General features: G+C 27.2%; 3 protein-coding genes across 3 annotated transcripts in view; all 3 read right to left on the bottom strand.

The window, feature by feature from the left end:
* Positions 1–21,424: 21,424 nt before the first annotated feature.
* On the bottom strand, positions 21,425–21,964 carry LOC114175506. The gene is made up of 2 exons (XM_028060263.1): positions 21,764–21,964; positions 21,425–21,688 (listed from the first exon to the last, which is right to left on the bottom strand). The coding sequence occupies exons 1-2, from the start codon at positions 21,962–21,964 to the stop codon at positions 21,425–21,427; spliced, it is 465 nt and encodes a 154-aa protein (XP_027916064.1).
* An 11,465-nt stretch (positions 21,965–33,429) lies between these two features.
* On the bottom strand, positions 33,430–34,735 carry LOC114177017 (ethylene-responsive transcription factor ERF039-like). The gene has a single exon (XM_028062238.1). The coding sequence runs from the start codon at positions 34,531–34,533 to the stop codon at positions 33,883–33,885; it is 651 nt and encodes a 216-aa protein (XP_027918039.1). The 5' UTR covers positions 34,534–34,735; the 3' UTR covers positions 33,430–33,882.
* Positions 34,736–65,439: 30,704 nt separating this feature from the next.
* The window catches only part of LOC114177891 (peroxisomal acyl-coenzyme A oxidase 1-like), a 10,056-nt gene continuing 3,406 nt past the window's right edge, over positions 65,440–72,089 (bottom strand). Inside the window, exons 7-14 of the mRNA XM_028063480.1 lie at positions 70,938–71,136; positions 69,903–70,100; positions 69,106–69,237; positions 68,504–68,624; positions 66,482–66,592; positions 66,200–66,269; positions 65,837–66,020; positions 65,440–65,760 (exon numbers count right to left, since the gene is read on the bottom strand). Coding sequence (XP_027919281.1) covers positions 65,551–65,760; positions 65,837–66,020; positions 66,200–66,269; positions 66,482–66,592; positions 68,504–68,624; positions 69,106–69,237; positions 69,903–70,100; positions 70,938–71,136 — 1,225 coding nt within the window. The 3' untranslated portion in view covers positions 65,440–65,550. The remainder of the gene's footprint in view (positions 65,761–65,836; positions 66,021–66,199; positions 66,270–66,481; positions 66,593–68,503; positions 68,625–69,105; positions 69,238–69,902; positions 70,101–70,937; positions 71,137–72,089) is intronic.

Below are 72,089 nucleotides of genomic sequence, written 5' to 3'. Positions count from 1 at the left end.
AAAAACAATTAAAACTTGAAATCTACTAAAGTTTCTCGTCCTTCAAAACATTCAAATAAGTGCATTGCAAGTCTTGAAAAAGTCCCTTCAACCATTTCGACAAGTACATAACAATAAAATGGTCAAAAAACAAATAAGATAACGATTCGACATTCACAAATAACCCATAAAACATAAAATAACATTCTTTTTTAAAACATTAAAGTCAATACACAAAAGAACATACAACGACTTTTGAAAAATCAAAATTTAAACTTAAAGTACAACATCTAATCAAACTAAATTCTCACAATCCACACATTCAAAATTAGAAAAGTAAATAAAACAATTAATACTTCACATAATTGTTGACTTTCTTGCCATGAACGTATCCAACTTTATTTTTCAATATATCATACATTGAATAAACAAAAAAGACAAATTAAAATATATTTAAAAATTATTTTTTATAACATTGTATTTAATAATAATTTGGAATGATTTTAAAGTTTAAAAATTGTCAACACTCGAACGCCACACCGCCCATTGTTTTCGTTAGTAGTAAGTGAAAGTTGTTGACCATAAAAGAAATGCATAACATAGTTACCCTAATAAACCAAACCAAACCAATTAGATTTGAATATTTGCAGCTAGAAAATATGTACGATTCAATATATGTATATTTATGACAACGAAGTGCTACGTGATACTTTAATACGATAGTTTTGTATTAATAATCACCTATTAAATTTCTACTAAAATTTGCTCGCTTTTTTCTTTTATTGATGACAGCATCTAGAGTTTAAAATACAACTATACTCCTTAATAAATATTGATGATACACTTCTAAGAAAACACTCATGCATGGAACGGATCCAGATCTATAATTAGGACTAGGAACACATCCATTATTAATGTTTTTTCCTCTATACATCCTAGAAAAAATAATAAAGGTATAATTACCGATTTAATTTCTTAATATTTTTGTTTGACTTAATTTAGTCCCCTTATTATTTGTTTGTTCAATTTAGTCTTTCAATTATTTTAAAAGATTTAATCTGATCTTTTTCGTCAGGTTGAAGTTAATACAATGTTCATACATGACACGTGTTAATCTGTGAATTTTTTTATTTTTTTTTAATTTTTTTCTCTAAAAATATATAAATTACCACATGTCAAGATACATTTATGCCACGTGGCAGTTTTCCGTTGTGACACATGACAGTGGTAAAGTTGTTTTCAATTTAGTTTTTTGTTTAAATTTTTTGTTCAATTTAGTCCATATATTTGTTAAAATGATCTAATTTTGTCCTTTCCAATATGAGACAAAATTAATAAATAAGCTTAATTATAACTTATATGTATATGATAAAATAAATTTTTTGAATTTATACATAAAATCACTTCACCTAAATACTCAAATTATTTTATTTTTTAGATTTTTATCCTTGTAATTTTACACTTGAAAGTTTTTACATTTGTAAAAAATAAAATAATTTGAATATTTAGGTGTAGTGATTTGATATATAAATTTAAAAAAAATGTTTTAACATGTATATATAAGTTATAATTAAGTTTATTTACTAGTTTGGTCTCAAATTGGAGATGACAAAATTAAATCATTTTAAAAATAGAGTACTAAATTGAACAAAAAATTTAAATAGGGGACTAAATTAAAAACAACTACCACCATTGTCACGTGTCACGACTGTAAATTGTCACGTGTCACAACTGTAAATTGTCACGTGACACGACAGTAACACGTGACCCTTTATATATTTTTAGAAAAAATAAATAAATAATTAAAAAAGAATTAAAAATTGCCTAGCTTGACACATGTACGAATACTATGTTAACTCCAACTTCATCAAGATGATCAAATTAAATATGTTTAGATAATTGGAGGATTAAATAGAACCATAATAAAGAAGAATAAAATCAAAATTAGGAAACATTATACCAATAATAAATAACTTTGGGCTATGAAAGGCCATCCTAAAACATTATATTGCCATTTTTTCTGTACCTATATGTTTTTTTTTTCACCCTCGTACAAAAAAATCTTTCCTTCATTTTTTTTTGAATTGCTGAAAATAAAAATTGACTTTTAAATTATACAATTAATAAGTTTTTCAGATTGCACAATCTAAATTTTACTTTTGACATATAAATTATACAGTCTAGAAATATGTTTTCTAAAAAATAAATAACTTATGAATTATGCAATTCAAAAACCGAAAGTCACTTTAAGAAGTCGGAGAGGGTAAAAAAAATATAACTTCCGGATTCGAAATTATTTGGCTTCCAAATTGTATTAGATTGTGCAATCATTTTTTTTAACAAAAAAGGTCTTCCATATTACGTAATTTGAAGTATTTTTAACTTTCATAATGGACAATTGAAAATTATTAAATGAGATTTTTCTTTACATAAAGGTGCAAGAAGAAATATATGGAGGTTGCATGATTTTATGAATATGGTAGACCGCACTTCCATGACGGCCCATTACATATTCTATATTTTACTAAGAATATTTCAACAAACTTTTGATAAAGACTTTTGAAAAAAATTCTATAAGTTAAAATTAACTTATTCTCAAGTAAAAAAATAAACTAGAATAATTATATAAAAGAGTTCATATAAAGCACACTATTTATAAATTAATTTTAATTTTTCTTATTTTCAATACATAATTAAAGAAAAGTTGTTCTTACATATTTTAAAGTTATGTTTATGGATAGAAATAACAAATAAATTCATACTCACAACCATTGTCAAAAAATAAAAATGTTCCGGAGACTACCTAGCTTATATAAAAAACAAATAAAATTTATGATCAAGAACATAAGAGCAAGAAGAGAGAAATTCATCACTACATGAGTAAAAGGAGAAATATTTTATGCACACATTTATCAGTATTTTTTACTTTTTTTTTTCAATTTCCGGAAAAAAAGAGAGATGAGGAATTAAAAGGGTTTACTTCTCTTCTTGAGAAAGATTATGAAGCGTCCATGGTTGCCAATGAGGTGTAAAAACCTGAGCTAATAAATAGGAAAAAAAGTATTGGACACACACAAAAAAAAAAAAAAGCAATTTGACAAAAAAGTAAAAAATAAAGGGCAAAAAAGTAAAAAAAAGAAGAAGAAGTAATATCAAATAAGTGTAAAAATTTGTTAGATGTCAAAATATCATTTTAAATAAAATAATCTCAACGTAAAACTTTCACGTGTATACAGCAAATTTGGAAAAGAAAATTCTTCTCTTTGTTTACTTTTTCTTACAATAATTTTTCCCACAATTATTTGTTCCCACAGACAAATAGATAAAACGAGCACACACTGAACAAGCAGAAAGATGAGCGTAAGATGAAAAATGTTTTTATCTACGTATAAGTTTTTTCTTTTTTAGATTTTACATACATTAAATGAGTTGTAGCTGTAAGTTTTTTTAGGCTTACCAACATTAAATTATGCATGCATATAAAAGTATATGTACATATATGTTTTTTTTTTTATTTAGATAAAACTATATATACGAGGTCAGTATAATGTTATGATAACATTAATCACGAGATGGAGTAGAATTTGTTTTTAAAATATAAAAGAGTAGTAAATTATTGGTCATATAATTGTTGAAAATTACAACCAATAATGCACAAATTAATAGTTGTACTAGATGTAATTAATATATCTTTAGTGTCCAGGGTCTACCATCAGACTTTTAGTGTCATAAGCAGACTTATTAAACCACGGTATTATAACAATTTAAATATTATTCTTTTAGTACTTTGTCTTCAAAATCATCGATACTTCTTTCAATATTGAGATTTCAACAAAAATAAGAGAAGTCACAAATTTAAATAATGGTTGGCAAGAAAAAAGGTTACATATAATATAAAGGAAAAAAAATTAAAAGAAAAGAGATAAAGATAAATTAAAGGTTTGTTTCTGTTCACAATAAAACAGATTTAGAAATTTATATTATATCTATAATTTAAAGTTGACTAGATTTTTAGAAAAATAATGAATATAATAGTGGAAACACACTTATAACAAATTACTATTTTGTTGCTCAATTATTGGCTTATTATAATTTTTCTAATAAGAATATATAATATAATAATTATGCAACTTTTAGTTTTCGCATGTGTACATTCTAACCTTTTTTTCCCTAAAAGAATGGGCCTCAGAATTGTCGTTTATCTCAAAGTCAGTTATTATCTTTAGTGATTTCATAATAGATACAGGAATTTGGTTTTATATTTAGTCAATGATTTTCAACACATTCTTCTTATGTCGAAATATATGCTATTGAACGTGGGACTAGACATTAATTGTTGGGTCTATTTAGAGAGAATTATTGAGGAGACATTTCAATAAGATATGAATCCAACCCACACATAAGAATTAACACCACTCTTAATCCAAAATCTTAAGAAATGTGTTTATAGGTTTTCATTTTTGTATGATGCTTAACTTTTTCATTTTTATTCAATGTAAGACTTAGACTCATACTTGAATTCTCAAGAATCTTCCTCTCAAGTATGAGCAAGCCACGGGTGTGGGCCACTTTCGATATAAGAACTTGTTTAAACATGTCACCAAGACGCCTTTGGCCTTGATATCAATTGTTAGGAAGATAATAAAAATATTAAATAACAAGTGAAAGCAAAATCCATATAAAATCTTTCCTAAACAAATAATATGCAAAATAATAAGATGCATATAACAAAGCAAACACCAAAACTTTTTAATGTGGAAAAACCTCAATATGAAGGAAAAACATAAGTTCTCTTTTAGCTCCCATGGATCAATAGAGCATTATTCTCTTCACCAATAAGCACTGACAGAACTTTGACACAAATTTCAAGGGTGCCAAATTAGATTTTGTACATATAAATTATTATTTTTAATTAAAAATAAAACACTCCATTTTTTCTATACTCAGACATGATAGTAAAATAATAAAAATATGACTATCATTCACTATCATATCATAAAATAACCATAAAATAAATACAAAATTCCTAAATTTAAAAAATTAGGATTATACTAATTTGAGAAAAACAATATATAATTAAGATTTATGTCGATTTCATAAAAAAACTCCTAAAATCATAATTATGATTGATTTTACTCTGAGCAAAAACTTAATTTAAGAGAGATAACGTATTCAATCCCTATATGAGAGATCATGTAAGAATATGTTATTCAATCTCTATGTGAGAATACATTTTTCAGTATTTTTGTTTTTCAATATTTGTTCCTCAATCTATTTTTATCTTTTTTTCTCTTCTCACACTTTCTTGATGGTTTACCTTATAACTAGAGACAAAACTCTAATTTCTCTTATTGAACAAGGTATTTATCACGTTAGTTTTTATTGTATCTTTATTTAATTATTTCTTATAATTTTTCATAATATAAAATAATAAAAATAATATGTAAATATATAAATATAATTTTAAAAATATATAAATATATGTAAAAATTAAAACAAAAATTTTGGGGGAGCTGTGGCTCCCCTATCATTACCAAGCTCTGCTAGTGCCAACAAGGTGGATACCAAACCCCAATGGGTACTTTAAATAAACAAAGGAAACCCCAATAAATCAGATGAGGAATAAAACATTTTCACGAAGGTAGCTTCTCCATACAGACTTGCATGGGATAAATTGTTTGCTATTTCCTTCATTCTTCATTCTCTCTAATGTTCTTTTTTTCTTTTCTCACCCGAGGCACTCACAAATTTTGTCTCCTTGTCTCCCCCACCCTATTTTCCCTCTTTTCTCTCTTCTCAAATCTAATGCAAGGGTTGCATATTTTAAATTGCATAATAGGCCTGAAACACATTAAAAAAAATACAAATTTTTTATTTTTCTTAATTAAATCAGTGTGGGCCCAATAAGTTGGTGACCTACCTAACAAATCACCCACTTAAGTGTGAGCCCCTTTACATTGCTACTTACCCCACGAGGAGAAGCATTTTAAACCACGAGTGTGGGCCACTTTCGATATAGGAACTTGTTTGTTCTTGCACCAATATGCCTTTGGCTTTGACACCGGTTGTTGGAAAGATAATAAAAATATTAAATAACGCGAAAGCAAAACCCATATAAAATCTTCCCGAAACAAATAATATGCAAAATAATAAGATGCATAGAACACAGCAAACACCAAGTTCTCTTGGAGCTCCCACGAATCAACAGAGTATTATTCTCCTTGTCAACAAGCAGTGGCGAAACTTCGACAAAAATGCCAAGGGTGCCAAATTAGATTTTTTATATATAAATTATTATTTTTAATTAAAAAAAGACACTCCATTTTTTCTCTACTCAAAGAAATCATACACATGATAGTAAAATAAGAAAAATATGACTATCATTCACTATTATATCATAAAATAACCATAAAATAAACACAAAATCCCTAAATTTCAAAATTTAGGATTATACTAATTTGGAAAAACAATATATAATTAAGGTTTATGTCGATTTCATAAAAAATTCCTAAAATCATAATTATGATTGATACTACTATGGAAAAAAACTTAATTTAAGAAAGATCATGTGAATGTGTTATTCAATCTCTATGTGAGAGATCGTGTGAGAAAGTATTATTCAATCTCTATGTGAGATCATGTGAGAATACATTTTTCAGTATCTTTATTTTTCAATATCCGTTCCTCAATCTATTTTCTTGTCTTTTTTTTTTCTCTTCTCATACTTTCTTGATGATTTACCTTATAACTAGAGACAAAACTCTAATTTCTCTTATTGAACAAGGTATTTATCCCGTTAGTTTTAATTTTATCTTTATTTAATTTTTTCTTATAATTTTCCATAATATAAACTTAATATCAATAATATGTAAATATATAAATATAATTTTAAAACATATATAAATATATGTAAAAATTAAAACAAAAAAAATTTAGAGGAACCGTGGCTCTCCTATCAACACCAAGGTTGGTCGGTGCCAACAAAGTGGATAACAAACCCTAATGGGTACTTTAAATAAACAACAAAGGAAACCCCAATAAATGAGATGAAGAATGAAACATTTTCTCGAAGGTAGCTTCTCTGTCCAGATTTGCATGAGATAAAATGGTTGTTATTTCCTTCATTTTCATTCTCTCTGATGTTTTTTTTTTTCTTTTCTTACCAGAGGCACTCACAACTTCTGTCTCATTGTCTCCCCACACTATTTTCTATCTTCTCAAATCTCAAATTTGTGGAGGGTTGCATATTTAAATTGCATAATAGGCCGAAAGCCCATAAAGAAAATACCTCTTTTACATTTTTCTTAATTAAATCAGTGTGGGCCCAATAAATTGGTGACCCACCTGACAAATATCCCCCTCAAATGTGAGTCACTTCACAATATTACTTCCTCTCAAAGGAGAAGCTTTTTAAGCCACGAGTGTGGGCCACTTTCAATATAGGAACTTGTTTGAGCCTCTCACTAAGATGCCTTTGGATCTGATACCAGTTGTTGGGAAGATAATAAAAATATTAAATAACAAGCGGAAGCACAACAACTCATATATCAAATCTTCCCTAAACAAATAACATGCAATAAATTTAAGATGCATATAATAGAGAAGGGAAGAACCAGCAAACACCAAAACATTTTAATGTGGGAAAACCTCAATATGAAGAAAAAATTCACGGTACCTAGTCAACCTGGCTTTCTACTTGCAGATAACATATTTTCCTATAAGTAAGATCCTTGTCATTATATCTGACCAATTCTTATTTGTATGGATTTTTTCTAATGATAATTGTTTCATCTCTAATGCATTCCGTATCCAATGATATTGGACTTCAATATGCTTTGACCTTGAATGGAAATTTGAGTTCTTGCTGAGATGAATTGCACTTTGACTACCATAATACAAACCATATTTTTATTGTGATAATCCCAACTCTTGTAAGAATTTCTGCGTACACAATATCTCCTTAGCAGCTTTTGTAGCAACAATATATTATGCCTTTGTAGAAGATAAAGCAACATATTTTTGTAATCTGGATTGTCATGACACTACTCCCCCTACAAAAGTCATCATATAACCAGAAATAGATTTTCTATAATCCACATCATTATCCATGTCTGCATATGTGTAATCATTCAACACACACTTACCACTTCCAAAGCATAAACAAACTATAGAATACCTTTGAGATACCTAAGTATCCACTTCACAACTTATCAATGCTCTTTTATTAGATTAGCAAGGAAACAACTTACAATACTAACAACATGAGTATGAAATCTTTTGCATTTCTTCTTTGTCATTCTCACTTGTATGACACTCCTTTGAGTTCAACTTGAAGTGACCTGCAAATGGAGTATTTCAATGCCCGTTCATAAATGGATCGGATGCGGTATCAAGTATCATACTATTTGTACTCACGGTTATCCGTTACCTGCAAAAAAAATAAAATTTAATTTATTTTTTATTAAATTTAATTTAATTAAAAATAAAATTTTATTTATATTTTAATTTTTGTATTTAATTTAATTTATATATTTTTAATAATTTATTAAAAAAATATACAAAATATCTTTTTTTAAATATTCGCCGGTATCCACATGTACCTGCAAGTTTTAAAATACCCATGGTTATTTTTTAAACAAGTACCCGGTAGGTAAACAAGTGGGTAGCGGGTGAGTTTTTTTGTTGCGGGTCAGGTCGCAGGTAGACATTATCCGTATTCGACCCGACTCATTGTCATCCGTAGTCGTGTTACCCGCTATCAGACCACTAATTAATATCTAGTTCCACATTTAAGATTTATATTACTCCCAATGAGGAGGTGGGCTAGAAATCTCACATCAACCATATATAATGTGAGTTTATAGTTTATAACGGAATAGAAACCTCATAATCTTAGTCAATTTATAAAGTTGGATTAAACTTAAAATCTATTTATTAACCGAATTTTTTTTTTCAATCGCCTCTCTTCTAAATAAAGAATTAATTAAGGTGGATCCATAATGCTGTGAACATTAATTATATGTTTGAGAATTGATGCTCAGAGTTTAAATGGAGGGCACTAGAACACTGATAGTTCCATCTCAATCACAGTACAATGATGCAATTAAAATAGAAAGGGTGGATGGAGAAGTCATTTATAATCTCTGGCTACAGTTGGAGAAGAAGAGGGTGAGTGTGGTGCTGAAAGTTACAATAGAATTGAGGTATCATAATTGTGTATGGCAGTGCATATGTGTAGTAACTAGCATGGTATGAAGAGAACATACATTAAATGTCTGTATCCACTTTTCCAAAGACAGTTACATCTCTGAGCATCAATATTGATGTTCATCGGTGGCCAATCAGTTATGGAGACAAGACAATTTTTTGCCACTCTTATCACTGTTGGGGGGTCCATCTATGTATGGACCTTCTTTCTACATATATCAATGATTCTGCAACCAATTACACATGTAAATAAATGTGAAATAAACCAACAACTATGACCAAATCTAGATCGGTATAAATCTTTCTTTTCATCCAATGAGATAGTATTAGGTTGACATTAAAAAAATTATCAAAAAATAATTTTACGATAAATAGACGTATATACATAAATTTCAATGTGTAGCAGTAAGAACATAACGGTGAAAGTCAGGTATAGTTGGAAAGTAGGGGTTCAACCGTTCAACATTCTTTCTAAATTTTACTTTTGCATATTTTATGCAGAAGTACCAATATCCAGGGTTGCAGAATATAACCACCAGCAGGACATTCGAGACATGAGAGAAATAGAACATAGAAAATAGAAAAAGTAAAAAATAAGTACAAGAAATATATTTGAAAATAAATGAGTGAAAAACTTGTTATTAATAAAACTATTGGCTGGTTTTTAATAATTTATTATTATAAAAATTAAAATAATAAAACATTATTAATTAGTTTTGAGTCATACATAATTAATTATAAACACACAAAAATAGTTAAACTAACATTTTAAACAATTTGTGTTATATTTTAGCATGGATTTTTTTTCCTATATTTTGTTCTTTTTGTTTTTCTCAATCAAACCACCTCCATTCATCCTTTACTTTCTCTCAACTAAACCTAGGTAAGTTGGAAAACGAATTTGCTTTGATGAAGCAAAGAATAATTGAATATTATTGATAATTGGTTTATTTCACTAAAATAGGTTATATTTGTTGCTTTAACTACTCGTTCATGTTACAACATTAAAAAAATGTGATAATTATTGTGTTTAAGTCCATGTATATATGAAAAAAAAAAAATAACGAGACTTGGGAATTGAGTATGATACAAAATTAGAAGAGTATATAATACAAAATGTCATTTTCATTTTATAAAGTTTTAGTTAAAAACTGTTTCAATAAACGTTTTCTAAAGCAACTATGTTAACAAACATTTTAGGTTATTTTGTTAACCTATCTAACATTTTAGTTAAAATGATAAAGATGAATCATTCTTAAAATATCAAGTACCATATTAAGATTTTTTTTAGAGTTAACATACCAGAATATAAAAGTATCAAAACATAAAATACTAAAAACAACATTTAGTCTTATTTTAAGGTAGTGTTTGTATCTGATGATGGATTATGGTCAGAGGCGGACCTCTTTAGGGGCAGAGAGGAGCCCTGATCCCCAAAAATTTTGAGTTATATATATATATATATATATATATATATATATATATATATATATATATATATATATATATATATATAATTTTTTAAATTGTAGGTAATATATATTAAAAATTAATAAAAATTAATTTGTTTATTTTTATTTCTTTTATTTAAATATAATATTTAATGTAAATACATAATAAAACATAAAATTAAATATAATAAAAAATAAAAATATTCAGGTTTAATTTTTCTTTTGGTTTTTGTTTTTATTTAAAAATTGACATTAGGATTAGGTTAATTACACCAACAAAACACATCATTCATATTAAAAGTCTCAATTTTAATGAAAAGATCATTGAAAGGGATTTAACGAGATTTATCGTAAAAGATTGAATTACATCAGTTTTTCAAAAATCGAGACCAACTTGAGATTAAAAAAGAATTGGAAGACCAACTTAAAAATTTTAAAGGAAAGCATGAATAAAAAAAAGTAATTAAATCAAATAGTTATTAACATAATTTTTATTTTCCTTTTCATTGTCTTTTTAGTTTTTCACAAATTGTAATAATCTCTCACTCTCATATCTCATCTTTTTGTTTTTGTTTTTTTAAAAAGTTAGACATAAACTCATTATATTTCTTATTTATCCTCTTCCTTTTCCGTCTTTTGTCTTACTTGATAATGAAAACATTATTTTTTTTATCTCATGAGTTTTTTGTATATTCATTTTTTTTATGAATATAGAAAAAAATAATAATGTATTGTGTATTAATAATAATGAATATATTTTTCTTTTAATAATTACGTGTCTTAATTTTTTATTAGATTATGATCAATTATTTTTTAGTATTATTTACAAAAAAGGTATATTGATAAAGAATGGAAGAATAAATTAATAGTTTAAGAGTAATGAAAAGTAAATTATTGACTAAAACAAGATAGATTCTATCTCTTCATATATTTTGAAACATTATACTAATAATAAAAAATGTTCAGTTAGAGAAGTGATTTTTTGAAGCATTATACTAATTATCGAATCTAATGATCTCAAAATTATATTACTTTAGTCCCTCCGACACTTCTGGTCAAGATCCACCCTTGATTATGGTCGAGCGCAAATTTACTATCAAAGTTAAAAAATTCGATGCATTTTCACAAAAAGAAAAAATGAGATAATTTTTTTTTTATTCCATTGTTCTGCACTGTGCAATTTTGTTTTATTGTGCTCTGTAAACTTACTCACAAATGTAAAACGTCATTCTCAGATTTTACTTTTGTTCACACACTTTCTTATACAAGAGTGTATGAAAACCAGTTTTGAAAATAATTATAAAGTATTAAATTTTTTAAAAATATATTTAATTTATTATACATATCATATTATTTATAATTCTTTCAAAACTTTCTTTTCAACATCTTTTATCTATCCCTTCAAATCACTTAATCCAAACAATATCATGATTCCATCTTTTCAAATTCATTCACTTAATCACTCTCAAATTTACTTCTCAATTCAAACAAAGTCTAAAAGAGTAAATAAACATACAAATAAATAATATTTATTAATTTTCTCTCTCTATATATATATAGAGAGAGAATTATTTAGGATTGACTTGTGGATTACTCATTCAAGTTTGCTTATTAAATTGAATATTCAAAAGATTTATTATCTTTTATCGATATATTCGTACATTTATTTTGAACTTTAGGTTCTATTAGTTTATATTGAATTGGATTTTTATAAAATACTAGTTTTCTAAAGTAAATTAATAACTTTCTGAAAAGAAAATAATATTTTTTAAGAAACTTAACTTTGTAACTAAATTTAGTTAAACATATAAATTAAACTTAAGTAATTAGTTTCTTAAGCTATAAATTTAATAACTTCAAGACAATTTAAAACATTGATGGTTGAGATGGCATTTAGTACTTTTGTATTTTTATACCATAACTGGTCAAGTCTGTTTCACTCACAATAGACATCTGATTCTTTATTTGTAATACAATTTAAAAAATAAACTATTTATTATGTTTCTTTCATTCTCACTAGATAATTATATATTTTTTGGGATCTTGTGTTTCCTCGTCAAGAACGATGGAAATTGAAATAAACGTGCATGAAATTTACGGATGCACGAGATGATTGCTTTGGTAGGTGCATGTAGGTGTCAGTAGTTATTTTTAGCGTTGTATCCACTTAATTAACAAAAATAAGTTTGATTGAAATATAGGATCTATGATTTTACTCATTCTTCTCACTACATTTGTTATTTACATCCAAAATATTAGTACATAAAATATAGAAAATATTTTAACCTATACATCTAAGCTAAAAAGTTTGCCCAAAATAAGCATAAATTCACATAATAATATTAATAATTACAAACGTGTCTTTTATATTTTGGCAAATATGTATTCACGATATTTTTTAAAACAAAATTATTAGAAATATCAATTTGACTCTTGACGGATCAAGATTAATAGTTGAATTGGATCAAAAGGTAAAAACGAGACGGATAAAACTCAGGATCGAGCGTGACGACCCATTAATATAAATGTATTAACTTAAAAACAAGTAAATGAAGATTTATAAGCAAATAAAACTCTTTAATTTTCTTTTGACAGTGAGGAATGTATAAACTTTTATTTTAAATCTTGATCTTGTTAATAAAATATGAAAAATAATTATACACACAATAAATAAATACAAAATATCATCTATTAAAATACAATTAAATTACCAATTCGATCATATTAAAAAAATAGGTATGTAAAATCACTTTGTTTGAGTTTGATTTTATAAAATTAATTTTGGTCCAAATTATTAGAAAAATTGTTATTTATGTTTTTTCTTTCAAAAATCAGTTAGTGACAAAATTTGATATATCTTTTTATCTAATAGAGAAATTGTTAAAATTTGTTTTACTTTAAAACTAATTCCTGAACATGGATTCATTTAAATATAACTTCAAACGAATAAACATGCGTACATGGAAAACGACAGAGACATAAACAATTGACTTTACTGTGTCTCCTTTATGGTGTACAGGTAAATGTCTTTTCGAATGATGTGATATAAAGATTTTTGGCTTAACTGTTTAATGTAATTTACTTTTCACTCGGTTGGACTATCTAAGTCCACAATATTTTTGTCCCAAAAAATTATATTTGTTAACTTTAAATTAACATCATACGTGACTTGAGAAATATGAGAAAAAAATATATCGGATTGAATATGAAGAAAATCAAAGTAATTTGAATATATAATTGGGTTAAATTAGATAAGTAGATAATATTGGATAAATAAATTGGAGTAGAATGGATATTTAAGATGTGTTTATATGTGAAGATTCACTTGAGAAAGAGAAGTAGATGATGAATTTGAATGAATTGGAAGGTGAAGTTTATGTTGTTTTTTTGAAGGGATTTAAAGATGAAAGTGAGTGAATTTAAAAGTATAGTGTATGAAAGTTTATGAGTAATTTGATTGGTGTGATAGATTAAAAATTAAGTTTAATAGAAAAAAAATCAAATTACCCTTGATGTTGAAAATAATATAAAATTATATTTAGATGAATTAAATTTATTTTATAAAAAACATTTAAATGAATAATTAAAAAAAATATTTTAATAAAATAATAATAAAAATACAATATATTTACTTCTTCAACGTTTTTTTAATAAATAATTTAGACATTTGGGGTATTAATTATGGTTGTAAATGTAATTTTAAAAGTAATATTTTTACATCATTATTATAACTATGCAACATTGTTAGTAAACTTATGTGAATTAAGAAAAATGATAAATGAATTGAGAGCATAATGGTAATTTTTCTCAAATCATCTCATAAGAGAAGAGATGCAGAAAATAAGGAAATCTCTCTCTTCCTTCCTTTTTCTCTCTCTCTCAAATTCTTAGAAGTAGGGGGTGGCAATGCAGGCCGGGCTGGCTTGCCCCGCTTTTTTTTTTTAATTTTTATGATAAAACTTTCAATGTTTAAAAATTGGGAAACTTTAAAAAGTTCACAAAATTAAATAAAGACTTTGGGGAATTAGATGATAAATTGATAATTCAACATTTTCATCATATTCATACTATGACATACACAATGTATTCTTTAAATTTTAGTACATTAAAAATTACATAATACTTATCTTTTCCAGTTATACAAGAATTTGAAATATTAATGCAAGAGTTCATAAAAGAAGTAATTAATATACACAAGTGCAAGTTTTTTTTTTTTTTAATTTTATGTGGGCTTGCGGGGCGGCCTGAGCGGGCCACAGGCCTATACGGGTCAGGCCCGTGTGGGCCTGTGGGCTCACTACCCTGGCCCGCCCCGCGTTTTTTCTGCGGGCCCGCGGGCCAGGTCCTAATTGCCATCCCTACTTAGAAGTTAACACGAAACTCAAGCTCAAATCATATCTCTCTAATCTCTTTCAACAGTAAATCCCTTCAAGTGAAAACAACATTAGGCTTGGATATCGACCTCACAGAACCTGAATTTATATATTCTAATTAATTAAAATTAATTTAAAGTTAAATTTAGATAATTAGTTTTTAAATAAAAAATTAATAGAATAATTATTATTATGATGATGGTTACTTAATTAATTATGAATATTTTAATAATTTAAATAGAGAGGGAGATGTGGCGGAGACGGGTATTGTGCCGGGATATGTATATTCTCATACTTATCCTCATACCCATTTAAAAAAGTCGGAGATTCTCCATATTCATACTCATACCCATAATTAGTTAATACGGAAATTCTCTGTCAAAACATGAACGAGTTCGGACAATATTAACTGAAACGAGTTTATTTGTCATATCTAATAATAAGACGAATAATTAATTTTACAAGAATTATTTTTTATTCTCAAAATTTATGTTCATATAAAGTCTACATAACGATTTAACTTAACTGTTAAATTTAAAAAAAATAAAAAATTGAAGATCGAAAGTATACGAGAATGAGATAAAACAAAACAAAAATGTAACACAACAATTGACATAAGTCCTTACATATATTGACAAAGTTAGCGAGACAAGGATATTGATATTTTTATCATCAAATATATTTTGTGCTAATGTTATTGAAAGTTTAAAATCTATCTCGAATAAATATTCTTAAATCGTAAAAATTTACTAGTAACATAAAATTATATATTTCTAACATTTGCATATATTTGTAACATATAAGAATGGGTGATGGGACAAAAGATGTGTTTTGAAAGCTGTTTGTTTGTACCCTTTCAAATAATTTACACAGTGAAACAACTTCTTCTAGAGTTTGGGAAGAAGGAGCCAAAGAGCATGAGATTCAAACATGGCTACTTTGTGATGATTTGATTTGATTTATGTTTTGACATGAGTGCAATAATTGAAGGGTCGCAGGTACTCGTAAAGTTTATTGAGTCAGAAAAAAAATGGAGACAAAGAAGGAATTGACCCACATGAAAGGATGTAATCAATCTATAATTTCATAATGAGATTAGTCAATTTCCTTTTGAATTTTCATACAAAATAATCATGTCTCTTTCTTTTTCCTTTTCATTTCAAAATTATTTAGCTCTTTTTTTCTAGTCACAGTTAGGAATGTTAAAAAAATTGTATTTGTAGGAATCTGTGGATAAAATTCACAATAGGTAGGAAACGAATATTAAAAATGGATATCTATTACTTATAGACACAAGTATTTTTGATACCCGTATGTTAATGGGGCGGGTACGTGTATCATAGTATACGTACTTGTGGATACTCATACCTGCTAAACTTTAATTCACAAAAATTTCTATATATATATATATATATATATATATATATATATATATATATATATATATATATATATGTGTGTGTGTGTGTATTAGTAAAAAACATTCTTATCTAAATTTTTCCAAGCAACACATATTGTCTTTTGTCTTCATTCTTTCAGCTTCAAGTATTGATACATTGTTTTCTTCCAGGTACATCTCCTGAAATTTTTCTCTCTCATTTCTTTGAAATTGGACATATACATCAAACCCTATATAGACAGTGACGTTTATGGTATGCTTGTTGTCAAATGATGAAATCAAAATAAAAGTTTTCATTGTGTTAAACGTCTTTTTATATTTATTTTTATAATTATTTGGACTTGTATGAACTTGAATTTATTTGAACTTTATTTAAAATTTATGATAGTGATATATTTTATTTTATTTTATTGAAATTTATGATGAAATATATTTTTTTAAATAATTTTGTAAATACCCGCGAATACTCATGGATATCCGCAGATATGAAAAAAAATAGACAGGTACCCACATAACGGAAACCTAACGGATATGGGTACAGATACAGGACGGATATTTATCCAATAGATAAGGTACGGGGACCCGTACCTTACCCGTCCCATTGACATCCCTAGTCATAATAAATTAAAAAATCAATAATATTACAAAAATTATTCAGATTTGAGCAACTCACTCCCTCACACTCCAACCACATAAAAAAACCCACCATAGATTAAATTGAATTGATTTAAAATTACGTATATGTTTATAAATACTTTATACATAATATAATATTGTAAATCAAACTAAAAATAATTTATGCATTTAAAAATAATTACATCCAACATTAGTATCTTAGAAGGCAACATACAAATTCCATACATTTGTATTTTAAGAAAAATAGTACTATTATTTATAATCATGTTATCCCCGACAACAAATACAGAGATTATATATTCCATCTCAATCAAGAAACATCATAATGTAAGTATGCACAACAGTATCGCATGTGATTGTCAAACAAAGTAGAGAACGAATTTATAACTACTCGTTTTTTGGTGTACGAGCCAGTATCAACATGCATACATATATTTTACCTTCATAAAATCATCAAGAACCGCCATAATAGTTAATAAATATATGGATAATATAAAATCTGAAATAATATCTAAAAGAGATTGGAATCTTCAGTTATATAATTTTGTATTAAGTACTTTATGTACATTGTTAAAAAAAAGCATTACATATGGAGTTAGTAGGATCAACATGTAACATTGTTAAAAAAAAAGGCATTGTTCATATGGGGCTAAACATCATTATAGCCACAAAAAGTGTAGGTTGTAATGTCTCTGTTATTATGGGCTTAGTAGGATCAACATGTAACCTTGTTAAAAAAGGCATTATATATGTGATTGTTCACATAGGCTAAATAGTCATAAAAAATATATAGATGTGATGTCTCCATTTTCAGGTTTAGATCAGTACCTTTAATATCTTGTTTGAATGTGTTCTTTCCAATTTTTTTTTGTCAACAACCATCTCATTATTTGAATTACTAATTTTATCTTATATTTATTCCAAGCACAGTGAAATTTTGCCACCACCTTATTTTTTAGGTGATATGAGAGGTTTATAAATCTTCATATTTCAATAAATATTATGATAAATTTAAGTATGGTGGTATCTTATATTGAGTGAGTGTGATAAACAATGTATGGAAAAAAAATACATAAATATATTGTATTAAAATTTTAAATTGGAAGTGACGTCATATTTCTTAAAATAAAGCAGTTCATGATTCGACCTAAATTTTTTCAATAATATACCAATTATCTTCAGTATATTTAGTTAAAGAAAAAAAAGTTATATATATATATATATAATATTGAAAAAACAATACTCCTTTTAATATTGAATATTTCATAATATTTACTGTAATTTTTTATTATTTTATAAAAATTAATTAATTGATATTGAAATAGTAAGAAAACAGATATAGGTATAGGTACAAGTATAGATATGAGTATAGGTACGAGTATGGGAATAACAAAACTCGTCCTCGTCCCACCCTGTTGTCATTCCTATATATAGATTGGTTTTGAGACAATTTTATCTTTTTTATATCTTATTAAAATGTAAAGGTTCAAAACTATGTATTATTGTATACACTATGTCAATTGATTAAAGATCTTTTGAAAACATTTTAAAGTAAGAAAACAAACTAAATTTTGAGAAAACCAATCCATCCAAAATATTAGTGCATTAAATCTAACGGTATGGGACAACAAAACTCGTTTTCATCCTGTCATATTGTCATCTCTATATAGATTGGTTTTGAGACAATTTTTTTCATAAATAACTTTTTGAAAATAATTAATAAAATAATAAAATGAAATTTCTCATAAATTAAAAATAGTTTAAACATACTAATAAAAAAATGTATGCACAAAACTAATTTATAAAAAACTCAATATGCAACTTCCTAAATTAATATTTTTATCTTCTATATAATTATTATTACTGAACATTTTATATATTTCTGTGTTTATTTTTCTCTTAAAGTATTTTTGAAAAAAAGAATTCTGCGCAGAACAGAAAACTAAATCAATACGCTTTTCGGCCTTGAATTCCTTTACTGCTTTCAAAATTCATACGCTAATCACCGCAGTGTAAAACGTGATTAGTTATTACTAAAAACTGAAGATTTAATACGACTCGTCCATTTAGAGAAAAATGAATAAAGATACTTTACTATTTTATATAATAAAATGTAGAATAAACTAATTTAATATTTTGAAATTAGAAAAAGTAAAAGCTCTATCTAGTTGTATAATTAAACAAAAAAAAAAAAAGGAATACTAGAGCCTTTTTAGTTCTCCTCCATTGATTTGATGATTTGAAGAAGTTTTTATACCCTGGCCACTGGGTCACTATGTTTTGTCATACATCAACATTTTGGAGGCAAGAGGAGTTGTTGGTCTCACCCCCATTAAGTAAAATACTTGATTAAGCATGCCTAATAATGCCTTTATTTTCTTTCAAAAATCACATAAAATAGACAAACTAAAATTAAGGAAATCAATCACCTGTATTGACTAAATTTCTTAATATTCTCTCTGAAACAAAAAATAAAAATACCAGGATCAATTACGATGATATAACTAAAAGTCGGATATTAATTAAAATTAAAAACTTTTTAAAAAATATATTATTAAATAGAATACAAATAGTTAATATTTTTTTATTTTTTTATGAACAATGTGATTTCATTAACATTTTTTAATTTAATTTACTATAAACTATTCATTTATTTTATCTTTTATATTCTTAATTTGTTAGCTTCAATAAGGAAAATAAACTATTAATAATAACCACAAGATGATAAGAAATTAAAAGTATTTTATTGTATAATTTAATAATGACTACAAAAATAAATTATTCTTTATATACATGCATATTATATTACAATTTAACATTTTATTTTATTAATTACTTTTAATGTAATAATAGTCGTAGGCATTTTTTAGTTATATTGATTGTTTTAATAATGCAAACATTGAGATATTATCATCTCTACTTTAAAATAGTACCACACTTTAAATTAGTATAATAATTTAAATGTTAAATCATTTCACAGGTTCCCAAATTTGTAGCGAATTCTCAAGTAGGTCCTCCAATTTTCATTTGACTCAATTGGGTTCCTAATTTTGAAAAACTGCAACAATTGCAGCTGATCAGCAGAAAAATTATTTGAAGTTAGGCACATCTCGTAGTTAAGGGAGAGGTTCTTTGTCAATATAGATGAACAATCCTGCACATGCAGGAAATGGAGTATAACTGGTATTCTGTCATTCACTGTTTGCAATAAAGTTTCTAAACCTCAATGGAGAAGACTTCATCCCAGCAGTCTTTAGGAAGTCCACTTATGAAGAGATATACACTTCCATAATATTTCCCATCAATGGCCAGAGTTTGTGAGAGAAAACTCCATACCCTGATGTCTTGCCCCCCTCGAAGAGAATTTTACCAGGCAGACCGAAGAAAAAAAGAAGATTGGAGCAATTGGAGATCAGAAGAGATGAGACAAGACTGAGAAAAGGTGGTTTACGTAAAACTTGTCGTCTATGTAAGCAAATTGGGCACAACAAAAGGGCTTGTCTGAAAGCTATTGAAATTCATATGGCTGAATTAAGGGAAGCCCAACAGCGTCGTCCAAGTGAAGGATCCCAGTAGACCCCACTCACTGATGCATCTGAACAACAACCACAAGCAACCCAACAGCCACCTCCACCTCAACATCCCAGCAGCCTCCTTCATCTCAAGCATCCCAGCAGCCACCTCCACCTCAACCTTCCCAGCAGCCAACTCCACCACAAGCATCCCAGCAGCCAACTCCAACACAAGCAACCCAACAACCAACTGCACCACAAGCAACCCAACAGCCACCTCCACCTCAAGCATACCAGCAACCACCTCCACCTCAACCATCTCAGCAGCCACCTCCACCACAACCATCACACCAACCATCACGAGGTGCATTAAATGCCAGAGTCAAACTGAATGCTAGAAGGGGTCGAATGGCATGAAGCTGCATGTCTTGTTTTTTTTGTGATATTGTTTTGTAACAGTTGTGAACCTTTAAGGTCACTTTGGAACTTTTGAATTTCTTTACTTCCATGAACACATCTTTTAATATTACTATTCAGTCGGTGGACCACTTTTGTTATGTAATTTAATATTGCTACTTAGTGGGAGGACCACCTTTTTGATGTACTTTGTGTTAATTCATGACCTCTTGATATGGAATCTATTATGAATTACCTCTTGATATGAAATCTATTATGAATTACAAGTTTCATGCTTTTCATTCACTGTATGTAGAATCAGATTTAAAATTACCATATGTGGATACACTTAAAACAGTAAAGGAAATAACTTCCAATTTTATTGATACTCAAACATAAATACAGTACTGGAAATAACCATTCCAAATTAGATACCTAGTTATAACCACTAAGGGACACTACAACAACTAATCACGCATTCTTTATCAGCACTGACAACACTATTACATTAACCACACAAACAAAGATAACCATCCCAATCAACAACTTCATCCATTTCTCAAATATGGCAATTGATTTCTCCAAGTTAGTAATCGTTTTCCTATCACCATCACTTTCTTCAGTCTTCACCACAATTTCACCCCTTCCTTCGCAATTCTCATTGTTACCAATCTCTTCAATGGCATCTTCAGTCCACCATTTAAAGTAATTGCATCCACCATCTTCATTTCCATTCTGCGACAAAATTACAGAAATAGTTATCCAATATACCATTTAAAAACACAAAAAAATACCTTCAACCTCTCTCACCTTATATTTTGAACAACCCCAAAATTGTTTTCCCTTGTTCTTTACTATTTTAGCAGTTCTTAAAATTGCTTTCTCTCCACAGTAGCAAAGGGGTTGTGAACCCAAACTCCTCGATCCTCCAACACCATGTGAAGATAAACTAGGGTTCTTCTTCCCCCAACCATTACAAGTGCAAGAGGAACAAGAATGGCAAAGCGACATTTGAGGATGAAGAAAGAAATGCACCAGTTCGAAGAAGATAACTCCAAGGAAGAAGACGACTTCAGCGGAGAAGATGTTGAGGAGAAGATGAATCCATTTAGGGTTTTAATGGATTTATTTGACATTTGACACGTAGGCTATAGTTAATTTTAAATACCAGTGACACGTATCCGTTTTACTTGTCCACTTCATCATCTAAAAACGTCGTTTACGCCACTTTAACGGTTATGACTGAATTGTTGCAGTTTTTCAAAATTAGGGACCCAATTGAGTCAAATGAAAATTGGGGGACCTACTTGAGAATTTGCTACAAATTTGGGGACCTATGGAATGATTTAACCTAGTTTAAAACTAACTTACACAGTTTATTTCGGGATATAACACGACAGAAGATGAAGAGAAAGTCTGAGGATGAATCTGTGAATGTTTAAAAAAAATTCAGTGATTTTAAAAAAATTACAGTAATAATAATTATTAAGCTACATTATTGTTTTAGTCTTCTTATTTGTTGTTAAGTTTCAAAAGGGTCCTATATTCGTGTCTCAATTTAGTTCTCTAATTTTTAAGATTTACTCAATTTAATCTTAACCACTCTGCAATGATTAGACATTGTTAAACTCCCAACAACACACAACAAGTATGTTTGTCAACAAACTTTCTCAACCGCTAGGTTTTAAGAATTGGTACATAAATTGAGACACCAGATATTTAGAGGACCATTTTGAAACTTAATAATAAATAAGATGACTAAAAAGAGTAATTTAACTTAATTATTATTATATTTAACAACTTCAATTCACTTTTTATAAATTTTATTATTTATATTAAAATTTATATTAATTTATCCTCAAAATAAAATGATTATTATTTAATTCTATCTATTAAAATATGTTTTATAATCTATCATATCAATCACATACACAAACTTTTATCTTGAATTATATTATATTTTTTCTTAACCCAAACTATGTCATAATCTTTTCTTCATCCTTTTAAATTCATCAATTTTCTTCTAAAATTCTCTCTTCAAACAACACCACAATTTTTTTCTACCATATATTTTAAATTAATTATTTATTATTTATAGTAATCATTTATGAAAAATCTAAGACTATTTTAGCAAAAGTATTTACAAATTATATATTTATTTTATTCTTAGTACATGTGTAGTAGTAGGCTTAATAGGCAGCGATTGCAACGGGGATAATATAGTTATTAAATAAATAAATTTCCAAGCATTTTTCTTTAAATATATTTAAGTATTGATCAAAGTTTTTGTCATTCAACTTGATTTTTCAGCCGCTTCTATGATTAGTGCTTAAGATTTTTTAAGTCTTAAGTATACATATTTTGGTTCAACTTAATTTTTCTTGTAAAGACTTGATCAATAAGAGAAATGATATTTTACGTTAATTTCTGAAAAAACATAATCAATAGTCTTATTATTTTTATAATGAAAATAATATTTTATCAATAAAATTTGATATTATATCAAACATTCTTGACTCTAAAATAAATATAAAAAAAATAATAAGTAAAATGCAAAATTCGTTTATAAACATGTCCAAACCACATATAGAATTTATCACTGTGTTAAGTTTCACTTAATTCGAATATTATATTTAACTATACAACACAGGGACTACAAATATTGTTCAAAGCTCTTTCATTTTCTTTAAAATTTCAACTATAACAAATTATTCATATGTTTGATTCATATTTTATACAGATTACGAGCTTTAGAATATTGTATATGTAATGTTATCTAAGATATTTTGTTTTTTCGTCTTAAATTTGTACGTTATAATTAAGTTATTATTTATATAAAATCGGTTATATTATTCTTGTAACATCACAATTTTATAATACAATGATTTCAGTATAGTAACACCTAAAATTTTATGATACATTATTTTTCATATACAATGTATTAAAATTATGTTATTTATATCTTTATTATTTTACAAAAAAAAATACGTATTAGTTAATTAATTAAAGATAATGTTTCTTTTACTAAAGAAATTAATAATAGTAATTAAAGTTTAGTAAAAAAATAATAAGAATATTAATAATCCATATATCTAAATAAATAATTAATAATTTAGTGTTAACCATTATATAAATACATTATAAAAAATTAATGAAACTAATCTCTCCGTACCAAGTGATAAGTATTTAGAAATTTCTGCATCTAATATCCATGAATATAAAAAAAATATATTGAAGTTTCAGCTTAAATCCTAGAAGATAACTTGCGTTAAATGCAAGGAATATTTTCTGTGCCTAAGTATTCTGTATAAGGGTTAAAATTCACATATAAATTATTATTATTATTATTAAGTAATAAAGGTAATAAATACCAAAGTGATGTCACTGTTTACATAAGGGGGACATACTTTATCTTTTTTACTGTGGTGATCAGAAAAAAAAGAAGTCTTCTAAAAACAATCCATATCCAACTAAACGAAAAATAGTTATTTAAAATTTGGTTTAATTTAAATCAAATGCAATGATTTAATTTACTAATATAAATACCAAAGGTTATGAAAAAAAGAAGAGAGAAAGAGATGAAGAGGAGGAAGTGAAAAGATAGAATAAGTGGAGCATAATAGGGTAGGGTATAGTTAACAAACAAGAGAATAGTCTAACATTACAAACATGGACCGATATAAATGTTTTAGAGATAAGAGAAAAAATAAAATCTAATATATCATCATAATACATCGATATTCAATAATAATACAAGAGAATAAAATATATTTTATCTCCATCAATAGAAGGTGTTTTTGCTTGATACCATATTATAAGTGCACTTTAATTCTAACTCAATCTCACAAAATTAATTTGTAAGATGAGGTTTGCACCTCACTTATATAATATGAAAAATTGTCTTATCTCTAGTCAATATGGGACTTCCAACACATCTCCTCATGTCAAGATATATTCATCTTGTGCGTGAGACTAGAAATGGATGGTCTGTTAGCGGCTCAAGATAACGAGTGGAACTATATGTAAAAAAAAAAAATATTTTGCTAGGATAAACTTTTTAACTATGACTCTGATACCATATTAAATATGTATAAGTTATGAGAAGAAAAAAAAAATATGAAGAAGAAGTGTTTGATGAAAAACAACTAAAATATAGTTTATAGTTTTCATTTTGATCTATTTGAAACTTGTCCAATATATAGAATAGAATATCCCATAATATAAGGGAAAAAAATAAAACCTAATATTAATCTTCATAATACATCAATATTTGATAATAATACAAGTGAATAAAATATTATATATATATATACATATATATATAAAATTAAAATTAGGAGATATATGATATCTCTAAGAGTAACTTTTCAAAGAACAAGAAAGTTTACCATCACTTTCCTAACCGTTTCAAATGCACTTATTATCATTGAAAAACAAATTTGAGTCACTTTTCATCTATTTCAATTGTCTAAGGTCTAAGTGAATTCTATTCATAACTTTTTTTCTCCAACCACTTGAAAACTAATATATAAAAAAGGAAATATAACTAAATAATACTCACTCCCTTTTTAATGTAAGAAATATAATGACATAAAATATAATATACATACATGATTGTAAAATAAGTTAAATATAAATAATATAGTGTGACATGAAAAAAATATGTGTAATTTCTAATAAGTCAATATTTAATTAAAAAACATAAAATAAAATAAAATAAAAATATTTAACCATACAAAAGAATAGTTTAATTTTAAGGTCGTCGCAATTCTCAACAAGCAATTCTCAACAAATAAAACTTAACATATTAACATATTGATTTTAAGTCTAATATATTTTTCACTTGTAATAAATTGATATGATATAATACATAATATGATAAGAGATATCACGTAGCATATTAAAAATTAAATTCACAAATTTATATAATGGTATATAAAAAAGGTACTCACTTAAACTCCATTTTACTCTCAATATTTATTTATTTTATAATTTTGTATTTACTTACCCACTTAAACTTCGTTCTGAGTGAATCTTTTTCATTCGTTATGCTTTACTATTCATTACTGTCCATAGTTCAACTTATACACGAAGAGATTAGAAATCCAATCCATGAAAGAGTTAGTTTCAAATATGTTTAAATTTTTACAATATCATTTCTCATTTTTAACACTACATGATAAACTAAATATCTTGAAAAAGATATGCTATTATTTTTTTATGGATTAATTTATTGGAAATAAAAAAATTATATCTACATTCACATTTATATTACAAATGCGTTCACAATAAATGTTATGTCACAAAAATATATATAACAAAAACTGAAATTGATTTTTTCTATAAATTAAAATTAGTATATATCTCTCAAAAATAAAATTTAGAAGAAGTTAACAAGAAATCTTTCTTTTTTCCGCTGCATAAACATAAATTGTTATTGACATTAAAATATATAATTTAATTTGGCCTTAGACACGAAATGATATCCTAAAATGGCTATAGCATTTTTTTTACGTGGTCTGTTCCAAAATCATGATTCCAGGGGCCACCACAATTAGACGGGAATTCTTAGCTTTTCTAGAAAGAACAAAAATGAATATCAACATCTGTCTTTATTTTCAACTTTTACTTCTGCAACTTACTCTCTTAATTTTCTTTTACGTGTTGGAATTGAAAAAAATTATTAATTTATTATAAAAAAATTAAAATCACATTAATTACTTAGTTATTAATTATATTGTATGTTTTAAATCTTCAAATAATTTAGAAATGTATTAATTGTAATAAGGAAAAACAAATAAAATGAAAAGTATATAACTATTTTATTAAAATAAAAATATATATAATCTTTGTATTAATGGATTATGAATATAAATTATATCTCATTTTTTAAATTATTTATGAAAAATAAGTATTTACATGCCATTGGAAAGCCAATATCATTAAAAGAAATACGGTCGATATAAAAATTTATTCTTCTAACAATGGTGATTGGCATAAAAAGTCAAAATTTCATTGACAACGATTGTAGATAACAAACAACCATCGTTAATAATATATTTGGATTTGCGTGAGTATCGTTCATGTAGATGAAAATTGATTTAAAAACGTGTTTGAATTTGTATATTTATGCTAATTTGAGAGTCTAAATTTATAGGTAAGTTGTAAAATTTGGCACTCACTAAAATGAAGAGAAATGCAGAAAAAATCAAATTATCATATTAAAATTACTTTATTGTCTCTTTTATTTATATATATATATATATATAATTTTAATTTTAATTATTATAAATTAGTATTATATAATAATATTATTATTATTCAAATAAATATCTTTATAAATAAATTAATTCTATAAAATAAAATATATTTAAATAAATATGGAGTTAAAATTATACGGTCTATATTATAAATTATTTCAGGTTATAATTGAGAATAATAATTATTATTTTAAGTTATTAATTATAATATGAATAAACTATATTTTTTAATTTTAAATAACATTTTTAATTTTATTTGAATATTATTTTTTCTATTTACATTAAAGGATAAAATAGTAATAATACAATTTATTCTATTAAAAATTATTATTTATTAAATTTTATGAATAACGTCATATATAAACTTTCATAAACTTTCCACTTAAATCATATCATCTTCCCTTTAATCCAAACAATCCTATCTTTATCTGTAAATCAACAAAAATTTACTCCCTCAAATCCATACCCCAATTTAAACACATCATAAAAACAAAGACGTAAAGAGATGACAATTATAATTATTAGAGCTATGATATGTTAACAAAGTATTTTCAACAAAGTTTTGACAAACTTTCCTATTTAGGTAAAAAATATTATTTTATTATTTTATTTTAATTAAAAATAAAAAATTAATCAACTTTAATTCTACTTTTAAGAATTTTTTAAGTTTGTCACAATTTTGTTTGTCAAAAGGTAATTTTCCTAATTATTAATAGAACCATCACTAATTTTCATGTTTTATTTCAAAAATCGGAAATTTTTATTATTGTCTCCAACCACCACCGCTCTCGTTCACCCTGGTTGTGATATCTGTGTTATTATCGTGCATCGTTGATCACTAATGTCATTCAATTTGGATTGTGGTGTCGTCGTGTCCTCACCGGCTGTCCTCACGCCTGGTGTTCCTCTTCTCTCTACATATCATCCTAGAGTCTTCTCCTTTAACAACTCATGTCATTGGTTGTAACATCTAAAATAAAAATAAAAATAATAAAATTATTTAAAATATGTACTAAAGTTAATTCAGAAATTTGAAGATAGAATAAATATTTTGAGAGTTAGACTTAAATATTGCTTTGATCATAATATTTTTATAATTTTTTTAATTTGGTTATAATATTTTGTTTTTATTTAATTTGGTCTTAATTTTTATATTGAATTTGTTCTTAATATTCGACTCTTTTAATTGATTTGATTTCAATTTTTTTATAAAATTTAGTAATTTTGTTGTTTTCCAAATTAAAATCAAATTTAATTTTTATATAAATATTATATTGATATTTTTATTAAAATTCACATTTTTATTAAATATTTTAAATTTAGAGTTATAATTGACTTAAAATTGAAATGAAAAATTTAAAAGTAGGAAATGACACAATTGGTTAAAATTTTTAAGAAGTTAAAAATAATATAAAGTAATATAACTGCTTAATATAATATTTATGTGATTTTTAATACTTTATGTGGTTTTAAACCTCTTAATTTTTGAAATCAATAGTGTTATTCTCCACTTTTAAAATTTTCATTCTAATTTTAAACCAACTCTAACCCTAACAAAAAATATTTAGAGTTGTGGTAAGAGGCCGATTATTCAGAGCATTTAGAGTTGTGTTCTGTCCTTTTTCCTATCCCTCAAGGTTCATTTTATCCTTTATTTTTCAGACCCCCCCCCCCAACATTCTATCATCTTCCTTCACTTCACCTTAAATTTCTTAAATTTCTCCATTTAACTCGTACCCCCTAATATGCCCAAACCAGTTGCTTGAAAAATTTCCTTCAAATCTCTAAATTATTACTCTAATATACTAGCATAACCTTTCCATCAATGATCATCCTAAACCCAATCGACATTTGGACTCTTCAACAGAGCGATTTTTGGCATATCAATACATAGTCCCCTCAGCCTTAACTTGAAAGGGTCCCCTCAGCCTTAACTTGAAAAAAACATAAGGCTAAAGGATCTTTCCTAAATAATAACCCAATCGACATTTGGGCTCTTCAACAGATCAACCTTTGGCCTATCACTACACAGTCCCCCTTAGCTTTAAAAAATCTTATGGCTAAAGGATCTTTCCAAAATAATAACCTCTTTCATAATTGATATTCGAAGTTTTGTTTTAGTCCATTGAAAGGTGAATTGGTGCTTTAAGGAGTCACCTCGATCTTAATTTAGTGCTTTGAAAAGTCACTCTATACTTTAAGAAATCACCTTAATTTAGTATCTTAAAAGGTCATTGATGCGTGCTTTAACAAGTTACCTTAATTTTTAACTTAGTACCTTCAAAGGTCCCTAGGTACTCTAAGAAGTTAGTTGATATTTGATTCGGTGCTTTGAAAAGTCACTAGGTATTTTAAGAAGTCACCTTATTTTTTAATTCAGTACCTTGAAAGGTCACTAGGTTAAGTCACCTTAATTTTTAATTTAGTGCCTTGAAAAGTCACTATATGCTTTAAGAAGTCACCTTAATTTTTAATTCAGTGCCTTGAAAAGTTATTAGGTGCTTTAAGATGTCACTTTAATTTTTAATTCAATGTCTTTAAAGGTTATTGCGTGCTTTAAGAAGGTCGCTTTAATTTTTAATTTAATACCTTGAAAGGTCACTAGGTGCTTTAAGAAGTTACCTTAGTTTTTAATTCAATTACTTGACAGGTCACTAGGTGCTTTAAGAAGTCACCTTAATTTTTAATCCAGTGTCTTCAAAGGTCACTGTGTGCTTTAAGAAGTCACCTTAATTTTTCATTTAGTGTATTGAAAGGTTAATAAGTGCTTTAAGAAGTCACATTAATTTTTGAATTCAATAACTTGAAAGGTCAATACATACTTTAAGAAGTCACCATAATTTTTAATTCAGTAACTTAAAAGGTCACTAGGTGCTTTTAAAAATCACCTTAATTTTTAGTTCAATGGCTTGAAAGGTTACAATTACTTTAAGAAATCACCTTAATTTTTAATTTAATATCTTAAAAGGTTACCGATTAATAAACAATGAACATCATTCAGAGTTGTGTTGGACTCTTTTTCCTATCCCAAGGATCCATTTTATCCTTTATTTTCAGACCCCGACTTTCCATTCTCATTCATTATCCAGGCTTTCAGAGTTTGGACTCTTCAATAGATGGATCTTTTACCTATCACTAAACAAAGTATTTTTACAACATGTGATAAAAAAAATTGGTTAAAAATTTATGATTTAACATTGTAAATAATTAATATAATGATTCTATTCGTACTTTAAATACCGTCTATAAATACTTCCCAAATATATACCAATAAAGTATAAGCTTACAATTATAAAATGTCCTTAAATTCATGAGGAATTTAGATGTTCTGTGCTAAGTCTTTTTTTGTACTCTTCTTTCATGACACACCTTTGTGTGCGAACGACAAAAGTATTCTGCACTAGGCGCAGACAGTACTGCTGCGAAGTGTGAGGCTAATAGATTAAAGTGCGTTAACGGACTTTGAATAAGCGTTCAACCCAACAAAATTTGAAGGGTTTAGCGATGTAAATAAAGTCTTCAGATTTATCATAAACAAGACAACAAAGCACACGTCACTTGACATAAACACATTACTTTGTTACAACCTAAAAAGGTTTTCGTTTTTGTTTTCATTATTATCCCCAAACCTTGAATAACTTTTTAGTTATGATTGTTGGAACTTAGCAAACGAGGAGATAAAGAAGTGTTTTAATAGTTTTTTCATTAAAGTATTCAACTATTGTTGTTGATAATGAAAAGACCCATAGTTCAATTTTGAGAACATTGCCTAGGATACTTCAATGGGTGCAGCAACGGTCAAGTTCATGAGAAATAACGTGTTTCTACTTTTATTGGTGCTTATTGGTTTGTGCCTGCAAGATTAATCTAGTATGAGATCTTTGGTATCTTTCTACAACGATTGTGGGGACAACATATGTATCAAACTGTAGACAGTGAAACCAATAATTGGCACCCATTTTCCTTCTTCCCCAATCTATCACTATGGGCTTGGGCTTTTTGGTCAATATAGGTCAACACTGGACACGTGTCACCATTTCCATCTTTGGGAATTGCCCAAACCCTCATGCAGCAAATTAGTCCCTGTTCAACACAAAATTAAATATTAATTGTTATAAATACGAAAGTGATGTTAACATTGACAGGAGTGCTAGGTTATATTGAAAGAGATCAATTTTTTTATTCTTTTTTATGAAAGAAATATGCTTAGAAAAGATCACCTTCGTTTTCATGATTTTATATTTATAAATGTTTGCATTGGTCCCTTTTTCTTGTGATGTGAGGTACTCTTATACTAAAGAGAATTATTCCCAACTGTTATAGTCTTTTGTAATATATAATTAAATTTAACTACTTCTTTTTCATAGTTATAAAATTTTAAGATATTTTATATTGTAAGCATTGGCTGGATCCATGATCAACTTCAAACCGTACGGTACACGTACCAAAACCAGTGATATTCAATATTTTTTCGTTTGAGTCATTTACATATAATTATGGCACAGTAAACAACATCTCCTATCTGAGAAAAAATTGCTTTGGTAAAAGTGAGAAAGGTGTTTCTGAACGTCTTTTTTTTTTTCTTTTCTACTATTTCAGTGTTTTGCAAAAATAAAAATTAAGAGAAGAATTTTTAATAAAGGTTGTTATTATTATTATTTTTTAAATTAGAGAGAAGGGTGTAATTTTTCTTACTTTTTGATAAAACACCTATGGTCAATATGTGTGGTGGATCTTATAAAAAACCATTCATTAATCATTTTTCTAAAAATTAAAGAACCGCTTTCTATTTTAGAAAAATTAACAGTACCAATACCAGAGTGACTAGAAGAAGAAAAAAAAATATTATGCAAGTAACATACATTAATCACTCAAATAAATGAGAGAAATATCTAGATTATACAATTACATATTACAAAAACTAAACTAAAATTCTGGATGATAAATCAATTTTATAAATAAACTTTAAATTCTTATATATGGAAATATCTAATGTGGTTAAATATATCTAAGTGCTCTCTGGTCAACTTATCCTAAAGAGTTGAACTAGAATATGAAACACACATTTCTTACACATTATAAATATAAAGAATTTTTAGTATAATAGTAGATCTTAGTAATATTTTATTCCATTCTAGAATGTAAGTGTCCGAGCGTGCTATATAACTTAATTCATATGAATATTTTAGTACAGAAACGACAAACTGAAAAGTTTAGCAATTGATTACAAGTGGAACAAAATGTATGTTCACGCTTTAGAATAATTATAAGAAAGTATATACAGTGATATTGGTAGTGTGAATTTATCATGTGAATTTACTTCACATCAATAAAATCATATACACCTTAATTTACTCTGCATGTCCAAGTTATAAATTGACTTCCCCATGGCTTCAATTCAAGTCTTTTCAGATGAAATAAAAAGAATTAAAAGAAAAGACTTCCTTAAAAATAATCGATCAGTTTCTGTGGTAACATCCGACAAGACAGTGAGCCAGATTATTATTTTATTTTTACTGAGAAAACTCTTTGGTTAAACCACTTACTTCAGCAATTAACAGTGAAGCATGTGATTCAGATGATGGTTTCTTTTCTGTGTTTTTTTAAGGATGAATGTAACCCATTTTGCAAGAAATGGTAGATATGTGATAGGTTATATATATTTCATATAGGTTATGGTCATGGTCATGGCATAGTTATGGTCATTGAGAGATTGTGGTTCTATATGGTTATATGACATTAGTCTTACACATATAAGACCTTAGACACCACTTTTACACCAAAACCTTAAGGCAATGTTGTTATGGGTCTTTATTCTTATATAGTGTTTAACTTTGTCTTTTCTATCCAATGTGGGACTTTTTGACTCACACTTGGACTATTCCCAACAATATGCTTTTTTATGTGTGCGTTGTTATCACAGTGATATAGCAAGTTGATCTGTGTCATCATAGGTATCTTTATTCTGGTTGAAAGAAAAAGTTATTCTGCAGGCCAAACCATGCTTCTTCATGTGCAACATTAACTTGGGTCAATATAAGAAAGGAAAAAGGAAAAGGAAAAGGGTTAAATTTTAAGAAGCAACAAGTTGGCATAATATTATATCATCATCATCTCATGATGTGCCTCTTGTGCCACTCCCAGTTCAATTGCAAATAAAATAAACATAAAATCTAGAAAGGGTGCCACAAAATTAGGACATAGAGACAAAAAGGGTAGTCATGAAAAACCATAAAATATACATAAAAAAAATACCCAGCTGAACTTTATTCCACATTCACCCATACATGATTGAACTAAAATTAGACAAACAGGAGGAGATATACAGATGACAGGTGAGGGAAATTTACAACAAATGGAGGAATATGAACTTAGCTATTTCCTCTGAAAATGATAGATAGGGTTTTTTAGTATTTACATAAATTCTTGCATAAAAAAACTATGGAGAGTGGGTTCAGTGAAACTTGATTATTTGTGATGACGGACAGACACTGATCAAGTTTGACACCCCCCACGTCATGCTGCCATATTCGAGAGACACTTCAGTTCATTCTTTCAAGGTTGTCGTAGCAAGTAGCCCAAAAGCGAAAGGAACAAAGGAAAAAATAAAAAGAGAAAAAGAAACTGCAAAAAAAAGAAAATTGGCCTACTTGGTTTCAGTAAGGTAACTTAATAGGATTCCCAAAGAAAAGGCTCTTCGAGCCGAAACCCCAGTTCGGGGCCGGCTACAAGCCAAGCCGAGGAATAATGAAACTCATCGACTCCATGGCTCAAGTCCGGCGAGAGATCGGGAAGGTCCATGAATGTGTCATCCTCACTGTTCAACGACGAATTCGATGAAGAATTGGAAATGGAGCCGCCTCGGCTCAGCTCGGACTCGGCTTCATGGCTCCGAGGGCGGAAATCCAAGGCGGCGGCTTTGGCGGCGGCCAGTTGGATATCCTTGGGGGAGTTGGTGGCCGGGCGGGGCAGGTCGGCGGCTAATTCGGGGAAATTGAGGAAGGCGGAGGTGCCTTTGATGGTGAGAGCCGCCACGTCGTGGGCTCGCGCCGCCATGTCCGGCGTGGGAAAAGTTCCAAGCCAAATTCTTGACTTCTTCCTGGGCTCTCTGATTTCGGATACCCATTTGCCCCATTGGCGCATGCGCACTCCTCTGTACGTTGGGTGGTTGGTATGATTGGTGTTAACGTTGTTTTTCTTTGTTTTTTTGTCCTTGGTTGTGGGTTGTTGTTGTTGTTGTTGGTCGGAGGAGGAGGAGGAGGAGGAGGAGGTGGTTGGTTGAAGTTGTGTTTCCATGGTGTTTGATTCTTCCATGTCCATTATTGTTGATGGAGTGTGTGAAGGAAAAATGTGGTGAATTGAGAGGTTTGAAATAGAGGTGGGTTGAGCTGTGAACTACTAAGTACTTATAATTCTTTCCATATTAAAGAAATGGGTCCAAGTGAAAAAGAGAAACAGTTGCATTGCATTGTTTGCACTTTGCATTATATTCTTCTACCTCTCTTTCTTTCCTTTTTGCATTTTGATGCACAACTAGTAGTTGTAGTAGAAGTAGCAGTAGTATAAATAAATAAATAAAAACATGGTTACGTCCAATCCAAACCAGTCTTTTGCGCCACGTTGGTAACCGTAAGTATCATACTATTAATTATTATTTGGTTTTGTTTTTAACCCTGTTTTATCTGATGCTAATTATTAAAGCTACTTTTTGTGGAGTGATTTAATTTTAATTAATTTGCTGGCGGCATGTCATTTCACGCTAATCCAACGGCTGGATTCATCGGGGGTGGGCTCTTGGATCATAAGTGGCATGTTTATGCATCATCATCATCATCATAACATAATTGATAATTATGTGGAGATTAGGTGTCACTCTGTCCGCATCTGCGTAGTTATCCTTAATCCCAAATCAAAAGTGGAGAAAAAAAAAAGATAATAAAAAATGGACCGCAATGGTCCTAATATATTCAATTCAATTTCACCACTTTTTGTTTTCACTCACAACACACGATATTTTTGGTACGTACCAAAGTTGGTGGACCCATCTAATTTTGTTCAATACACAAACAAACCATGTCCTCAAGCTTATACTGTCCTTTATTTACACCACCCAAACCCCTTTCAAATCGACCCAAAACAAAAACAAAGAATTCAACCAGGTCTCGGTTTTATTTCAAGGGAAACTCACTTCCAACTTTTTAATTCGTTATAGATGATTAACCACATTTTAATACTTTCTATAAACTAATCATCAAAAAAGTGAATAAGAAGAAAAATGACTGTAGTTGCCTTCTTCCTCCTGTAATGGTGAAGCAGGTGGCTGTGTGTGTGTCACTGGTGACTGCAAATGACATCATTCAATTTCATATTCTTCCACCATGTCTCTGCTTGCAAATATCCGCAAGTATCACATGGTGATATTTGTTGTGATAATATAATGTTTATGTTTTCCTCTATTGATTAAAGTTTAATGTATATGTTGAGAAAGACTTTGGATAAATAATTTGGAGGAGGGTATTGCTTTTATGTTATAAATATTGTTGGTGTATATCATATAATGATGTAATGAAATCACACAACGTATACATAATAAATGGATAAATATCATAGCTTATGAATCCAATTTTCAACCTAATAACTTAAACAACACATAATAAGTCCTAATAAATTTTATATCATTTGAGAATGGAGATCAAATGCAGTTTAAATACTTTTTTTTTTCCTTAACTATTTGAGATGTCTTTTAAAAATAAAACTGTGACGGTCAAAACAGACACTACCTCGAGAACATGGTCGTTCTTTCTAACAATCCTGCCAAATCAACTTGGGTCAAGTAAGAACATTAACCATTTCGGGACACCTTTGTGACAGAATTGGATAAAAAACAACCATTAAAAAAAATTAAATTCATTCATCTGATCTAGTTCATACTAATATTTAATATATATATATATATATAATAAATTATATTTATTCCACATCATATTTGTTCTGAGTTGCACAATTGTCCTGTGACGGAGGTCGAGTTGGTCGGGTCATAATCGAATCGTGACTTTTGAATTGTTACACTCTTAGGTAAAAAAGGTTGTGTCCTAACGATTAGTTATAACTTTTGATCTAGTGGTAAGTGCTTGATTCTGACAATTGATATTAGAGTCAAAATCATGAGTTCAATTCCCTCGATTCAGTAATATTTATATATCATTTTGATATCTCCTCTTGTAAGTGAACTTTTATTTAATGTCCAAGTAACACCTTCTATAATTCATTTAAAAAAATCCATTACTTTTAAATAATGTTTTACTCTTTTTAATAATGTATTAAAACATGTTTTATATTTTAGTAAGAATATTTTACGTGTACAGTGAATTATATAATATTTTTTAAACCACGTGAATTAGGAGTCCACGCTCTAAAATCCATCTTATCTATCATTTCATTAATGAATCTTTTAAATAGTTCTCTCTTCTCAACCAATATATTTTTTTCTAGTTCATGTCTGTAAGCATAAAGTATTTCACTTTCTACATAAAAACAATGACATGAGGCCAGATGAATTTTGATTCATGATTTTCAGAAAAATATAAAAATTAATTGTTGGTTATGAAAGTTTGAGTTATATATATATATATATATATATATATATATATATATATATATATATATATATATATATATATATATATATATATATATATATATATATATATATATATATATATAAAAGATCAAATCTCACTCACACTCACCACCAATGATAAAATTGTTTACATATATGCCCATTTAAATTTATAATATTTGAAGAAACTTGAATTATTCTTTTTATTATTAAATAAATAAGAGTTAAGTATGTTTTTAGTCCCTGAACTTTGATTTAAAATTAGAATTCGTCCCTGTCCGAGATTTCAATAAGTTTTGGTCCCTAAACTTTAAAAATGAATGAATATAGTCCTTTTAACTCAATTACGTTGACTTTTTTTGATATGTTGAATATATTTCTCGGTAGTTATTGAACCAAGAATGTGTCAAACAGTGTAAAAAATTTCAATACTAATATGAAAAGTGTTCGACACCTCAAAACAATTTAACATAATTGGGTTAAAAGGACTATATTCATTCATTTCTAAAGTTTATGGACTAAAATGTATCGAAGTTTCAAACATGGACGAATTCCAATTTTAGATCAAAGTTCGGAGACTAAAAATATACTTAACCCGATAGATAATTTTCACGATTGTACTTGATTGTCATTCTTCAATTTCCTACAATGATCAGGTGAATTGCATTAGTCATTGCTCTGTTTTATCTTTATTGATGCTTTGGTTTAAAATATCCTTGCATACTTATAAATGAATATTTTATTCAAAAGAAAATTAATTAATTTTTTAATTTATATTTCATTCTCTTATGCTAATAAATTAAAAGAGATAGAGATATAATATACTTCCTTTATCTCTTTCTGTATGTCATCTTGTGCGAAAAACGTATGTGGTTTTAATAAACAATATCTAAAATTGGTCAACATTAGAACATCACTTGTATATATGGTCGTACACCTAACACAACTTTTGTGCTATTGATTCTAAATAAGACAATGGAAAATGGTCAGTCTTTAATTTCAATACAAAATGTAAAAAATAATTGTTAATTTGACTATAAAAATGCTATGTCCTCACATCATACACTTAATATTTTTATTCTAATATTTTCTGTTTACTATTTCTTTTTTTCTTATCACTAATAATGCAAAGATATCTAATTATACATATTTTAATCTGTGAATCTCTATAAAAAAAATTATAAAAGCAATATGGATGAATTTCACTAGACATGTATATTTTAGGTAAACTTTAAATGATGCATATTGTTTTTTGATACAAAAGAAAGAGCATTAGTTTAATGTGATTTTTGTTTGCTTTTGAAAAAACAAAATGTGCTTAGCCTATAAAGTGTTCCTTTGTATAAAGATATTTCTGATGAAGGCGTTTGGTAGGAAAAATGCTTTTAATTTCTGGAGGTTGAGAAAGAATACTTATCACGTTTAATTTGTCCTTTACAAACTCATATTTAGGAAACTATATTTTCCAAAACCTATTTTTAGCAAAGTTTTGAAAAACATTTCTATAAGAAGTAAAAGTCTATTATTTTTAATAATAACTATCATATTATTTTTATTGAATTTATTTAATGATGTAACAAATTAAATATTTTAATAAAAATACTCAATTTGTAGTCCATAAATCATTGCAACATCAAAGTTGATATTATAAATACTGAGGACTGCATTGGAAAATTGGTTGTCCCCCCCCCCCCCCCCCCCCCCTTTTTTTTTACTCTCTAAGATTTTGTTAGTGGCCGGCCTTATGAAGTAGACTAGTTGTGAATTAAATAATTGAGATAAAATTAAAAAAAAAAAGATATAATTTATTGGTTGAGTATGAATGTATAGTGTTTTTTTGTTTGAGTGTCGTAAGCAACACTTGATAAAGAATTGTGTTACTAGTAGAAGTAATTTATTTGGGTCAAGTTTGTTTTGTTCGTTCATCAAGATAAGTAAAGTTATTTTACTATCATATTGTTGAAGGCTTTCAACCTAGCGGCAAAGATACACTCATGATAATTTTTTGTGAGAGGACGATAACATTTTTCATTTAGTGAATCATGTTGGAAACTTATTTTACTATCATATTTTTCATTTTTTGTGGTTGGGAATGCTTCCGCCGGATGGGAGGTGTACCAATGTGGTTGAAGGGACTCATCTTTGAAGGAGAGATTGTTAGGAATCTAAGTGTGAGTCTAAATCATACACATTGACTAGAAATGAAAAAGTGAAACCCTATATAAGGATAAAGACCCATAAATTCACTGTCTTAAGGTTTTGGATTGAGAGTGGTATCAATAACTTATGTGGTTGGGTTCAGGTCTCATTGATATTATATCTCCCTAGTGAAACACCTATGTAAACATAAGAAACATAATAAGTATATCTTATAATAGAAAAAGAAAGTACATGAAACTCTACAATTTTCTCTCTTACCAATTTCAACCTATGTTTTGATCTCACTCAACTCATAGGGTTTTGAACTCAGCTCGATGTTGCATTTTACATATTTTTTTGTTATCTTTCTTCATCTCGAGACATTCATTATTTTTAGTTGTAATATCTTTTTGAAAGTCGAAAATCTTTGTTAATTTGACAAGTTAATTACCAAAATGTCATCACGAATTTTTTTCGGTATGATTTTTATAGGTCAAATATAAATAAAATAACGTAATAAACATAAAATATGTTAGTGTGGACGTACATGTTGATCATCCTTTATTTGCATCTTCCTAACATGAGCTTTAGGTTCTTGATTAGAGATGGCAAATAAACCTGTCCCCGTGGTATTGTCCGAACCCGTTCCCGTTTTGACGGGGAATCCCCGCATTGACTAGGTATGGGTATGGGTATGGGGAATCCCCGATTTTTTCAATTGGGTATGGGGATGGATATGGGGATGTACATATACCCGCCATAATACCCGTTCCCGCCATATCTCCATTCTCGTTTAAATTATTAAAATATTCACAATTAATCAAGTAACCCCTATATATATATATATATATATATATATATATATATATATATTTTATTTTTATTTCTTTTAAATATTTCATTTGTCATGAAACTCATTCTCATCTCCAATATATTTTTTATCTTATCATAACCTTTATGTAATTATGTTAAAATGATGTATGTTAATTAAAAAAAAATTATGCCTCACATTTGAATATTTATATTATTTTTTAATATTTTTATTTATTATAAATTTTCCTTTCACATGAGAATGTTTATACTCTCAATTTAAGGTAATATAAAAAAATTATTTACTTATTATTATTATTATTATTAATTTTTGTTTAATTTGAGGAACTCTTTTGTTTCATTAAAATAATTTTCGTTATTTTTCAACCATTAAGTATATATGTTGATATTTGAAAAGTTTTCTTAATTCTCTAATATATTTTTCGTCTTATCATACCTTAGTTATACATTTGATTTAATTTTTTTCGATAGTCTCTCAAATTATTTCTAAAACACACATTTGTTAGTTTTTTAATATTTTTATTTATTGTTTTTATTTTCATCATGTAGAATAATATTTCGATATATTCTATCTAATTATTTTTTATTTTATAACTCATTATTAATCATAATTTAATTTTTTCACTTTAAATTCTGTTTGAAATGGTTAAATATATATATATATATATATATATATATATATATATATATATAATGGTATTTAGGAATAGTATATGATAATTCCCTACAAGAAAAACATGAAATGGTGACTGATTTAGTCAGTAACCCATATCAGTCACTATTTTTCGTCATTGGTGGTAGTAGTTGATTTATTGTCTGAATCAATGACTAAATTAGTGACCGATTCAATGATCGAATCCGTACTTGATTTAGTGACCAATTTAATTACTAATTTATTTGTAATTTAATGACAAATATTTTGGTCACTAATGATATTTCTATTTAATTTTAACCACTTCAAACATAATTTAATAATTAGTTCTCTAAGGTATTTTTCATTTTATCATACATTAACTATACATTTGATTTCCTTTGTGCGATTTCTTTCGATAGTCTCTCAAATTATTTCTAAAACACACATTTGTTAGTTTTTTAATATTTTTATTTATTGTTTATTTTCATTATGTAGAATAATATTTCGATATATTCTATCTAATTATTTGTTATTTTATAACTCACTATTAATCATACTGTAATTTTTTTTCACTTTAATTGTATAAATAACTTTTATTTACTACAATATAAAAATTTAATGTAATTGCTATGAATATTTTTTTGTTACTATCCAACATATATTGAAGTTCAAAAGATACAAAATCTATGTCAAAATTTTATTATTATGTTTATTATTTGTTCTTTGTGTCATTTTGATCAAGTGATGTATTATAACTTTTATTAGTGTATAAAAAAGAGATTCATTATAATTTAAAAAATTGAAGTAAACAAAAATTTAAAATATATTTTAATTTGAATATTTGTTTTCCTTTTATTATTATGTTTATTATTTGTTCTTTGTGTCATTTTGATCAAGTGATATATTATAAATTTTATTAGTGTATAAAAAAGAGATTCATTAGAATTTAAAAAATTGAAGTAAACAAACATTTAAAATATATTTTAATTTGAATATTTGTTTTCCTTTTATATTTTTTTGAAATATTTTTTAATTTTATCAACTAAGTTCATCAATGTTGTAGTTTGCAAATTTAATAAATGTTTTGGTTTACATGAAATTTTATTTGGTATTCTAATATAAAATGTAAACAATTATAATTTATTTTAAGGTATTTGGCATCGAAGAAAATCCTCCTAATATTGAATATTTCATAATATTATGTTTTCTTTACTGTAATTTTTTTCTTTTATAAAAATTAATATTGAAGTAGTTAGAACACGGGTCCGGGTATGGGTACGAGATTATACCCGTTACCCGCTGGGGATGGGGATGAGAAAAAAGTTTGATACCCATTGGGTTTGGGTACGGGGATGAGGATGAATTTTTTATGCGGGGATGGGTATGGGATAGCGAAACTCGTCCCCGCCCCGCCCCGTTGCCATCCCTATTCTTGATAGTGGATTATCTCTCCATCTTATTGGTTTTGAAGAGTGTGACATATGTTGACTTTTTCTTGTCAAAATCATGAATCCATAATATTTATGATGAGTGTTAAATATTCTTATTAAAATTAATCGTTATTGGTTGAATTATTAATGATATGAAATTTTCTATCTCTATGTCAAAGTGTTTAGTAATGAGCTTAATAATAAGAAAGAAAGGTTAATGATGGAATAATAAGAAAGAAAGTGTAATAATGGAATAACGATGCAAATTTAAATAACATTCAATGTTTAAATTAATAGATAAACAATTATAAGTATTGAGGAGTTAAATTGAAATAAAACATTCACATAAAGTATTGTATATCATTTTTTTTCATGATTTATGGTAGAATTGTAACCAAATTGAAGATATAATAGAAACAAACAACAACAATTGAGCTATTAATTCATTAAAGCTAAATCATGATACTAGATTTGAAAAATAAGCATGTGGTTTAATTAAAAATGGTATATTTTCTCAAAATTTTATATTTAAACATGTGTTGAAATTCAGTATATTAAAGTTGAAGAGTGGAAAATTCATATGGGTCTTTTAAAAATATGTTTTAGATAAATTATACTTGAAGTTCTTAGTTGAAGTTCATGTTGTCAGCATTATTTTCAGCAAAAGTATGATTTTCACTTGAATTCTTGTAATAATAGTAGCCCAAATACTTAAAAAAAGACGTTTTGTTTTTGTTCAATGATCCACTTATTATTATATAACGTAATCTCTACCTACCCACTCGTAAAATATATTGTGTCCCACATGAATGAGTATATGGTCTTATTCAAACTATTTTATCTGGTCGATGACTGGAACGGTGAAGGACAATTAATTAGTCACATGATTCTATAGTAATAATCATGTTAAACCTTTTATTTAGTTGCATATATAATAATAATAATAATGGTAATAAAAACACGTAGGTTGTTGGTAATAGATACTTCACAAAGGGGACGTCACTCACCTTCTAATCTATAACCACTTTGGTTGTCTTTTATATAAACCACAAGGCTTAAACTAAATTTTTTCTCTAAATTTAAATCTAAAATTATAGAAGTTTTTAATTTAAACTAATCCCTAATTCGATTAAAACGAGCTTAATTTTTTTTAAATAAAACGAATTAATTTATCATCATAACTGAATTAAGTTAAATTGGATTAATAGATAATGTTGATTTTTAAGTGTGTAGATATTCACCAAAATCCTATATTAAGTAATGTGAAGAAGGAAAAATTAGAATATTACTATGTGAAGAATTTATTTGAATGTTCACAACTCAATAAGTTTTTTTTTTAGTATAGGAAAAACTTGGATAATTATGTGGCATCGGAAGATTTATATTTTTTTTAAGAAGAATTGTATTAGAAAATTTACAATTTTTACTAGAAAATTGCAATTTTCATCATAACAAACGAATATTGAATAATAATATTTTTGTTTAATGTTGTAGCTTTTGAAGTGTTAAATCATGTTAAATATATTATATACTTTTATTTAAATGTTATGCTCTTATTTATGATATGTTTTTGCTTGAATAGATTATTTTTGTATCAATGTGATATTAGATATTGAATTCTAATCAAGGGAGGAAGAAGAGTGATTTAGAAGGGATGATAATTTTTTTTTATGCATTAACTTTGTTAATATGTATGGTGGGATCTGACTTGATCAAGGTTTGAAGGTTTTGGGATGTAAGGTGATGACAATTGACGATGGGATCAATGAGTCATGTCGATTAGTGACAAAATAATGGTTCAATTAATTTATTAAAGATCGTGAGAACCCAATAAATATATAAATGATTATTATTATTTTTTTTAAAAAAAATTATTTAAAAGTTAAAATCTATAAAAGGACTCTTTTTTAAGAAATAGAACACCTTTCTACCCATTTTTCTTCATGATTTACTTCTTTTCTCTGCCTTGCTCCTCTTCCTAGAATCTAACCATTCCTCATCTTTTGAAGATTGAAGCAGTGAAATCAATATTTCTATAACAAACTCTACCATCTGCTCTTATCTAGGTATACATGTAGGTAAGTGCAATTTGTCCCTTTTGTTATGAGTCAATCCTGATTTTCAATGCATGCAAAATTCTAGGGTTTGCATGTGATTTTTCTGTGTTCTAGAAGAATCTTCATCCCTTAGTTGTCATGAAATCGCAATCTAATTCTAGTAGGATTTATTGTATATAGGACAAGCTTAAGCAGTATGGGAGTACCCAAGGAGAATGTTAGCAGTCCCTCCATTAAGGTAAGTGAGACTAATTTAATTGAAATTTTAAGGTCTTATTGTTGAATTTAAAAAAAAAATATTGGTATGAATGTTGTCTTTATATGCTTGCTGAAATTTAGGAATAATCCTTATGAGAAGGATGATTTGATCGGACTTGTGAAATTATAGAGTATGATGAGAAACTACTAACTTGGATAGATGAATTGTTGTTTGTGCCATTTTTTTTTCTTAATAGAGTGTGTATGAATGTGATTACAAAGAGATTGACTTACCAGAAGAATTGATAGTTAAGTGTGTATGATAATGTATTAGTATGAAATATCATAATTATATATGGAAGAGTTAGCCTATAAGGTGAGAAAGTATGTGTGACTATGATGTTATTATGGTAAAACAATTGTTTGGATTTGTAGGATTGAATGTTTTTTGTGTGGTATAATAACTTTTCCTTATAAGCCTTAAAGTAATTGAACACTTTGGTTTAAAAGAGATTAAAAACCTTTTAGAATATTGTTGTAGAACATGTTTGATTGGATGTTTGTATTATAATAATATAGTATTGAATGTGGCATTGTATTTTCATTTTTAAGATCTGTGGTATGTCTATATGATTGTTATAGAATGTGAATTAGTGGTGCCTTATAGTGTTGTTAAATAGTTTCCTTGTATATTACTTAAGATAATTATGATTGTTTGAATTTATCTTTGCTGGTGTATGTGTATATGTAAAGTTGTAGTGTGTGTGGTAGTCAAATTAGTATTTCCAAGGGAAAATACTAATTTTGGTTGAGTCCAAGTGTATTGAAAGGGGATTCTGAGAGTAAGACTATCCTGACTCAACTAGTATCTCACTCACATAGAGTCAGATATCTAGGTGGTTTGAGTTGAAGGAGGCTCCACTTGGATGACGGTATGATATGAAACAAGATCATATTTAAGGAGCGAGTGAGGTTATCCTGTCATGGCTTTGTTTGGGGACATTGGTCCTGAGTGTTGGAACATCAATGAAGGATTTGGTAGAAAGCATGACAGGTACAGAGTCTCACGAGTTTATTCAATACATTAGTCTTCCAGAAGCAGAGTCTATGTTTATCTCATTGTTTGAGATGTTTTTGGTTGATAGTTGTTTAAGCCATTAAACTGAGATATGTGGACTGACCTGGTATGTGATTCAATGTATGTGAAATATATGCATTTTTGAGTTGGTTTATATAATGAAATGGTATTGTTGAATGAGTTGTTGGGTTGAATCAATTTAAATGAAAAAATGAGAAAGACTAAGTTAAGAAGTGATTTCCAACGAATCTTTGTTTTGATAATCTTTATTATAAATTATTATTTCTTTTACAAAAGTATAATATGATCGTGAAAAAATGAGATATCATTTCAAAAAATCAGAGTAAAGATTAAAAAAATCATAAATGAAAATAAATATGAATTTAAAATAGATAAGTTATATTTTTAAACTAACTTTCATAAAATTTTATAAAACTTTTATAATTTTAAATAATGTCATATTAAGTTTTATTATGAAATTTGACATGATAAAAAAAATTATGTAGAAAATGACCAAATCAAATCCATAATAAAATTATATTTTTATAATTCAAGATGTACTTTTTTTTCGTAATTTAAATTTTCTTTTATATTTCAAAATATTAGTTTTCATTTATAATTTCATCTTTATGTTTTTTTTCTCCAAATAAAATATTTTTACTCTATTATTATTTATAAAAATATTGTATATATTTTTTTTCCTTATTAATATGTACATTTTGAGTCTTTTTTTTTATGATTTAGGTTTTCATTTTTTTTTTATCTTATTCAAATTGTAAATATTTGTAATGTATTATCATGACTATTGCATATTGAAACTCCATATGTTACAATAAACTGAAAAATTAACATAATGTTTTTTCAATTAAATGTCAACGTTATATTTGAAAATGTAAATAAAACAATAACTTTATTTTTTATGAAAATAATATAAAAAGAAAATCATTTCATAATTATATAAAATAAAAATAAAAATTGGACCCCTCTATTGTCCTAAATCCTACACAATCCCACTTACTAGGTCCAGTTGCAATGTATAAGAAAATCTCATCATTTAAGAATAAATCTTCTTTTGTGTCTCCATCAATTGAAACATCTTTCACCAACACAAGAAGCTTAACAATTCTAACATTCTGGATATCGAAAAATGTTTATAGGTAAATCTCCTTAAAATTTTAAAGATTTAGTTAACATAATATTTTGAAAGAGACAATATTGATGATTGGAAATTGTGATAATGTTGTTAATTATAAGCTTAAATGCAACTATTGTGAACATTATTAGAAGTGAAGTTTAAATCTAATTCAATTTCACAAAATTGACTTGGAAGGGGAGATTTACATTCCATCTATATACTGTAAAATTATTTTATTTCTAATTGATGTAAAATTTTCAACAAATAAATATATATTTTTTTCAAAATCAATACTACTTGAACGTTCATCTATTTATATTGTTTGAATTGCCAAAAACATGGACTTAACCTACATAATGACACAATATAAAAGTGTCTAGACAGTTATAGTAAATTATGTAATTTTTTTATTTTAGTTTAATTTAAATATCAGAAAAAAAATGAAAAAATATAAATAATTTGTTTATATGTAAAAGATGTGTGATAAACTGTATTTAAAATATAAATATTCTAAGAATCATGTGACTAAAATAATGACCAATGTGTAGTAAGGATGTTTGTTACAATTTGGCTCATCGTTTTCTCAGATATCTATTACAAATTATTGTTTTATCTTTGATAACTTATTTTGTTATATTTACATTTTTTGTATTTTATGTTTCCATTTTCTCAAACACTTCCGACTCAATCATTCTCATCTTCTCCATTTATATCCATAGCACTTCATATATCCGTTCACACCATTCTATTTCTAAATAAAAATACAAAAATGTTACCTCTGAAAGAAATACATAAATTTTTAATTAATATTCACATAAAAAAAATTAAGTGAAGTGACCATCTTTGTAAAATTGGCTCACAATATAAACAATTTGCATTTAAATTTAGAAACAATTATCTACTAGCTCTATTTAAAAAATCCAACGTTAAGTTGATTTGGTCATTAAAAATATATTAAACAAATATTGAACTAAAATCTTTAATATATATATTTAATTACGCATTACTTTAATATACAAAGTGTACCTAAAAACTTGTCCCTGTTGGTATAGTATTTCAAGAAAATTATTAATTGTTGAGTTATTAATAAAATCTAACAAACATTTATGAAATTAAAATACCGCAAGTAAAACTTTTCGTTTTAATTTCCTAAACATTCAAAATATTTTATTCATAGAATATGTCGGTGCAAGCCGTACCAGAATAATGCCCTGCAACTGAAATCTTTCACTTTAAACACAAAAAATAAATTACTTATTAATAATTTGTTTTCATATATCATAAGTATAAATATTATTTAATAAAAAGTTAGTTTCTTAAATTAAACAAATTATAGAATTACAAACTATTAATCAATTTAGTCTTGAAATTGTAATGACTGATCAAATTAATATTGGAAATAAAAGAAAGTGACAAAATATGTTCTTAAATTGTAATTCAATAAATCATTTACATTCATTTTGACAATTTTTTCCAAAAGATTGTTTAAATTAAAAAAAAATAAAAAAGGAAATGAGCTTGGCCATATGAAAGCTATGTAGATATAAACATAAAATTAATTTCATATTTTTACTTTTTTCTCTTTAAAAGTGTTTAAAGAGAAAGTTAGTTGTTGGTTGATGTGATCTAATGTACCTAAAAAAATCAAATTTGAAGTTTACGTAGTGTTCGTCTCAATGGATTGCACTGTTTAGGGTTTGTACGGTTCAAATGAATTTTGTGAGCACAAATTTCATGCAAAGAACGTGTTTCTTTCCTGCCATATGCAGTAAAATAAGAGTGCGAATTTGGGGTATGGAGGGTTTAATCTATCCACCCAAAACTGAGGTGATTTGCGTTATTTCATATAACATTATGAAATTGTCCCTCGTTTTAAACACTTGATTGCTCATTTCTCATGTAACTTTCTGTTGGGGTGTGGTGGGGGAGGAAGATGAAGGAGGAGGTGGGTTGTGGTGGCAGACAAAGATGAAGGAGGTGGTGGGATGTGGTGGGGGATGAAGCTCGTACATGTGGCGGAGGAATGGTGGTGCGTTCAAGGGTATGCGCACCGATTACATAACCGGTGCAGTACATTGTGTGTGTGTGTGTGTATGACATCAGTTACGTAATCGATGCCTTTGCAAAGAAGAGAGTGACACTAGTTACGTAACCGGTGTTGTGTGTGTTTAGAGATGTCAAAATGGGTTTCAACCCGTGAGCCAACCCGGCTCACCACGGGTTCGAGCCGGGTTGGGTTGAGAAAAATTCAACTTTTTCAAAAGTGGGTTGAATTCAACCCGGCTCATTTAACCCACGGGTTAAACGAGTTCGAGCCGGGTTAAAGGTGGGTTGGCCCGCTTAACCCACCAACATTTTTTTATAATTTTTTTTTAATTTTTTAATTTTTTTTAATAATTATTAACTACTCCTATTATATTTGTTCACAATTTCATATTTTTAAATGCTAGAATGTTGCTTAATTATATTTGAATAGTTTGAATGTTTAATTAATTTGATTGTCAAGTTATATATATGTTGATACTTTAATCTTTAACTATAATCTTTATAGTAAATTACTCAAGTAACCATCTTATAAACATTTTTTTCTAAATTAGCATGAAGAAAATGTATAGTTTTTCTATTTATATTTTGTTGAATAGCATGACAAAAAATTTGTAATATTTTTTGTAATCTTAGACTAATGGATATTTTCTTGGAAATAATTCTTCATATATTAGTGGTGAACATGATCAAAATATTGGTTCTTGATTTTACTATGATTGTCATCTCATGGGTTACTTAAAGATTTATTTAAATATTTGAATACTAAAAAAGATAAATAAATAATTTTTTTAGGTGAGTTGGTGAGCCAACCCACTTGACCCACTAACCTGTGGTGGGTTGAGCCGGGTTACAAAATTTCTGGCTCACCAGAAAGTGAGCCGGGTTGGGTTCACTCATTTTGAACCCGACTCGTAGTGAGCCAACCCGTGTGAGCCGGGTTGGCTCACTTTGACATGTCTATGTGTGTTGTTTTTCTTGAACTCTTTTTATTTTTACTTTTTTTTGTATAACTTTTGTTTAAAATTTAATTGTATAACCTTTTTTTAAATTTAGTTGTATAATTTTTTTTACTCATAAAAATTTAAATTTTTTTATTTTAAAATTTCATATAATTTTAATATTTTTTTAATTCGTATTAATTATTTATAATTATTTTAATAACATCAAATTATAAAATCATTCTCTTTTTCCATCAAAGGTATTTTGGTAACTTTTTAATTCTATATATTTTTACAATTTATTTTATCTATCACATCAATCAAATCTTTCACTAATTTTCATACAAACTTATCTCCAAATCCACTCACTTTACTCTTTAAATCCATTAAAAAAACACACAAATTCATCTATTCAAATCCACACAAATCTATCTTTATACTCTCTCCCAAATTTATACCCCAAAAGAACACGCATAAGTATTTAATATCTAACTAGACAAATTTTGCCTCTCATGTAACAACAATTAAATTGATGAAATCGTGAATAATAACAAAGAAGGTTAAATGTTTTCGAGACATTAAATAATACCAATTAATAGAAAATATTCATGTTTTATAATCTCATATTTTTGTTATTTTCTTATATTAAATTTTGCTAACTATCACACTCTTGAAGACTAAATTAAATTCATCATAAAATACATAAATGTTGTAATAGATAATTTATTTTACCCCCACAAAAAAATAGAAAGAAAAAACAAAATAAAAAAACACAAACTTTATCAAAAGAAAAAGCATTCACATAGGCGTGGAATGACACGCCGTACGCCCACCGCCCAATGTTCAATTCAAGTACCTATGTCTAACCTAATATGATATTTAATATATTTTTTAAAATAGATTTATTATTGATAAATTGAATTATAGTAAACAATATATGATACAAGAATATATATATAATTGTTGTAATGGTTGATTAATGAATTACATGTCTCTTGTTTTTATTCCTTTATTTATCATTTAAAAGATTTGTTTTACAGAAATTGAAAATAATTTTTAAATTGAGTAATATATTTAATGTGAAAGAAATTTATTATTAAAGAAAATGATGGGTCAAAGAAATTTAGTAGGAGTAAATCAAATAAAATTAAAAATAAATCTTTTAAAACAAAAATTTCTAAAAAATAAAGGTTTTTTTTTTATGTGAAAGAAATGACTAATAATAATTTTTTTAATATGCTGAAAATTTTGACTTTTTGCTGGTATATAAAGTTCAAAATATAAAATAATTTTCGTGAAGAAAATTATGATTTTTTTTTTATAAATGGTATTTTTTGGATATATGTAAGATATAATTTTATTACGAGTGTAGTGTGATTTTTCAATGTTTTTCTTTCCTTTTTTATCTTTTAATGAAATTTTCATATAAACCCTCACATTAGTTTATTTGGATTAATGAATTACATGAATATGTATATAAAGATAATATAATAATAATAATAATAAATTTAAGAGGTGGGAGTTTATTTATTTTTTATTTGGTTATACCAGTATAAGAAAGACATAAATCTAAAAAAACTTAAGTAACTATTTATAGATATAACAGAATGATTGTTTTTAATGTGATTTAAATCGGATTATTTTTTTAAAATCTTTTTTTTCTATTAAAAAAATCAGAAATTAATAATTAAAATGATTTATGTTGTGTTTGGATCTGCATGAGTATTATTCATGCGGATGGAAAGTGACTTCAAAATGTGTTTGGGTCTGTTTGTTTGCGTTGATTTGAGAGTGTAAATTTGCAGGTGAGTTGCAAATTTTGGCACTCTCTAAAATGAAGAGAAGTGCATAAAAAGCCAAATCATCATATTAATATTATTTTATTGTTCTTTTTTTAAACAATTTAATTTACTTATATTTATTATATTTATTAGTTTCTTTTTTCCTTATACAGGAAATATACATACATACATACATACATACACATATATATATATATATGTGTGTGTGTGTGTGTGTGTGTGTGTGTGTAAAACCATTTTTTTCTGTCCTAAAATTTAAAGGGCCTAACATCATCTGTTGGGCCTAAGGGATGGTCCATGGGGTGCCCAAAACCCCAAAACCAGCCTTAACCCCCTCATTCTTGCATTTTTTCCATAAACAATTTCTCTTTCCCTCTCCATTGGCTGCTTCATGAGTTCTGCTAGGGTTTGGCCCATTCTTCATCAAGCTTGTTGAACTCCACTTCGGTTCCACCTCACCAAGTTGTTATTGGTTGGAGCTGTAGTGCTCCTCCGTAGTGTGCTCGTGGTATTTGCTATCCTATGTATAGGTAAGGGAAGCTATAACTCCTTTTCTTTGAAATACAGTGTACTTATTTTTGTTCTAGAATGAGTGTGTTTGATTGATGTGGGGCTACTTTTTTTTTCTACACTGCACACTTTTCATAAAATGAAGATTCATACTTTATTGTTGGATCGAGCTGATATGTTAACAACTGATCCTTAACACATAGTTCTTGACTTTGACTGGTCGAATCTTGAATCGGAGCTATGTAGTGAGAGAAGTTTTTATCGCAAGGTCACTGTAGTTTGGTTGTTGACAACACTGCATACTTTTCGTAAAATGAAGGTTCCTACTTTATTAACCTTTGGATCGAGCTGATATTTTAACAACTGATCCTTAACACATAATTCTTGACTTTTACTGGTCGAATCTTGAATCGAAGCTATGTAGTGAGAGAAGTTTTTATCACAAGGTCACTGTAGTTTGGTTGTTGACAACACTGCACGCTTTTCGTAAAATGAAGGTTCCTACTTTGTTAACTGTTGGATCGAGCTGATATTTTAACAATTGATCCTTAAGACATAGTTCTTGAGTTTGACCAGTCGGATCTTGAATCGGAGCTATGTAGTGAGATTAGTTTTTATCGCAAGATCACTGTAGTTTGGTTGTTGACAGCATTGACCTTTGTTGCTTGTTGGTGCATAACTTTCTTTATAGTTATCCAATTAAGTTGGTTCTTTTTTCATTTGGTTCTTGATTAAATCATATTTAATTTGAATATAAATACAAAATTTTTGGAGCTTTACACAAGCTGCAGTTTCATTTCTAAAATCCCAAATCGTTTGCATAATGTGTTGTTAAGTTGGATTGGATAAAAGTTATAAGAATTAGTTATTTTCCAAGAGAAAAATATGTTATATGATTTTAATATGTGTCTTCAAATTCTTGTATGAGAATATAGGAGATTCCATGGGAGAGATTTTATTTGATTTAATTGGTAGTGTCTTCATTGGTTAGGACGTAATTCCATGAATCTCTAGGTGAGATCTCATGGTGGTGCCTCATTGGTCAGGACATAATTCCACGATGGTTGCGTGGTGGTGCCTCATTGGTTAGGACATAATTCCATGATAGTTTCGTGGTGGTGCCTCATTGGTCAGGACGTAACTCCATGAATCTCTAGGTGAGATCTCATGGTGGTGCCTCATTAGTCAGGACGTAATTCCATGAATCTCTAAGTGAGATCTCATGATGGTGGCTCATTGGTAAGAGCGTAATTCCACGTTGGTTGCGTGGTGTGCCTCATGGTCAGGACGTAATTCCATGACCCCTGTTAGTGGGAGTTTCATGGTGGTGCCTCATTATATAATTTAGTAAGGACTCAAGGTAAGGATTGCATCCTGACACTCTAAAGAGTCAGTTAGTCTCACGTAGAGCATACTGACTCAAGTAGTGAGAGTAGTAGGAGGCCTGAGACACTTTAAGGCTAACCTTGTGAGTGGTAGGATGAGACTCTTTGACAATTAGCTCGGTAGAGCAGTAGAGACCACCACAAGTGCAAGCATCTGATAAATCCGACTAATTATATGTATCTGGATAAGTCATGTCTTGAGTCGTAGAGACTTGTTTGCGAGTCATAACATGATTGGTTGATATATGTACCTTGGGCTACGAAAGTGTATGCGATTGTATGATAAAAATGTTTTCCTACTCTAGCTTACCTTCTTGTTTGTATGTTTTGTGTGTGGTTTTCTCTCTTTGCGATGATCATCAATTTATTGATGTGAACAGATGCAAGAACTCCTCGTGGTCAACAGGGTAAGGGAGATTCCGCTACTTAACTCATCTTGGGTCGGATCCCTCTTCTTCGAGTTCTCTGTTAGGGTCGTAGCCCATGTTTTACTTCGCTCCTTGAGAATTCATGTTATGTACTGTTCGATTTTTATCTTGTTTAGTCTATGACATTGTGGTGTGCATTAGACTTCTTCTAAGTATCTGGGACTTTGTTGTAAGGAGTGATATTTATACTCTCTGTCGTTACTCTTTATTTTATCTTGTGTAATGTTTTATTTAATTATGTTATTATTTAAATAGGACGTTACAATAAAAAAAAAATATATATATATATATATATTAATAATAATAACTATAATTATAATTATTACAATATTATATAATATATATATATATATATATATATATATATATATATAATAATTATATAATAATTATTTGGATATTCATGATACTACATATTATTATTATTATTATTATTATTATATATATATATTATTTTAATTATTATAATAATTAATATTATATAATAATAATAATAAAATTATTATTATTTAAATAAATATCTTTTATAAATGAATTAATTTTATAAAATAAAATATATTTAAATAAATGTGGAGTTAAAATTAAACCGTCTATATTTTAAATTATTTCAAGTTATAATCGAGAATAATAATTATTATTTTAAGTTGTCGGTTATAATATCAATAAATTATATTTTTGTAACTTTAAATAACATGTTTAATTTTATTTGAATATCATTTCTTCTATTTACATTGTAATATAAAATGATAATTATACAATTTATTTTATTAAAAATATAAATTGTATGAATCAAGTTATGCACAAACTTTCATAAACTTTCTCCTCATATCTACTCAAATCATATCATCTTTTCTTTAATCCAAACAATCTCATCTTTACTTACAAATCAACTCAAATAAACTCAAATCAACCTTTGCAAAGCCACACCCCAATCCAAACACAACCTTAAGTATTTATTCATATACAAAGACACTATATTTATTTATAAATACATAAAATTAGACAAGTATTTTTTATTAATTTTATAAAATCAAAAAGCTTATATGATATTTCAATTGTATTTTAATCAACTTTATTTTACATAATAAATATATTCTACTTTTTTAAGAGGTATCATACTTATTGTTACCATTTTTGTATTATTTATTCGCTTAATATAATACTATTCAAATTGGAAAAGAAGCATTAAATGAAATTGATTACAGTCTCAACAAATTAGGGATACAATAAAAAAGTGATAAAAGTTAGAGATATAATAAAAAAAGGATAAAAGTTAGAGATATGGTAAAAAAGATAAAAGTTAAAGATATGATAATAAATAAAAAAATTGAAAAATGAAGACACCGTGAAAGACTAGCACGTGTTGGTCAAAGGATATATAGCAGATTTGGATTCATACATTGTTAAAAAAAAATTATGATGGGAAGTGATTTTTGCTTTGACTCTTTCACCAACCTTTGAGGAATGAGGGGTTCAAAACTCAAAAGGATGTTTATTATTGAAATAGTGATTATTGTGAATTTAATTTAATTTAATTAAAGATGGAGGAGAAAATTAAGGTAAACATGCATTGAGCCATCTTGGGACATAATGCAAAAGATTCAGACCCCACCAACATAAATTATTCTCTTTGTGTATTGCTTGTGAATTGTGACAACCAGAAACAAAATAATTATTTTACTGTGGATATACTAAAAAACTATTTTCTTTATTAATTTCTTTCTTTTAATTAGGTGGTCACTGTTGCGAAAGATAAGACAATCTAATAAATTTGTATAATTATTTAATATTTGTTAGTTTTTTTTTTTCACAATTACAAAAATTATTTATTTTTAATAATTATATTTCCCTTATAACTAAGTTTTAAAGTGGTTGTATGATTTTTCCCTATGACGTACCAATTAATTGTGTTGTCGGAGATTGGGTTCTAGAGTCTCTCTATCCATCAAACAAAAATACAAAAATGTCTATCAATTATTATCAATATCGCAACAAAATGCGTTAAAATGGGCATTGCCGCCAAAAAAATGTTTTCTTCCGGAAAATATTAAATGTTGGAATCGGTTACTAGTAAAACAGTTGATACACTTTTACTTAAGTTTTACAATTTTGATACAAAATTTTTAAAGTAAAAATAATGAATATATAAAATGGTTCTTTAAAAATAATGAATATATTTAATTATAATGTATATTAATTATCCTATTTTTAGAATATTGATCAAAGATAATTAATATAATTAGATTTCACAAAAATATATAAATAAGTAATATTAAATTAAATCTGACATAGTAATTACTAATATAATTTTATTTTCTTTAAAGAAGAAAATTTTTTATAAATATTGTACATGTATATTTTAATATTTTATTTAATATTCACAAATAAAAGTTAAAAATAAATTTAATAATAAAATAATTATATTTTAATGTTGCTAAAAATTAAATATAATTAAATATAAGAAAGTTTAAATTAATAGAAAAACAAAAAAAAATAGTGTTAAATATTTAAAAATGTTACAAAAAAAAAATAAAGTGTCAATTTGAGACTTCATTGAATTTTTTTTCTTTTTAATAGATCTTAAAATTCTTGTTTTGTATCAGGAAGTTAATATCTAAAAAATTGGGTATTTTTGTCTTTATAAAATTTATTATGTGCATTTATACTATTTTAATTACTGTATTTGATTATTTTAATTTTCAATATAAAAATTATGATACCAAAATACATTAATTATTCATTAACTCGTGTGAGACACTGATTAATATTTAATAATCAATGTTTAGAAACACTGATTCATTAACATTCTTCATATAAAATATATGAACTTCAACATAAGAATAATATTTAATAAATAGAAAACATTTTTCTCACATCGTATGTACCCTAAATTATAGATTATATAATTTTTTTTCATTTCTAATAATTTATGTTCTGGTATACCCAATAAATTTTACCTCTTTAAGAAGTTGAGACTGAGCGCAATTTTTCTTTTTTTCATCCTCTAAGACACATTTTAAGGACAAAACTTTGACAGAATTTGACACTCTAAAAAGACAATACTTTAGAAACACAGTTATTACTCTTAACAATGTTGCCAAACGGACTTAGATTGAGTTGGATGAGAACAATTTATATCATTTTATCAATAATCAAGCTATGTAGAAATATCTATTTACTTCATATTCTTTTTCAATTTATAAAACAATTCACATGAGATATTTCTATATTAGAAATGTAATTTATAATCCTTAAATTTCTGTATCATTGTCAAACATCTTATATTTAATTTTGCTCTAATAAAAAATTCTAAAAACTAAAAATAATTACAGTTTTACATTTTTCTTAATCTAGACTTCATATTTTATATGATAATATTTATCATTTCCATAAATAAAATATTTTTATTTTTAAAATTGAGTTGTTTAAGATTACTTAAAAAAAAACTAAAAGTTATGCTAGTAATCTTAGAATGTGATCTGAGACCACCCTACTTAAAAATACTAGTTTGAAAATACTAAAAATAACCACTGAGCATTGTTCACTTTATGGTTTCTTTAGTTATCTGCAATGAATCAGCTATCGATGTGTGTACGTTTGAAAATTGTCTTATGTGTGTACGTTTTCTCATCTTGCTTTGGACAAAATTCATCTGCATTTATGAAGTGTTCATATTTCCTTTACATTTTCTAATTTAACTTTTATTTTATTTTGTTAATTTACATTTTCAATTCAAATTATTAAGTTTATGATTCAAACTCTACACTCTGATAAATGTCTATCAATTATTTCGTGACGAAAACTAACTGAACTAAATCATAAAATCGAATCGCGATTTTTATCTGTTACCTTTTTAATTAAAAAGAATTATAGTCTGACTATGAACTATATATTCTAGCTATTAATATTAAAACTAATATCACGACTTAAACACACAGCATTTTAACCTAAAAAGAAAATTAGAGTTTTGTATTATCCATCTAAAATTTAATCACTACTAAATTACTAATACCAAAATAGATTTTATTCTAAATCAACAATACCATCATTTAGAATTAAATAGTAAAATATATACAAGTTTTACATTTAGAACAAATAAGCGAGATAACCAATGAGTGTTTAATCAACTTTAGATTACGCAAATACTAAGTTGTAGATATATAATTTGTTTATGAAGTGAGGCCGTGTTCATTTGTATAATATAATGTGACATTATGAATAAAATTTTGATTTTTTTTTTCTAACACACCGTTTATTATTATTTCACTAGTGAAAGATGGGTTTTGTCACATAATTTAAATTTGACTATAAAGAATAAGAAGTTAAAAGAGTCCAATAATATTTTTGTAAATAAGGACAATATTTTTATGTTAAATTTGGATGTAAAAAGTTTTATTTATGTCAGATCTTACAAAATACTATGTAAATTGTTATAAGATTCAACGTAAATCACAAATGAAGATTTTTTGTATAAATAAAGATTTGTTAAGAATCTAAATGTAAGTTTAAGTCCCATATTGACTAGAAATGAAAAAATAAAGCACTATATAAGAATAAAGATTTTGAATTGAGAGTGATGTCAATGTTTTATATAGTTAGGCTTAGATCTAAATGAAACTCTCTCTGTAAACCTAACATATTCAACATAAAAGAGTTTTTAAAAATGTTGTGTTCATCCTTTCTTTTCTTTTATTTTATTCTCTAAAAATTTATGCGCGTGACTTCTCTCATTTTCAGGCAGCCATGGAGACTTTATTTGTAACCAAAATAAATAGCTATTTTCTTTATTTTTTTGTGGATAATTTTTTGTGGATAATTTTTTGTGGAACACAATTCTATTTGATTATATTTATTTATTTAGATTAGTTTTCAAAACTTCTACTTTGTTCACGTTAAAAAATGTGATGAGTGTTTTTATGATGGTGACTCCAATTATATCGAGTGTTTTTGTGGGTCAAATATGTTATGAGGTACATGTTGTACACAGTATGTTTCGTGGTGGTTACTTTGATTTTTTTAATTTAAAAAACAACAAAAGTTTACCTATATCGAAAATCTCATTATGTACCTTTGGTATGAAATAACAAACACTGTGTAAGTGTTTTTAATAAATTTAAAATAAATTATAATATTATATTATAAAGTGATTTAGGTTGAAGGTGAAATTGGTGTCAATTTGTATACTATATTTTAATGTTATTTTTCAAAATAATAATTGTAGTGTATCAACATGATAACTTATTATTTTATAAAAAGAAGAAAAAAAACTTACAATTCATCAAAACGAATGTGCAGTTTACACGTTTGTTCTGGTTCCTACTAGTGTAGTACAGTGTGGGGCTCTTGGTTCAAAAGAACATAAATTTGTTTGCTATATTATTTTCTTTTTATTTTTAATAAAGTGCTATTTTATTTTTTTCTGTATATTACTGTATATGAATAATTGGTACTATAAAATGTCGTACAACTACGACGTGGTATCCTCGGCATGGCTTTTGGTTTTGTTTTATTGTTTTGTCATATTTATGTTTTGGGTGAGCTTAGAGTACACACGGTCCCTCGATAGCACATGTAAGCCCAAAGGAACTGGTCCACACATATTCTTCAATTCGCTAACTTTTTTCTCTAATTTAACTCATCTAATTTCGTTCATAACTATTTGTTGATAATAAATTGCTGATTTTTATAATTATCTACAAAATTAGAAATACATTTTTCTAATTGGTTAATAAAGTAAAAATATTTATCTCGTGAAGAAATTAAACTTTTTTTGGGAATTATAAATGATTTAAAAGTCTTAATTAAATAATTCTAATCTTTTACTAAATTTTAATTATTTATTGAAAAGTATTGCATGTAACAACTTGATTCGGTAACTTAAAAAATATTAAAAATTAGTATAAAAATAAAGAGTAGGAAAGGTAATGGGGGAAGAAAGTGAAAGAAAGAGGAAACATTATTATTAGATAAGAAAGTTAGAGGATAAAGAAATTAAAGATGATTGAATAAATACTAAACTAAAGAGTAAATGCGCACTTTTTGTTTACGAAATTATAGGTAATGCTCACTCTAGGTCTTGAAATTTGTAAAATATAAGTTAATCTATGAAATTGTAATACGTGGATTACGTTAATGATTGTGAATGATAAAATTCGATTTAATAATTCATGATAATGTATATAAAAAACACTTTATCAAAGAAATAAAATTCGTTTGAATGATATTCTAATTTATTAGAAGGATTAGACTTATTTTAATAAAAATGTTATTTTTTGTTTTGCGAGATGTTGATGCAAAAATTAAATGCGAAATGCAGATTGGAGGTGCGGTGGTTTCAAACGAGGTCGTTCGTTAAGGATATTCGATTGTGCCATTTTCGTCCTTTATAATATAATAAGGGGGTGTTGCGTGTCTTGTTGTTCAGCCATATGCATCTCAACTACCAAAGTGTAGTCATAATAAATGTTCTTCCCAACCTCATTTATGGTACTATAGAACATAGAAAAGTTGTGGAATGTGTGAACTTCAATTTCATGTGAGAGAGGGGGAGTAGCATTAGGAGTGACAACGAGAACCGGTTCGGCCCATTTAGGCTCCTTTTTATTTGGTCTGTAGAATGCATATTAGATTAACATGTTTCACTTTTGAAAATCAACCTAAATTAAATGGACTATCTCCCATAAGTTGTGGTTTGCAGGTATTTTACGTCAATTCAATTTTACTTTCAAAGTTTCAATTTTCAATTGAAGAAATACTCTTCACCGATCTCCATTATTTTGTACATTTTCACTTTCAGAGCTTTAACTTTCAATTGAAGAAACACTCTTTCCCATCTTCGTTATCTAATGATAGATCTAAAAGACTACATAGCAAAATCCTTATTGAAATGAAAAATCAAAATAAAAGGAGAGAACAAAGAACTTTATGAAATTTCAATGAAGGTAAAAAATTTTGTTGTGCCAATAGCTTGACTTTCGGCCATGATCGGAGTTGCTGACGAGTCTGACTGAAAGAAGTTTTGACCATGATCGGAGTTGCTGACGAGTCTTACAATGGCTTAAGACACTCCTCATTCTCCATGCTTGAGGCGAACTTAGGTTCGATGACAATATTTTTGTCAAATCCAACAACAACAATGAAGTAATAGATGATAATCTTCTAAAATTGTTCCACATTTTACTGTGAGTCGGTCCTCATGACCCATCTCACATTGTCAATTCTAATAGTGAATAATTGTTTCAACTAGAAAAAAGATAAACAACTTCAACTTTATTTTAAATTTATTGTAATATACTATATACACAGAATGAATATTATATATTACTATAAGATTATAATTACTAATATTTTATGTAAGTTATAAAGGTACGTAGTCAATTTAATATTAACTCAAATTATAAAATTGATTTACAAAGTAAACATTATTTTACTTATATATAGTAATTTGATTTCAATTTTTGTTAATGTAAAATATATAACCCAATCTCATATTTTAGGATATTGAATGTGGGAATAAAAATTGTCTAATAAAAATATAATAATATGTCTTTCGACTATAATATATTTTTATACCCTCCTATGTCACATAAAAAAATGAATTAAACCAAACTCAAATTTGACTTACTTATATATATATATATATATATATATATATATATATATATATATATATATATATATATATATATATATATATATATATATATATATATAAATTTATTTTTAAATTATGTGAAATTTCTAAAATAACTGAATAATATAAAATGTAATATGTCTGTTTAAAGCTATGTTGTAAAGAAACAAACTTTAAGACATAATAGTTCGAGATCAAGTTTTCATGCAAATTAAATAAGAAATTGAAAAAAAAATGACAATTAAGTTGGTAAATCTTATACTTTCCGTTTTTATGAAGGCATGACATATATTTCTAAATTGATATGTAGGTGTAGACGAAATAAAGAAACATTTAGTTCATATATATTTAGTTAGAAATACTTTTACTTCTGAATTATTTTCCTTATATATAACAATGTTATTGAAAAAATAGTATAAAAACCTAAAAAGACTATTTAAAAAAAACTAAAACATTATTTTAGAAAGTTTTTGGGTGTTAAAAGCAACAAAATAAAAAATAACTACATATTACATTGACTCCTAAAAGATGAGGGCACTTACTAATATATTCTCTATTAAACATTAAAACATTAAAAAGATTATTTCTTTCAATTAAAAGAGATTAAAAAAATTTAAATATATTTTTAATTTATGTAAATATAACTATTTCGACATTTAGTATAGGACCAACACATATGGGACAGGACAAAACTGGTCATTTCTTAAAGTAAAAATTCATTTCCATTCTTATTTTCATTCATACACTTAATGGATATATATTTTTTTATTGTCTTAATATCAATTAATTACTTTTTATATAAAAAAATTATAATAAAAGAAGTATAATATTTTTAAATATTCAACGATGTATTTTCTTTTATTTTTAAATATCAAATATTTATTAAAAATGTGTATTTACTTTTTCTTATGGTAAAAAAGTAAATAAAATTAAAATTATTATTATTATATATCGTTATAATTATAAAATTAAATATAAATAATTTTTATAATTATATTGTAAATAATTTTATTTATTTTACAAGTAGTTTTATAATTGAAAGAATGGTTAATTTTAAAAAATGGTCAGATTGAAAAAATCGGTTAAATTGGAAGAAAAGGTTACGTAAATAATAAAACCGAAAAAATAATTATTTTAATTTATAAAAAAATTATTTCGAGAATAAAATTGAAAAAGAAATGTGAACATAACAAATAAGAATCCCTTTATAGATTAGAATAAATATAAATTTCAAACCAAAAATCAAATAACAATCGAGTGAAAGTAAAATAATTATATAAAATATTTCACAATTACATAAATAAAATTTTTTGATAATTAAAATATTTATTAATTTTATAAACATTAGTAAAATAAAATTGATAAAGTTAAAAGTATTTTTAAAAAATTATAAAAAAAACGTTTAAGTTTAAAATATTTCATATATATATCTTTACTTTCCTTTCCTAAATTTCAATGAAATCTTATTTTACGAAATCACATTTGAAAAAAAATATTAAATTAATAATAATTTAAATTTAAATATTAACTTTTTTTTTAACTTTAATATATGTTGTATAATGTAAACAAGATTTATTACAATAATATTAAATTATTGTATTACGGTAAATAAAACATATTTATACAATTGCATTGCATTGGTAGGAAAGATTATAAAATAAAATATAAAAAAATCAAAATAAAATTTTACAAAATTAAAGTAATAAACAAATAAAAATATTAAAAAAAGTAAAAATTAACAAACATGTGTCTTAAAAATAAGTTCATACACTTTTATATAAAATCGTACAAAAAAATGTATAATTAATAATACGATAAAAAATCTTGAAAATCTCGTAAAACTTTTCAGATATAAAAATTGTTGAGCCATTAAAGATAATGAAATTATTTTACCGAAACAAACGCTTTTCAAATAAAAAAAAATTAAAAATAAAGAGAATTAAGAAAATAAGTTTTTATATTACTTTGTAAATCCTAAACCCTAAACCTTAAATAAACATTTACACAATTAAGAACTTTAAATTGAATGTCAAACATTTTTATAAGAAAAAAATAAAAAATATTAAGAAGGAATATAAATAATTAGATGTGAGACTTAAAATCTATTTTATTGACAGAAATTGAATTATTTGAAATTGTGAGATGAGAGATAAGGTACTTTGGAAATGTGAGTGAATTTTATAAATAAATAAATAACAAGCGAAGCCAAATATTTAAATGGGAGTAGGAATAAAATGATATATAAATATATATATATATATATATATATATATATTATATTATGTTACATAATAAATTCTATGTACTTTAATAATGTAAACATGGATGAGAATGAGAATGGAACAAATATGTATATGCTCATCTTCGTTCCATACCCAATTGTAACTCATACTCAATCATTATAGGAATTGAAATCCTTTATCAAAACAAGGATGAGTTCCAACAATATTCGTGTAGACAAGTTTATTTGTTATTCCTAATGTAATTCTCTCAAAAGTATCTGTTAATTTCAAATATTTAACATTTTATAAGTTGTTATAGTTAAGTAAATAAAAATAATAAATCAAAGTACAAGGAATATTTTAAATTAAGATGATTTATTTTTAATATAAATATATTTATGCTAATTATATATTATTTTCATTTTATTCAGTAATTTATTTTTTATTTTTTTATTATTTTAAATAATTATATTTCACTTGGAGCTTATTAATTTATTTTTTTATGTTTGATATTACAATATCAAATAATTATAAAATAACTTTTCAATTTATAAAAACAATTATTTTATCTTTAAAGACAAAATAAACATCACATATGTTATATATTTCTAGAATTAATAAGTATAATGTATAAAATTATAAGTAATACAGAAAATAATCATTACTCTTTCCTTTTTCATCTTGACCCAATTTAAAACTAGTATAAAGTAATTAAACGATGATTTAACTTCTAGAAAATATTATCGTATATAATTTTAGTCTATATAATTTTTTAATTAGTATTTATCACTCCACATTATTCTGGGGTTAATCTAGTATAAAAAATAAAAAATATTAATTAAAACAAGTATATTATTTGAAATGGATAATTCAATTAAATAATACATTAAATATTTTTTTTATAATAGTTACATAATTTTTTTAATATACTATGAAAAATAACTTCTATATTATTTCTAAAATTAATTAATTTTGTATTCATAAAAAATATTAAAATAAAATTACTATATATAGTTGTATTTTATAATTATGTATAATTTTATATGTATCATGGAAAAAAAGAATGATTCGCAAAGAAATATGGTAATATATTATGAATAAAAAGTTATTTTATATTAGTTTAAATAGTATCAAGAAGAAAAGAATATAATAATTACTTAATATTACATATAATTATAACATATTATAATTAGCAATTCTATAAAACATAATATGTTATTTATTGTCAGATAAAATTTATGATACGTTACAAAATAAAGGGTTTTACAATATTAAAAATTATAAAACCAAAACTAATATAAAAAAATTATAAGAATATAAGTAAATTGTAATTATTTTTCAATAAAAAAGACAGTTTGGAAAGTAAATTATTGGATGAAAAAAATAATAAATATAATTATATTATTTATATTATCTAAGAAATATATTGTTTGATTAAATCACCTATTTTAAATCTTAGTTTGAAATATTATGTCATTTTAATTATATTAAGTACTTTATATTTTTAATATTAAACTAACTAGTTTATAGCTAAGATAAAAAAATATCACAAATTTAAAACTATAAATATTTTTGAATACTATAAAAGCGGATATATTATAATATTTGATGAGACTATAATGTATATATAAATTATTTTTGGATACTATGCGGATATATTATAATATATGATTTGTGAATTAAGTGAATTTGAACCGTTTTTACTTATAATTGACAAAATGTTTAATTTTTCAGAAGATTACGAAGACATTGTTATTATTTTCTCTATCTTGCCTTGAATGCATGCGCTCGAATTTTTGTTTTTGTATGTTTTATTCTACGTCAAAATAATATAAAATGGTTAAAATTGATTCGGGTTAAATCAATTTTCTATCACATTATATTCTATTGAACATAAACACAAGTAATATGGTGTACTGATATAAATGTTAAGCATCTATTAATTAATTTTTTATTTTACATTTCAATGTCATAAAGTTATAATATTGTATTTACTTAATACTAATTACTTCCGGATAGAGCTATTGATATAATTTTTATCCACAAAAAAGTGAAAAAAATGTAAGTAAACATCCACGATGACAGTTGGGCTATTAATGTATTTTTTTTTTATACATAAAAACTTATAAATATATATAGAGTGATAGGTTAATTGGTGTATATTTATTTTTCTTTCCATAAACTTTATTATTGTCTTTAAATTAAGTTTGAATACATTACTTTGTCCGATAAAGGTACAGTTATGAAAGGATTCAGAGTCTAGCATTTCGAAGTTGTTGCTTTAGCATTGGTCGAATATATTCTTGAAAACCGTCAGGCACAACTGAATCATTCAAAGGATCCTTCCATGCCTCCTCGTACAGCTTTGGATACACGTCTCCGTCATAGCGCCCAAGAACCGAACCAAGGTAGTGATCAGTGTAGTTAAACGCATCAACAAGTCCAATTGCATTCGGACGAACCTAACCAAACATACAATGAATCAGTTTCGTAAAATAAAAACCTACCACCAAAGCGATGCAATCGTTTGGGACAAACCTGTGAATACAAGGATCTCAGCAGATCATTTGCAAGGGAACCCTGTTTGGGAGTGATGCAGCCAGTTGAAAGAAAATCTCCCGAATGCTTATGAAGAAGAGACAGAGCATAAATGCTACAAAGAAGTTGTAATTGATGTTTCACACCCTTTCCAGGTATATCTTGCTGCAACTTCTCAATAAATCTGAAAAGCAAAGGTTGGTCAACTTCAACGAAGATTATCGAAGCAAATACTAGAATCAACTGTGTGTGTTGATTATATTTTCTATGGGTTCATCCACGAAGGGCTATTCACCCAAAGGACAATGCATCACATTACACACATGAAATACATACGCGGACCAGTAAAAACGAGAAGCTCACTTGGAAACAACAATTAACTGGCAATGAGCAACAGCTGTCTCCACTAGATCCGCTGCAAGTTCTTGGAAACCTGCCATCGAAGAATTTATCAGCATTCATGATGATCATATCTAATTAGGACATACACATATGCTCTCAAACATACGATGAACAGGCCAAGGTAACGACTACCCAGCCAATACCGTGGTTCAACAACAGTCTCCCCGCCATACCAAGAAAACAAATCAAACACGATATGATCATATTAGGATAGCTAGTGAATTTAAGCGTTAAATCAGTTACCTTGTTCAGGATTGGTAAACTTGCTAAGATTTTTAGCACAAGCAACCAACTTCTTAGCAGCCCTAGCTTCAAATGCTCCCAGCACTGCATTAGGCTGCAACCAATCCTCCGCTGCAAAAATCGATTTAATCATATAATTAACTTATGAATTCTGCACAGCATCTGGTTAGGATAAATTATGCGTCTAGACAATCCACTGTTAGTTTAGTAGTGTTGGTATGGTTTTTGCAATGATTGTAGTTATGCAGATAAACAATCCTAAATTAGATCCTAAGATTACTAATGATACCGTAACATACATTATAAGCTTACAAGAAATATATAAGATATTCTTGTTAGGGAATACAGGGGGAGATAAAACACTGGTGGGAAGATTCCATTAATGGACCATGAGAAAATCACTTAAATAAACTTAACATCATCATATTCAATCAAACCCAAAACGGTATGGAATTTGTTTCAAGGTATAAAATTGTATTAAATTACATTCCTATAAATATTATGCATAGGAATATTATTTTCATCATAAGCATATCTGGTTGCCATTTAGTAATTTCAGAAAACATTATTTAATTAAAAACTAAAAGTGAAGGAAGAATTGTGTGAAAATAGGTAGTCATTGCAGATAATAACTTCTATTTCCATAAAAATACATGATAGCCACCTTTCTCCTTGGACATGAGAAGGAACACAATTGAGTAATTGATTCCCTTCGGAACCAACAATTCGTGGGAACGTTTTTACTAAAACTTGCACCAAATATGAGAAAGGAAAGTGATATTCACAAGTTCACTTCCCTAGATATCTCTCCTGACGCCCTAAAGCGAGCTCTACCAAAGATATTAGATTTATGGGCTTTTCACTTATAGATTTCTTAACTTGTCCATTTCTACAACGTGAAGCTTCTTCCCTCACTTGTCATTAACAATTGTAGCCTTAATTGAATTCACTCCCGGCCCTTTAATTGCGACCAATTAGAGCAAGAGACCAATGTCCTGCAGAGCGATATCTTTGGAGGGACTAACTACAAAGGTTGAGTGAAGTATCATAGTACTATTAGGTTGGTTAATCCTCACATTGTTACAAGCCCAAAAGCTAGCTTAAGGGATGAGGGTTCCCTTCCCACCCGAGTATTTTTATGCATTACTAATCTCCAACAAAATCAATGTGAACAGGGTCAGAAAAACCTGATACATCAAAATGTTTTAGCAAGGAGAATCACAAATATAGTGGAAGAATTTACTGATGGGCAGTAGGCGGTTAAGTGCAGTGGATTTAGAGTTGATTGGGAAAAACAGATTGAAACCTGGCCTCATATCAATTTAAGAATCGTGGAAGTGGGAAAGACTTCTTTTGAAAGATACAACTATGTCTAGATACTTCATACAGTCTCCACAAATACTAAGTTTATTTCCGTTAATTATAATGAGTCAATTCCAATTATCGAGAGTAGAGAAAAAAAGGCACCATGCTTGCATATTTTATTGAAAGAAAGAACAATAAATTATTCTTATACAAGTTGTGTTTACAGGTAGGGTATTTTTCAGGTTATGTTCAGCAATCTGAGTGCACATGTAGTTATTAGAAGTATAATGGGACAGAAGAATGTGGAAACCAAATGGAGTTAGCCCCTTTATTATTAGGTAAAAGAAGAGGGAACATCAAATTCTTCTTATACCAGTCTGTGTTCACGGGGAGGCTTTTCTGTGTGCAGTTATTTGAATGTACATGCAGTTACTAGGAGTAAAATGGGATAGAAGAATGTAGAAAACAAATGGAGTTTATAGAAGTATAAATATACAATCCCTAAATTAATTAATAAGATTTCCACAAATTGATCATAACATATATACGACCACAATATCATAAATATCTACGATATGTTAACACATTATAACTCCTGCAAAAGAAGCATATTAATAATGTTATCCCAATTTCTTTTAACATTTGGGACATCAATAGATTGAGCAGGTTAGAATTTGCATATTCTCAACTAAATCCAATTTCATTATACAGGTATACCTTTCTGAACATCAGAATGATATAGCATCAGCTGTTCCACTCGTCCAATATAAGATGTTGTACCAACAGGCTTTTTTCCAGAGCCCAACTTAGAAATAGTCTTGATGAGATGCCTTGCCACCTACAATGGATTTGCTAGAAGTTATAAGAAAAAACTCGACAATTTTCAGTTAATGATATCAGATAAACCTCACAACAAATCAAACAGCACTAGGATGTATTAAGAGCATAAATCTCAAAGGGGCACATGAGAATACTTGCACAAAGAATATAGATACAGCACTACTATGTAAATAAGAATAATAAACGCTGATTATTTTAATTATTTCTATCCTTTGTGACTTTCTCTCGTTCCAAATACCATAAATTTGATACCCCCAAAATCTTAAACTAAAATAACGGATCCGTATAAGAGGATTTTCTTTGATATAAAAATCTGCAAAATATGAGAACATAATGAATACAAGCCAATTAGATACCAGCCCTCAAAAAATAAGTAAGCTATCATGCTAAATCCTACTTAAAGATAGAAATTTCATTGAAAAATATATCAAAAAATAACACAATGTGATGGTAAAAGCCGTATTTAACATTTACAAAACCTGTAATTGCAGCACAATGTTGTCTCCTTCATATGTGCAGGTAGGAATATAGACTGCAAATAACTCAGGGAGACCGCTACTACAAAGGTAACCATGGCCACCACATAGTTTGCGGCATTCTTCAATTCCATCCTGCAATTTGAAGTAAATTAATTTAATCCGGACTTCAAAGAATTAAAGATTTTACAAAGTAAATCATATAATAGGACACTATAATATTAATAAAAACACATTTATAACATTGAAGTATTGTATTTTTTGTCTACTATGCTTCCACCATAACCCATTATGACTTTTGACATATTTCTAATAAGAATTTTTGGGTTGTTGATATTTTCCATTGTCCGAACTCAATAGCACTTGGTGGCATGAATGAATACCAGCAGATTGTAAGTAGTACAATGCAAAAGTGCACGAATACAAATCAACAAAACAGCATATTGCAAATAACAAAACAAAATGCCTGAACAAGAAATATAGACCAAAGTAATAAATCTGATTCAGCTACCCGTTACAGAATAGGAGAAAGTGATGTTCAATTTCAACATACAAAGAGAAGTAAAGAATAGAGGGACTAAATGATCATAAATTATCACAGGAAATCAGAGAAAGTGTCCAGCCAGTGTTACTAATGAGAATATAAAAATCTATATTCTATAACATAATCTAATGCAAGAAAAATTCCACAAAATAAATAAGTGCATATTTTACACACCGTATCAAGATGCTTAATAATCAATTAAATTCAGCAACTAAAACAATAGTGTAATGAGCATTAGTAATGAGTAATCACATACTGCAGTTATTGAAGTAGTCAAGGACTTCAACCCTGCTGTGCATGCATGAGCCTCAGGTAATGTTGAAAAATCATTGGCTTGCAATCGTTGCATCACATCCATATAAAGCCATTTCAACCATTCACCAACAAATCTGAAAGCATAGGCTGAAGCTAACAAAGGAAAGAGCCTAGCTTGCTGCGTTTTATAATCAAGCACCTAGACCAAAAAAAAAATTGCAGAAAGTGAAACTCGTTACAAAATAGATAGGAGAGGTATAGCACAATAGATGGAAAACACATTGACACACCAACCCATCAACTTAGTGTTCATAAAACATTTATGAAGACATGTTCCAAACCTTGCCAACCAATTATTGTTTCTAAATATACATCTTAATACTACGTTTCATGTCCAAGATGTATGTAGGAAATTCATCAACTTTCCCATAAATTATTAAAAGTATAGAACAGTATATATATATATATATATATATATATATATATATATATATATATATAGGTGGGAAAGTGCCAAATATATTTTAGGAAATTTTAGATGTCATTCCTATTTTATCTTTGCTTTATTACTAGCATAACAATCCCGCAATCCCAGGGATTTGTTCCGTATAATAGGTTATTCTTATTTCCAAAAATATCCAAGAAACGTATGTATATATATTGGATGTATGTATGGAGATATAATAATAAATCAATTCTTCTAAACTTGAGAGAAAGCATAGCAGCTTTGAATATAGACAATCAATTAAAATTTCAGCACTAACTCGTGTTTCATGAAATTTTGTCTTCCCCATAAGCATTCACTTTTTATTTTAAAAGCTTTCTTAGGAACTTAAAAAAAAATTGACCTTAAATATATTAATCTATGTACATGGTACTAAACCAAACTAGTTTGTTTTCAAATAGTTTTACCTTCCACATATTCATTTTTACGAAAAGAGAAGATCAAAAATTCCCTGAAGCATTTACTGATAAAATAAGCATGCTGAAGTAGCAAACTTGATATGGGAATATTCAAATGCCTGTTACGACTTACCTGTGTCTCAAGACCTCCCTTTTTCGACCCAAACTGCCTTCGAACCGCACTATATCTTGTAGCAATGCAAACTGCTCGTGCCAGAGCTGATGATGCATCACGTACAATTGTTTGTCTTACATACACCATAGTACCATAAACTAATTGTCGTGGGACACTGGATTGTGCATATTTTCCCTCTCTAGTTACCTGTGAAACCCTGGTAAATTAAAGAGTCACCCCCTAAAACAAACACAGATAAGCACACAAATTATGAGCAGAAAATAAAACAGTCAGCCTACTATATGTTCAGTTTGCCACATACCTTCCCTTGCAGGTGACTTTTTTGATACTTAAAAGTTTCATCAATCAATCTTCGAATAGAGAACTTGTGGAAGAAAATGACTAGAATCTATTCTAGCCAAAATCTCTAGAGGACCTGACTAAAGCATTCAAGTGCGTATTCTTAGATACTAACTTTGACACAAAGTAGAGGAGACTTAGGTTGCTTTATGATATCATACATAAAAACTGTTGTACCCATTTCCAACCACAAAAAAAAACCTCATTCATATGCTCACAAAAATTTCTTTAGCTTAAGATCATATCTCCTATTCGAAATGTACATGATTCCCTAATAAGGTCTTTTGAGAACCAAACATCCTAATGGGTTGGGCCACATAAGAGCACAACATTTGTGTCAAAGTGAAAAAGAGACCTCATGGCAGTGATCCAACTTGACATGTAGTTGTCATAATGCTCGAGTTGGGTTCTTGAATAAAGTCAATATAGCACAATCCAGGATTACTAGGCAAAGAGCAAAGTCCAAAGGGGAAGGTCATCAATTAGGATTTTAATGCATCATTTGCTTGGTCAACAATGAGAATGTTTGTGTTTCAATTTAAAGTTGCCTCAGTGTAGCTGTTTTTGGGATGCCAAACTGTTGTCATTAACTGTACACCTGAATACACTTTCTCTTGCGCCTATTGGGTTGCATATGCTCTCCGTCTTGCTTCCTTATTTTTTGTAACTGTCATTCATGATCTATTTTAAAATATTGTCATTTTCCTTTGGGTGGGTGATACTCAATTGATTTCTCATTAATTAAAGATGTGTGGAGGTAGGAGTTTACCTACCACGATAGGTGCCAAAATGTTCTAGTTAAAATCTATT

Source organism: Vigna unguiculata, chromosome 3, assembly GCF_004118075.2.
Source record: "Vigna unguiculata cultivar IT97K-499-35 chromosome 3, ASM411807v1, whole genome shotgun sequence".
NCBI classification, from domain to species: domain Eukaryota; kingdom Viridiplantae; phylum Streptophyta; class Magnoliopsida; order Fabales; family Fabaceae; genus Vigna; species Vigna unguiculata.
The sequence above is the reverse complement of the archived record's forward strand: the minus strand, read 5'-3'. Positions and strand labels throughout refer to the sequence as shown.

Excerpts from the sequence above, each read along its gene's own strand:
- LOC114175506 (XM_028060263.1), bottom strand. The coding sequence starts at position 21,964 with ATGTCGCTTTGCCATTCTTGTTCCTCTTGCACTTGTAATGGTTGGGGG. Across the intron at positions 21,689-21,763 it reads GGGGTTGTTCAAAATATAAG|AATGGAAATGAAGATGGTGG; the intron begins GTGAGAGAGGTT and ends ATTTTGTCGCAG.
- LOC114177017 (XM_028062238.1), bottom strand. The coding sequence starts at position 34,533 with ATGGACATGGAAGAATCAAACACCATGGAAACACAACTTCAACCAACC.